The 72,089-nt window shown below is 34.0% G+C and overlaps 6 protein-coding genes across 6 annotated transcripts; 2 read left to right on the forward strand and 4 right to left on the reverse strand.

The window, feature by feature from the left end:
• Positions 1–2,882: 2,882 nt before the first annotated feature.
• LOTGIDRAFT_234923 (hypothetical protein) lies at positions 2,883–22,185 on the reverse strand (the record flags this gene model as incomplete). Its single annotated transcript, XM_009063321.1, has 18 exons — positions 2,883–3,787; positions 9,126–9,230; positions 10,093–10,489; positions 10,967–11,046; positions 11,356–11,621; positions 11,884–12,187; positions 12,504–12,813; positions 13,256–13,482; positions 13,781–13,971; positions 14,585–14,859; positions 15,092–15,273; positions 15,654–15,810; positions 16,157–16,354; positions 17,182–17,254; positions 17,533–17,732; positions 18,205–18,258; positions 18,496–18,583; positions 22,157–22,185. The coding sequence occupies 18 exons, from the start codon at positions 22,183–22,185 to the stop codon at positions 3,381–3,383; spliced, it is 3,543 nt and encodes a 1,180-aa protein (XP_009061569.1). The 3' UTR covers positions 2,883–3,380.
• A 2,013-nt stretch (positions 22,186–24,198) lies between these two features.
• On the reverse strand, positions 24,199–26,227 carry LOTGIDRAFT_219852 (hypothetical protein; the record flags this gene model as incomplete). The annotated part of the gene is made up of 3 exons (XM_009063322.1): positions 25,560–26,227; positions 24,963–25,379; positions 24,199–24,710 (listed from the first exon to the last, which is right to left on the reverse strand). The coding sequence occupies exons 1-3, from the start codon at positions 26,017–26,019 to the stop codon at positions 24,199–24,201; spliced, it is 1,389 nt and encodes a 462-aa protein (XP_009061570.1). The 5' UTR covers positions 26,020–26,227.
• A 1,954-nt stretch (positions 26,228–28,181) lies between these two features.
• LOTGIDRAFT_166254 (hypothetical protein) lies at positions 28,182–32,464 on the reverse strand (the record flags this gene model as incomplete). Its single annotated transcript, XM_009063323.1, has 8 exons — positions 28,182–28,206; positions 28,555–28,654; positions 29,048–29,867; positions 30,128–30,298; positions 30,478–30,646; positions 30,964–31,097; positions 31,548–31,663; positions 32,071–32,464. 8 exons carry the CDS (start codon positions 32,462–32,464, stop codon positions 28,182–28,184), a joined length of 1,929 nt encoding a protein of 642 aa, XP_009061571.1.
• A 2,108-nt stretch (positions 32,465–34,572) lies between these two features.
• LOTGIDRAFT_127490 (hypothetical protein) lies at positions 34,573–35,126 on the forward strand (the record flags this gene model as incomplete). Its single annotated transcript, XM_009063324.1, has 2 exons — positions 34,573–34,668; positions 34,998–35,126. Coding segments are annotated over 2 exons (225 nt in total), but the record flags the coding sequence as incomplete, so codon positions are not given.
• A 1,377-nt stretch (positions 35,127–36,503) lies between these two features.
• Positions 36,504–50,043, reverse strand: LOTGIDRAFT_234925 (hypothetical protein; the record flags this gene model as incomplete). The annotated part of the gene is made up of 22 exons (XM_009063325.1): positions 49,894–50,043; positions 49,332–49,533; positions 47,103–47,161; positions 46,662–46,850; positions 46,324–46,459; positions 46,070–46,144; positions 45,601–45,711; positions 45,122–45,232; positions 44,578–44,796; positions 43,954–44,391; positions 43,459–43,785; positions 42,915–43,049; positions 42,366–42,532; positions 41,768–42,014; positions 41,170–41,289; positions 40,700–40,816; positions 39,221–39,264; positions 38,676–38,829; positions 38,076–38,210; positions 37,520–37,630; positions 37,201–37,335; positions 36,504–36,760 (listed from the first exon to the last, which is right to left on the reverse strand). The coding sequence occupies exons 1-22, from the start codon at positions 49,945–49,947 to the stop codon at positions 36,504–36,506; spliced, it is 3,543 nt and encodes a 1,180-aa protein (XP_009061573.1). The 5' UTR covers positions 49,948–50,043.
• A 3,371-nt stretch (positions 50,044–53,414) lies between these two features.
• On the forward strand, positions 53,415–59,151 carry LOTGIDRAFT_234926 (hypothetical protein). The gene is made up of 8 exons (XM_009063326.1): positions 53,415–53,637; positions 53,776–53,850; positions 54,554–54,678; positions 55,621–55,852; positions 56,163–56,332; positions 56,696–56,855; positions 57,242–57,412; positions 57,704–59,151. Exons 1-8 carry the CDS (start codon positions 53,459–53,461, stop codon positions 58,005–58,007), a joined length of 1,416 nt encoding a protein of 471 aa, XP_009061574.1. The 5' UTR covers positions 53,415–53,458; the 3' UTR covers positions 58,008–59,151.
• The last annotated feature ends 12,938 nt before the right edge of the window (positions 59,152–72,089 follow it).

Genomic DNA, 72,089 nt, shown 5'->3' on the forward strand with positions numbered 1-72,089 from the left:
TAATTAATAAAGTATTGCCATGCACTGTTAATAGCACGCCTGTCACACAGGTCAAAAGTGAAAGTTCAAGGTTCAAATGGATTATAACCAGATCTCTTTAATCACGCCAAAATATCAATCATTTCTTGTAATTATAGTTCTAAATCTACCATCATCTTCTGCATTCACTTTAAGGTTCACGGCAACATTGTTGTACATTGTGGAAGTATGTTAATATTTTAATTGATATAGTCTGGTTCATAACCCATTCATATCTTACCTCTGTCTGTATACCCTCGAAATACCATTTCATGCCAAAATATTAGCTCATATCGTCTTATTGCAAGGCGGATCTGAAATTGTGGATTTTGTTTGTGGACATTGTTTTTGGGCTGCTCAAAATAAATAGGGTGACCTTCAAATAGTTATATTTTAAAACCCCTACATCGTCGTGTGTGGGGTTCAAGCTATTACAAAAAAACTTCCTGCTGGAGTCGTCTGGGTCTATATTTCACAAAACTTGATCAAATGCGGATGTTGGCTTATATATATATATATATATATATATATATATATAAAACCATCAATGGCCTTCTTATGAAAAGATATGTACCTGGTCCATGAACTTCCGAGTAAAAAGAATATATAAATTTGTTTCGGTGTAATTGTGGGACTAACAAAAAAAAGCTAAAACTTTACTTTCAAGAGCCTGGAATTTCATCTGCAACATAAGTAATCAGGTCCCATGCCTAAAAAAATCGAGTTGAAATAAAATTATTTTGAAGTTGTGTCGTTCATTTTCCAATCTTTTCTCTAGCAGATCCATCTTCATGTGTTCATGTTTATTGGTCTATCACCTGTTACCAAAATCATGAGCGCACGTGCATTTATGACCAAGTGTTTAGTTTGTTGTCATAGACACCATTGACAATTGATCTCATTGATGAGATGAACTCATGTGTAGATATAGCGTTCAGATAACTGGTCTAAGGGAGATAACTATGACTCTTTAAAATGAAATGAATGGAGTTATACGTCCTGCTTTTCTTACAATAAGCTGTGGGCTAATGAAGACGAAGACGGGCTACACAATGCAGGGTGCAATTAGGGAAATTTTGCTAACCTTCTCTTCTTCGATTTCCAAATCTCGAGGGATCTTTAATGTGCACAGCCTGTAGCACAAGGGGTCTCGGTTTATTGTCTCATCCGAACGTCTAGACGCTCCATGCCCGCTCCTCTTTACACTGGGTTTAAAAATCCGAAGTTATTATCTCGACCAATTCCGAGATTGAGCCCTCAATGAACCACCGCGGCTCCCATAAGACCTATAGTATCTTTTATTAGGACAGTTTTCTGTTAAAATATGTCCTACCCATAACACAAGATGCTTGAAGTAGAGATGGTTTTCTGCTGTCAGTTCCTTGTCTCTTTTTCATGTTCTTTGGAATTATGTACAGATTTCCATAAGAAAGATTTTATCATGAAAATAGACAATATAGAATAGTTCGAGCGAGCGAGAACACTCATTTCCCTTTAGACGAAATCAAACCCACATAAATAATAATACATGTATTCATAGTAAGACAGATTTTGGTAGTCCGAAACAGGCCGTCTTAATTCTGGTCCTGACTTGATCTTCACGACATTTGTTTAGCTTTTGAGTCAGATAATCAACTATCTAACTACACGGAGCTCTGAATTGATTTTTTCATAAATATTCAAAGTAAGATTTTAAACTGTATACCACTTGTCTTAGAATGTCTTCGTGTTCATAGAAATATAAGGTTCAGTGATTTCCATTTGAAATAGAAACACTTCCCTCCCATAAAATTCGAGTGAAAATGACTCACTTTTCGGAGTGAAAATTGCCGTCTGTAAAATCTTGTTTACAAATAATAACCTTTCCAGTGGTTAACATTTTCATCAACCCAAAGGCAATCCAAGAATCTCGGTAGTATTTTGTAATTGATATTGCGATTCATATGAAAATGATTGCCAAAATTCAATTCAGAAAACAGTGTAGTCAGAGGGTAGGCTATACTCCTAGTGTTCAGATCTGTTTTTACCTCATTTTCTGCTCAGCATGCCCTCCAAATACAGCAACATGAACATCTTGATATATAACACCGTCTCAGTTTAATGATACCAGTCTCATGTCAATTTTTTTTCCAATGGACTAATTACGTGTATTCACCAAATAATTAGATAGTACTTAAATGAGTTTGAATTTTAAACTCTTCACTCACTGATCTAGATATGTCAAATATAACTAGCACAGCCCTGATTAAAGTTAGTAAGTTTCGGACAAATTGATTATATCTACTATTGTCAGTTTGCATGTGTAGTGTAATTAACAAAGCTTGTCAAGAGGAAATGATCTCCAAGGTAGTGACCCCTGTAATGGCTATTTACAGCAGGTCAACCAGGCTTGGTCCATCTAATGGAAACATCAATAAATCTTTTGAGTGTAACACAGTGTCAATGAATAGGAGCTAATTACCAGGTTTGACTTCATTGATAATGTTGGCAGTTAACAAGTGTTACATCCCACAGTATTAATATGGACCCCATTATATAACACATTGGCCTATGGTCAAAAAGAGTAAGCTAATACTGCTGTCCTATCAAAACTTCCCTCATTGCACATTGCATAGAGTAACCATTAGCCGTAAAAGGTGCAGAACAGTAGGATATAAATCTCATTATCACCCAAATCCTAGATGACTCAGATATGACTGGCTAATTGAATTCAAATTCACAGATGTGGAGATAACACATGAACTATTGCCAGACAGATCATCACTTAAATTTCATTACAATAGTCAGTATATTGCATAGGTATGTCCCATCTTATTCCTGAAACTATATAAGAGATAAACCTTAAGGAGGGAAAAGGCAGATTTGTTACTAATTTTACTGTAAATATAAGGAAATATCATAAAAACATAATAATAAATAATCTTATAATAATGTACAGTGTCCAAAAGGATAGGCAACTACTTTTAAGGTTCTATATCAATGATGTTCATTTAAATATGCTTCAAGTTTACACATATACTTATATTTCATTTAAGATATTTCTATAATATCAAAACTTATCTGACAAAATATATTTCATTGATAATAAGTATACATACAAAGCTAACTCAACTGAGTCTTTCTTAGCTTAATGATATATATGTGTCCTACATGAAAATGTCCATTTAATAACTTAATAAAGTTTCGCCAAAATTCCAAACTCCTTTTACAGTTCAGAGAATTGGTACTTGGTTTATTTATTTAACACCTTGTGCTGTCTCGAAACAGTTTATTTTGCAAAACAGACCACTGACATAAGCTTGAACTGTTTGGTCTTTTGGAAACATCTGAATACATATGAATATTCTACAACTAATAGTTTATTATTTTGAAATTGTAGCATCAATTTCTGAAATCTCTTCACTGTCCTCATCTTCTGAAATGGGATGAACAGAAGGGACAGTCACTGACATTCTGTATGGTCCACTATGGCCTTTAGGATCTTTACGATCTTGTTCTTCAGACTCATCCTCATTGGTTTGGGCAGACATTTCTGAATCCATGGATTTTCGGAATTTATATCTGTCAGAATCTAACAAATCATGGTGCTTGTAGCGATCAGAATCAGCTGATTCTCCAAGTCGATATCTATCAGAATCCAAAGTATCTCCAAGGCGATATCGGTCGGAATCCTGCGATTCTCTCACTCCATACCGCTCACTACCTAACTCTGATTCCGTCATCTCTAAGCCACCACTACTTCTCATTGAATCATGGGATAGGGAGAAAGCTGAAAATAGAAATATTAAATTCTATTACAATAAACAAAAGTCACAATTTTTTATTACTTCATAGCAAGCAGTTAGGCAAGGGTCAAAATTAAAATCGAATGCTCTAGGCTATGTTGCCTAGTTTGGAAAATTATGTTTGAGTTAATTGTTTTGGATAAATTTTTGTCTGCAATTTGTATGCATAAAAATCACAATTTCTAAATTAAAAGATAGCTTGCGTTGCAAGGTAACATACGCCCACTGGCAGCTGTCGGAAAAAATAAAACAGTCTTTAGTGACTTCTCATATTGAAGAAATCATTCATGCTGAATAGTTCCACAAAATTTTTTAAAATCAATATCAATAACCCAAATACAACAAACAATTAAATCACATAGCTCTAATCAAGGGCAAAAAACAACTTTTAACGTAAGTTAATGGCATTAACTCAAAAACATTTCATCGAAAATGCGTCAAGTTAGAACTTGTCCGAGATCTTATCAATTTCAATGATCACACCAAGCTTCATCAGAATCGGTTGAAAACTGTAGCTTCTATTGTGCCCACGAACAAATTTTGACGCGTTTTTACAAAGTCAAGGGCAATAACTCGAAAACCGTTCATCAAAATTGCATCAAGTTAGAACTTGTCCGAGATCTTATAAACTCCAATGATCACCACAAGTTTCATCAGAATCGGTTGAAAACTGTAGCGTCAATCCTGCTCACAAACTATTTTTAGCAAATTTCGACGCATTTTAACAAAGTCAAGGGCAATAACTCAAAAACCGTTCATCGAAAATACGTCAAGTTAGAACTTGTCCGAGATCTTATCAATTCCAATGATCACACCAAGTTTCATCAGAATCGGTTGAAAACTGTAGCTTCAATCCTGCTCCGAACTATTTTTAACAAATTTCGACGCGTTTTTACAAAGTCAAGGGCAATAACTCAAAAACTGTTATTTAAAAATGCGTCAAATTAGAACTTGTCTGAGATCTTATCAATTCCAATGATCACACCAAGTTTCATCAGAATCGGTTGAAAACTGTAGCTTCAATCCTGCTCACGAACTATTTTTAACAAATTTCAACACTTTTTAACAAAGTCAAGGGCAATAACTCAAAAACCGTTCATCGAAAATGCGTCAAGTTAGAACTTGTCCGAAATCTTATCAATTCCAATGATCACACCCAGTTTCATCAGAATCGGTTAAAAACTGTAGCTTCAATCCTGCTCACAAACTATTTTTAACAAATTTTTACGTGTTTTTACAAAGTCAAGGGCAATAACTCAAAAACCGTTCATCGAAAATGTGTCAAGTTAAAACTTGTGCGAGATCTTATCAATTCCAATGATCACACCAAGTTTCATCAGAATCGGTTGAAAACTGTAGCTTCAATCCTGCTCACAAACTATTTTTAACAAATTTTGACGTGTTTTAACAAAGTCATGGGCAATAACTCAAAAACTGTTCATCGAAAATGCGTCAAGTTAGAACTTGTCCGAGATCTTATCAATTCCAATGATCACACCAAGTTTCATCAGAATCGGTTGAAAACTGTAGCTTCAATCCTGCTCACGAACTATTTTTAACAAATTTTGACGTGTTTTAACAAAGTCATGGGCAATAACTCAAAAACCGTTCATCGAAAATGCGTCAAGTTAGAACTCGTGCGAGATCTTATCAATTCCAATGATCACACCAAGTTTCATCAGAATCTGATGAAAACTGTAGCTTCAATCCTGCTCACAAACTATTTTTAACTAATTTTGACGTGTTTTTACAAAGTCAAGGGTAATAACTCAAAAACCGTTCATCGAAAATGTGTCAAGTTAGAACTTGTCCGAGATCTTATCAATTCCAATGATCACACCAAGTTTCATCAGAATCGGTTGAAAACTGTAGCTTCAATCCTGCTCACGAACTATTTTTAACAAATTTCGACGTGTTCTAACAAAGTCAAGGGCAATAATTCAAAAACCGTTCATCGAAAATGCGTCATGTTAGAACTTGTCCGAGATCTTATCAATTACAATGATCACAACAAGTTTCATCAGAATCGGTTGAAAACTGTAGCTTCAATCCTGCTCACGAACTATTTTTAACAAATTTCAACACTTTTTAACAAAGTCAAGGGCAATAACTAACTATTTTTAACAAATTTTGACGTGTTTTAACAAAGTCATGGGCAATAACTCAAAAACCGTTCATCGAAAATGCGTCAAGTTAGAACTCGTGCGAGATCTTATCAATTCCAATGATCACACCAAGTTTCATCAGAATCTGATGAAAACTGTAGCTTCAATCCTGCTCACGAACAATTTTTAACAAATTTCAAGGCGTTCTAAGTCAAGGGCAATATCTCAAAAAACTTGACCAAGATCTTATCAATCTAAAGCATCACACCAAGTTTTATCAAAATCAGATAAAAACTGTAGTCTCTATAGTGCTCACAAGAAATGTTGACGGAGACCGACGGACAGGGGCGATGACAATATACGACCACATATTCATGTGGGCGTATAAAAAGTAACAGAAGAGCAGGTGGTTTAAGCAAATCAGTGTCATAAACAGTATACATGAATATTATACATGTATTTCTCAATATGGTTAATGAGATATTGATTCCATATTGGCAAGTATTCAGGTGGAGGATATCAATATTGTTAATAAACAATGGGATATCATTAATGATAATGATGTTTCAATTGTTAATATACTGGTATAGATTTATATTTATCTACTTTAGCTGGACTATAGGCCGTATTAACAGTAATCTAATAATATTACACTGATTAAAACAATGGGATATAATAGATGATAATGTTATTACTGTAGTAATTATTAATCAGTTTATATCATACATCTGGACCCTGATTTCCTAAAAATCATAAGAATTATGATTTATGACCACATTGTAAATTTACAATATGTGTGTTTTATAAAAAAAAAAAATGAGTCACTGAAATAAATGAAATGTAAAGATTTTGCTGATTCTGAAAAATATTCTGGGAATATCATCTGGACCTCCTAATCTAAATCTGCATAATACATATGCCACCATCTTTATTTTCGTTCGAGAACTTTTCTTGGTTTATTTTCAAATGGTGGCATTGAATCAAAAGATATTTTTTCAATGCTTGTTACAGTAGTTTTTACCACCATGAAAATATAATTGATTTATATGATTGCAGGCAATCCTACTTTAAAACATAAACCTAATATTTGCTGATTTCCATTAACATCCCATTTCATTGTATAAATTGTTTTCTACCATTGTGTTGATATAACAATGAAGTGAGAAAACTAATAAAGGTATAATTGTATAATGTTTATATAATAATTGATAAATGGACACCATGTGGAGATTATATATAAACCTAGTAAAAATCAATATCACTGTTATTTCCTGCCATGATATTGACTTAAAGGATAATAACCTGGAAATTTCAACATAAAAATCTGTTGTAATTTAATGTAGTGTATAACACTAATCACCTGGAAGCATCAATTTGATAACTTTAGATTTTTGCTTGTAGAGAAATATTTTATATCAGCTGCTCTTAGAGATGACCCACTCAAATTGAAGTCTTGAATCAAATAGTTATTTAATCATAGTATGAGAAAAGTAAAAGAGGTTTACACAGAGGTTTATGGTGAATGGTTAAAACTGATAAAAAAAAATATTCTAGTTTTAAACCCCATTAATACACTGTCTATAATTCTTATACAATTGTACAACACCCTCCAAATTCTCCACCAAACATAAGATGCTTCAAATCATACTTATGTATGATATCAAAATGCTTCAATTCATATATGTATGATATGCTTCGATTAATACCAATGTATGATACAAAATGATTCAATTTATACCAATGTATGATACAAAATGCTTCAATTTATACCAATGAATGTATGATATGCTTCAACTTATATCAATGAATGTATGATATGCTTCAATTTATACCGATGTATGATACAAAATGCTTTAATTTATACCTATGTATGATACAAAATGCTTCAATTTATACCTATGTATGTACAGTATAAAATGCTTTAATATATATATATATATGTATGATAAAAAAAATCAATTTATACCTAAGTTAGATATTAAATGTTTCAATATAAACATTTGTATGATATCAAATGCTTCCATTCATACCTATGCTTGATATAAAATGCTTCAAGTTATATCTATGTATGGGTTGAAATGCTTCAATTTATAGCCAAGTATGATGTGAAGTGGTTCAATTTATACCTATGATATAAAAACATTAAATTTTACCTATGTATTCATTAATTTATAACTATATGTATGATATAAAATAAACTCCATAACACCAGCTAACTAATTTTCACATAATCAATAGACTTATCTATTGCTCTGTGACCTAGGCCAGTGCTTTCATTGAGACTTGTCTCAATACACCCTAACACCAGCTAGTATAGATCATAAGACACAGTCAGTGTATCAAGTTGAGTTATGTCACAGTATTTTAATTATATTTTACCTGTAATTTCTTATCAAAGCTCTACACACAGTCCAATACCTGATCTTAATTAACTTTTAGTTAACTTTGACAACTTGCTTTGTCTCACTGAATCTATTTTAAGAGTTCCATTATAAATTTTTATTACTTTTGTCTATGTGTGTTTTAGACTGTTTTCCAATTAATAACTTGATACTGTTATGTAGGCCTATTGATTTTAGACTATTTTTAATGTTAAGAAGACAAAGTTTCTAAAAATCATATTAAAATCTTGTGGTTTATCGTTTTAACTCAAAATGATCTTATTCATCAAAATGACAACAACGACAGAGGAGAAGGCATTAATTTTTCAGTATTGATGTTTTTCTGGCCTTATTTATATCAAAGAAGGTTCTCTTATTGACATAAATGTAGAAAACTACCTTGGGATTTGTGAGCTAACATTCTCCATCCCTGATTCAATGGGTAAATATTCTTGCCAGACAAGAATAATAGCCAATTCTATTACTTTTAATAACAAGTGATGATGTTACACAAGGTCAAAGTGAAAGCAATTAAAGATGCACAATATTTTGTTACAATGAATCAGACTGGACTGAATCAACAAATCAAATGAATCAAAGGCTTATGGGATAATGGACCAAGGGACAGGTTAACCTGTACACTGTTTTTACTTCATAGATGCATTTTTGATTTATTGTTGCAGAACAAGACAGTGTATTTTAAATTATGAAATGTGTTTTATGGATAGTGAATATTGAGAATTATCAATAAATAAACCAAGTACTAATAAGGATTGAAACTGGTAAAACATAATACTAAGACAACTATATCACTTTAAAACTAAAAGCTATCTTACTTGTAGTTTTAGGTTTATCATTCCATTTTCGAGATGGTGGTAATTTTCTTTTACTGATGTCTAAATCTTCTAAATTCATAGTAGAATCTCGGGATGTTCCATTTTCTGAATAAAAAGAAATAAACAGCTTGAATTTCACACCTGGCTTTCTTTATCTCTTTTTTGGCTTCTTACATATTTTTTCTGGAGCCTTTGTAAAGATTTTTTTTACAGACTTCTACAAACCTGAATCCTTTATGTATACATGTACAAGTAATTTGTGTGAAAATTTGACAAAATATCACATCCCTTATACCGGTAATCAAGTTTCCTATTCACAAAAACTTAATTTGGAAGGATTTTAGCATTATCTTCATCTGATAGGTCAATCACCAAAATTGACTCTAAATTTTGTTCTATACGAGATAAGAATGGGCGAGGCGACCAGTTATCCCTAGTTAGCAGTGACTAGTTTCGTACTTGGGTGTACTCTTCAGACTGATTAATAAAACTCACTCTTCGGGGTTCTATTTATACTGTTCAGATAGCGGGGTGTCTAACGGGGTTTAACGGGGTTGCTTTTTAACGTGGTTAGTTTTAACGGAGTCTAAAAACCGGAGTTAGTTAACGGGGTTTGTTTTACCGGGGTTTAACGGGGTTAGTTCTACCGGGGTTAACGGGATTGATTTCTTACCGGGGTTAACGGGGTCTGTTTTTAATTCTAATTAGACTTAAAAGCTTCCAACCACACGGGATCAATGACAAAATCTAAACTTGGACACCCCCCCTTTTTTCTTTTTGTTCTAAATTTTGTTCTATGAAACACTAATATAACACTATTTCCTAAGATCTGAATTTTATGTACTGGGTAAGTTAATTTTTCCAGAATATGGCCCCTGGTGACAAAGACAATTATTTTATGTTTACCATTGACACATAATTATTAGCCACCTTAAAGGCACAGGCAACAAAGGAAATCATAATTTACCATCTCTAGATTGTCTTGTATAAGTGCTGAATTGAGGTCCAGTTTGACTGAGAGGTGGACGACTAAAGTTTCTCTGACTTGTACCAGGTAGACTCTCCCCTACTCGAATAACTTTACTGGGACCACTGTCTTCTTCTTCCGTTACATCAGATGCATAAGTATTCCCATTGGTCTGAAAAGATCGTGGTTGCCCTACTCTAGAAGACTGTATCTGTCCAAGACTAAGTTCTCCCATACTCTCTGTGACATTCAATTCAGTAGGGTAACCTGGTCCATCGACGTGATCTCTTGTATATGATTCCTGTTGTCTCTGTAACAGACTGTTGATGTCCTGTTGAACTGGTACTGAGGAATAATGGATGAATTCACCTTCACTTTTCAGATTGTCCAAATCATCCTGAAAATGAATTTGATTCTATTAAGTTTTGAATAGCAGTTTGGAATCATGTCTAAAGAACATATGAAACCCTCAAAATCAAACAATTACAACCCTAATCTTTTTAACAGTTATCAGTTCACTGTTTCTAAATGACAAAAATACAATATAAAACTTTTAAAGATTAACAGATAGACTGTTCTAAAGGAAATACAAGACCATGCATAGTAAAATGAACTAACCTTATTATTATCCAAAGGCTGCATAAATTATAAAGAAAAAGAAATTTCAAACTGTCTTCCTGACACTTATAATAAGCATACTGATTTACTAAAGGCATGTTCAAAATAATAACAGTCTATGCTTGTCACAAACAATAAATTTAGTAAGAATTATAGTAAAAAGGTTTAAAAGCAAACAATTTGGTAGATTTAATTATTTCAATAAGTATTGATAGATATTATGAAGATGGTGCTCTTGACACTAGCAATTACTTACTAAATCTAGATCTTCTGTATCTCTCAAGGTACTAGCTGTACTAATATCAATACGATTATACTTAATATTCTCTATCACAACTGAAATTATACACATTACACAAAAATATATAGAATGAAGGAGTAAAGTAGAATCAATTTAAACAAGCCTGGAAAGCTAATGACTCAGCTACAACAAGCCATATAAGTTTCTATATACTAGGTCATGGTGGAAAATTAAATTAAATGGAACTTTCAGTTCTAACTTCATTCATTAAGTTTTGATAACAAACCATCCAAGGATCCTAAAAATAATAAGCTCAAACTGGAAATATGTTCCAACTCATCAGACATAACCTATTGCAAGTAGTAATGCTAAAGTAGATACACAATGAAAATAGCAAGAGTTACCTGGATCTATAGGAATCTCAGCAACTTGTCCTTCACTTCTATTTAATAACCATTGTCCTTCTGATATACATTCATTAATAGTATCAGTTATACTAGTGGAGGGAGAACTACGCTGGTCTGGACTGGGTATTAAACTAGGATCTCGTACAGGACTGATAGCTTGTGGTGATCCAACATGTATGACTGTAGGTTGTGGGACAGGTCTAGGTGATTCTTGAGGCTGAGGTACTTCTATACTATCTCTGACAGTAGTTGAAGACATTCTCCTAAAATGAATCAGATATTTAATATTTTAAATGCATAAAAGAGCGCATACAAGTTTGATTAAAGCATTAACAACTTCTTGCTGCAAATATTTCCAACATCCTAATCTATCAGAATAACATCAACTTAAAAGCTTTCAGAGATTTTTTGCAATTAATTCTTTCGTTTAGATTACTCTATTTCTTAAAATTTCTGGTATAAGGCCCCAGATTATCAGATAGTTCAATGTCCTCCACTTTACTAGATTGTGGTTTGAATACTTACACTATAGTAGTAGATTTTCTAACATCCTGAATATTATCTACAGAAATTCCAGTTCGGTTAAAATTAAAAGATGTTCCTGTAGCATCAGGATCTTGTCTTCTACTGACATCATGGAAACTGGGTTCTTCAGTTATGGAATGGTGAACTGATGTAGGATGTTGGACGGAAACAAGAGGGGGTGGGGAGGCTATAAACTGAGGCAGAGTCTGTACTGGTGTTGGTGATCTAGGAGGGGGAGTGGGTACAGGTGTTTCTACATCATGGACGGATTGAATGATAAAGTCTGCTTTTTCTTCTGGTTTCACTGGAAACAAAACATATTCAGATAAAAAAGACATTAGCGATTAATCTTAACACATTTTTGTACATTCAAGCCTACATATATAAAATATGAGATATGTAAAAAAGACTTTGTTTCAATCTTATTTTCCTCATTATGTTGATATTTCTTCAAATACAATTTCCTCCTAATGCTTTATCATTGAACTTGTTCTTTGAATGACGTGGCATTATGAATATTATCACCTCATCCTAAAACATGAGGTGCATCTGCTTCAGTTAAACACAGTAGAAATGTAGAAATATGTAATGTGTTGGTTAGATAACTGATCTATACATACCAGCTAGTCTACGTAGTTCTTGAGATATATCATATGAAGTGGAAGGATCACTGTCACTATCGGGAGAGGGTACAGTGACTGGTTGCTGTGGAGATTGTTTTGGTTCAGGCTCTCGAGTCATCATCATAGAATTATAAACATCAGAATCATCAATCTCCTCTACTTTCTGTCGCCTAGGTACTCTAGGTTTAGGTGATCGAACAGGAGACCGTTTAGTGGCAGGTGGTGGGGGTGAATCCTGTCTTACTGGAGAATCAGTCAGACTGGACATCGGTGTCAAATCAGGGGTAGGTAAGTGTTTCATTGAAGGCTGTAAAATAAAAACAAGTTCTAATTTACAATGTCTTATAGTCCATATACAATCAACAAATATTGTCTGTAGGATGGCCAGAATCTTAAAACTCATTAGAGAATAGGTAAGAAAAATAGTTTAATCATACAACAGACCAAATTAGGACTTGGTACAAGTATACCGGTAAGTAACCAGGACACATATTCTCAAAACCATCTTAGCCCTGGATATCCTAAAACAGTGTTAGAAGTTAGAAGGCAATGGACATCCTTGCTTTGAGGATACATGACCCGGAAATATAACATTATGAATGCTTATTTTTCTGTTTTTCTTACAAATATAAAACAATATAAACATCAATATATAATTTTTGCCCCACAAAAGACAGACCTTCAGAAACATAAGAAATTACCACAAAACCTACAAATTTTCTGCCAGGATAAAGAAAATATTTGTCTACCTCAGGTGAATCTACACTTTCAAAATCATCATCATAATCATCTTTAACTTCCTCCAAGTCTGTGGTCTTTTTATCAGGTCTGGTACCAGAGGTGCTAGGTTGTGATTCACCTAGTAACGTACGTATTCTATCAATTAAGGCTTCCTGTACCAATGTTGATACTATTTTACTATTAACTGGTTGACCAACACTAATAAATATCTTCTGGATTTTCTCCTGTAAATCTTCTGTAATGAAATTTGTAGTCAAACATTAAAAGCCTTAGAGTGATATTGGGAGAAGGATAGATGGATAGAAACCATATTGAAGAAATAAATGAGGAATAAATTGTGAAATGCCAGAAGAAATAATGGAATGAATGAAAATATCAATAGCCGATATCCATATCATCTATAAATAATACAAGCAGTGAGCAATTAAAATGTTGACAGGATTGAGACACACAATTGCTAGCTCCTCTGATTACCAACCATGAGACCATTAAAAGAAAATCGGCAAAAAATCTCAAACACATTTGTACTTTACCTTCAACAGACTCTGATTGAGTAGCACTATTATCTGATAACTGTGAGTCCTGATCAACTCCAGGCTGTTTATTTACCAGATCTCTATAGTTATACTGGTTATCTGTACCCCAGGAAGATTCATGGTGTATCTTCTCTTCACCTCCACGATTTACTTGAGATAAAACCTGAGCCATGAGCTCACTTTCTAACCTGTAATATCATCATTATTATTATACAGAAAAACATGGAAGACAACTCAGACCAAACATAACTAGGACCACTAAGAGACAACTTTTGATATATCTCAGACCAATGTTAAAAACAACCAAGACCAACTATTGACAACTAAGTTCAAAATGTCGTTTGAAAGTGCCCTGGTTGTACTAAATACCTGTATTTGCCTTGATATATAACAAGCAAGGGGAGATAAGTAGTGTATTTGCCATAAGGTATTAAAAATTAATAACTTAATCTTCAATACTATATTTGCTTATATCATTTTAATACTCATTATCATTTTTACTTTGATCTGCACTGTGTATAGATCAGATACATCATCAATAGAGAGGTCAAATATTGAAAGACTCGAATTCCAATGCTTGAGCAGAATCTGGGGCCTATTTCACAATCACTTGGTTTAGATTTTAGTTTTTAGATGATTTTATTGTTTTGGTCGTCTGATTGGACGTTCAATTTAAAATTAAGATTTGTTATCCAATCACATTACTGCATTTCTTAAAATCTGGAATGTATATAAGACTTATATTATAAGTTAAGTATTGTGAAAAAGGACTGTGACTACTAAAACAAAATTTTATCTTACCACTGTGATGCCTTTTCTTGAAGTAAATTCTGTCTATGTATATCATTAGCTATAACATCAGACGTAGGATTCTGATCATAGCTCTCTAGGTTAGGAGGTTTAAAAACTACTCTACTGGGTTCAGGTGGTTGTCTATATTCTTCATGTTGATATCCTGGTAGAATAATTCCTGTTCCTTCCACATCACTGTAATTATCTACCATACTGTGAGTTGGTGAATGGTAACCTGGTGATTTGGGTGAAGGAGATCTTGGTGATAATGATGGTGAATTGATCTGAAATACATTCAAAACCCTGATGATTATATACAACCACTATTTCATGTCATTTGAATAATAAAAAGCGTTAAGTCAAAATTTGATTATCTCTTGGAATGTTTCTAAAACAACCCGTAAAAAAAAACCTAGTTAGTATCAAAATCTCTTGCCTTTCACATAAAAAATTGTCTGAGTAATAAATTCTGAGTACCTTTACTTGTATTAAAAAATTAGACAAATTCAGACAAACCTGGTCAATAAAGGTAGTATCTTGTATATTAGAAAGATTAGGTAGTGAAGTAGGGTGAGTTTGTGAGGAAGGTGAACTACAAGCCATTGGTTCACAGGACAATACACCAGCTGCTCTACCTGGTAGATATCTTGGTTCACATAATGCTACTGCCATTGGCATGATGTTATTTATTACTGGCACTGAAATTAACAAACACAGACCAAAACTAAATGAATTGTTTAAGAGTTTTATGTCTTTTCTGCACCTTATAGTGCACATAAAGTCAGGCAACTCCAGAAAGGGAAATTCTGTCAGGATAGCGGCATTAGCCAACTGTTTTTGGGTTTTCAACTGTGGAGGGATCTAGCATACACAGCCTGTAGATTACAAGGTCTCGGTTTATTGTTCTATCGGAATGACTAGACCCTTTCCTTGCCAGCCCCTCCGACCTTCCTCACTGATAGGAGTACAGTAAGTTGAAATATCCCCCCTCCATGTTTTTTTAAACCCCCAACCACACAAAATTCAACAGAATCCAAAAAATAATTGAGTAAAGTTTAAAATAGAGTGACAAACAAACCTGTCTGTTGCTGTCTGTAGCCAGGTTGTTGACGTTGTTGTGTTTTAGAAGATTGTTTAGTTTGTGTGATCAATGTTTTATAAACAGTTTTACTATCAACTTTACTTGTAATAGGTTCACTCCTACCAACTCTAGCAATATTGGAAGGCAACAAGTTCTGAAATGTTAAATTGCACATGGTAGAGTGAAGGCACCCATAGATATACTGAACCAGGTCAGAACTAAGTATTTGAATAATGAACAGGTGCTTGCAGGTCAAAATTAAACATAGTAGAATTTGAATAATGAACAGGTGCTTGCAGCAAACAAAGCTTCCTTACCTGGTGGCAAACTTTAAAACTTTCACCAGGAAGCAATGAGAATTATGCAATCTTAATCCCCTTGTTGATTTTTCCATATTTCCTCAAGGGTATGAGCACTATATTTGCTATTATAGAGTAAAAGGTACAAAAAGCAAGTGTCTATTGTGAGAGATAAAGGCAAGAACTATATTAATTGCCTACCTTTCCATAAGGTCTAGAAGTAACAGATCTGTCTTTATCTTGTGTAAATCTAGTAGTTTCACGTTTTCTTTGATACGTCTGAGTGACTCTACCACCAACAGCAACTTTCTTTAAATCTTTAGTACTTGGTTTTTTACTGGCCTCTATCAATTCCTGTTTCTTTAACTCTGCATTTAATAATTCTCTCTGAACATCATCCTAAAAGAGTCAACTTATTATCATGAAGTCAAACTGACTAGTAGTAGGTCCTGTTCTTTGTAAATGGAAAGGTGCACCATTTTTTTTCCAATCGTATCTTAGTCTCAGAAACATGAATTTTTTAGCTAAGCCAATCAGCAATAGTGTTCACAGCTCACCTTTGAAATGTAAGCCTTCAAATCAATGTGTGTCCAGAATTATATATATATATAGAAAAGACATCTATAGAAATAGGAAAAGAACTTCCTAGTTTGAAATATTTTGAAGGATTATGCGATTTTCGTCCAATTCCAGTACTTCTTTACATATATTCAAGACTCAAATCAACACCCAATAATGGCGCATAAAAGCATAAGAATTTTGAGTTAGATCCAGAGAATACTAAAATTGTGTGTGATCTGAATATAGATCAAGATGTTTTGTTTTATGTATTTTTTTCAAGGGTATCTACACTCACCATGCATGATTGGATGAAATTTTTATAACCTACCTTTACTAATCAGAATACATTAAAAATTGTACTGTCATACAAGACATTGACTAATAATGAATATCTGCATTGATGATGGTTAAATATTTTATAAAACAAAAGCATGCCTCAGAACTAGCGTAGCATAGCAATTTCCTTAGATCATATATAGCAAATAGAGTCCACCATAAAAACGTGCAATGAAACATCAAAATCTGCATGATGAGATTGATTGATGTATGTTAGTAGTCTATAAAACTCTAAAGATAATATTTAGGATAAAGGTCAGTAAGGACTTAGATGGGTGGATATGAGAATATGTTTTATAGTCAGGAATATACATCAATAGATTCTTTACCTCAATTATTTTTCTTTTAGATTTTATTAATCTGTCTACCATAGATTTTATCTTATTCTGTTCTAAATCTTCACTGTAATAAAATAAACATTATTCTTATATTAAGATCATGAATTTATATTGTGAAGAAAAATATATCAATTAAATAATATGAATAAGCTTTTTGGATTCCAAAATCTTTGCAGATAGGCTACTTTTTGTCAATTTGTTCTTATTTTGAATAATACTTTTCATTAGTGTTTAGCTTCTCACTTTAAACAAGTCTTTTACGGAGGCACAATTTCAAAGTTTTTGATCTTCTTTTGGAGCTTAACTTCAGCATTTGGTTAAAAACAAAAACTTACTTCTTACCTTTCACCCTGTAAAACTTTAGCCAGACAAGATAGTTCATCTTCATTTTGAAATCGTGTCACATGTTTAAGATTAGATTCTAATTGAGAGATTTTCTTATTAACTGTATTTAACACTTTCTTGACATCACTATAATTATTATAAACAGGGGCATTAACTTGTAATGGTTGAGTTTTTACATCACTTCCTCTTCCTGTTTTCTGTAAAAGAGGAAATATTAAGAATGAATGCAAAGACAACCTTAATGATCTTTTTTCAAAACATTGGTAGCATTAAATTTTCATACCTATTTAAGTTTTAGACATCTGATTGTTCAATCATTTTACAGCAAAAAATCAATCATTAGAATTCTCATTAGACTAATGTGCATTTATGACAATAACTGTGTTTCCTCTGAAAATTGTAAAGTGACACTAGATTCATGGCTGAACCAGTCCAGTTTCCATTATTGAGTTTTAATTACACCCATCTTGAAATTCTGTCTACATGCAGTTCACATGTATATTCAGAGTCATATTCACTTGGTAAAGTAAAACTTGTTTCATTTGTTCCATGAAAAATTGTCCAATGCAAAATGACAGAAAAATCATGAGAGAGATGGCTTAAACTTTGTATTATTTATCACACATCTTAACAGAATTCTAGAATATTTCGATTAATTATTATACTTACTAAATAAGGATCCAATGGATAAGGACCATAATTAAACTGATCATCAAATCTTCCCTAAAAAATAGAATTAAATTTTTCTACTCATAAATATTGTCGCAAGCTTTTTACATTTTGTTTTTGTTTCCTTACATTTTAATATGCACACACTCTCAGAGAATAATAAAATAAAAAACCAGTAATAAATGTCAAGCTCACGTTATTTTCCATGTGACAAATTGCATTTCAATTGAGGTATGATATAAAATGATATAAAAGAATTCTTATTTATGATAGCACATAATAAACCCTTACATTAGCGACTTGATGTTTTAAATCTACCATTCTATCTAAGAGTCTGGAAGCTTGGTCTACTGGTTTTTCTCTGTCATCATAGTCATACCTATAAATATCAGATACTACATTTACACCATAGCAATAAATCTATTATAACACTTTAATATCACTTTTCTGCCATCCTTTTGTCATTAAATCTAGAAAAATAAATTCAAAATAGGATGTGGTATAAATGATGTGTATAGCATACATGTTTTATGTGAATGTCTTTCAAATATCATCCTGCATACAGTACAGCCCATTGAAGCTCAGGCAACTCAAGTCCATTCCTGATAGATATTTTGCCATGCGTGTAAAATTTTAATTAATACATTACATGTCATTATGTGATAGTTATCAATCTAAATTTGATTTGACTGTATTTGTTTCTGTTTTTCTATTATTTGTGGTGATGATCGCTCTGTTTTTTGATTACTTCTTGTAATATTTGGAATTCATTCAGAATTTACAGACATGAATTGAGAATACATTAGAGAATTGAAATAGACATTATATTTATATTGTGTGCATGATAAGCTTCTTGTGTATTGTTATATGGATTAGAACAAGCTTTAATAGAAATACAGCGTGAACCAAAATAACTATTAGAAGATGAATTCTTTACTAATGTATATCTGAATGAAAATTTACAGAATTCATATTATTTATTTAGATATTTAAACTATGTATAGATAAGAGTAATTCAGCATTGGATGAAAATAAAAGCTGTGTGGTTATTTTGTCAAAAAAAAAGAAATGCCTAATTTTAACCATGCCTTCTTTAAAAATTTGAAAGTTTCTCAAAAAATGCTAGTGCTTGTCAGACATTTACATCCTGATTCTTTCCAACTTTCATCTTGCATGTGAAAAAAACCTTAACCATTTGATAGAAAATGTTTCAATGGTCAATATCCCAGTCTTCCAATTTGAAACTTATGTCAGACATTACTGGCAAACACTGACAAATGAACAACAGTGACAGGTGTATGAGAGATGAGGTTTGCCTGGCTCTATTACCACCCTATTTCCCAGTTTTAAATTACTAATCATTGAAATCTTAAATGCCCCCAACCAAAACCCTTGACAATTCTGTGGCACCTACACAGGCCCTTCCTCCTCAGATTCATTGAAATGCTACTACATATGACAATCATATACTTCCTGAAGAAAAAACAAGATGTCTAGGCACTAAAGGATGAGGATATGAGATGTCATCTGGTCGAAACATTAATTTCAAGGCCACATTAATGAACAATAGAGTATCAGGGGGGTAATTATGTGAGAAGATTAAACACTGGTATCAACATACTAATAGATAATAATTATAACAGGTATGACTCATAACATATAGACAATAAACAGCCCTTTATAAATACTGATAAAAAATCCTAGTTATTTAAAAATAATTGGTAATTTGAATTCAAGTCTAGTTGGAAACATGTTTCGAATAATTTACTGTTAAATTGATCAATAGTTTCAATCAATAGTCTTATTTTATCAAATCAATTCAACATACATCTACATTTAGGGTTGGATAGTTTAGCCACATTGCCAACATCAAGGTCCTGATAAATCAAATGTGCACTTAAAAGATTCCTCCAAAATTAGAAATCTAAAAGTGGTAGGATTATTCTGCTGATCTGCTGATTCAGAAATGGATCCAACTTTCAACCTTGAATATACAAAGAAAACTTGAAAAAAAGATATTTATAAAAATTATCATTAAAGACTAAACTCCAACTAGACATTTAAAGAGCACCAATCATTAGAATTCAGTCCAGGGCTGTTGATTTATTTTTTTGTCAATCAGACAGTTATTCAACCACCTGTGAAATCTGAACTCATTTCCCCTTGAGAGAAGGTCTATTATATCTGGAAATGGTGTTTGACAGAATAGTGCTATCATACCAGCAGTTCCTGCACTTATATATTATATATAATATGCCAGTTTGCCAGAGAAAACAAAGCTAATTTGCAATTAAAATATGTTTGCCACAGCCATCTTAGTCTACACTGATCATTTCTGTATCATTTGAATTAGCTAGATCTTAACTACCTACAACCATTTTCAGAGTAAGTGATATCAAATGTCACATTAATCAATAATCTAATCTGGGTCAGTGATGACCAAGGCTTTTATCTCTATTTTCCAGCCATCTATAGTATTTATCATTATTAAATCAATATCTCCTTAAACTTTCATTTTTATATTAATGAGTTTTAAAATTTTCTCTGAAGAGCCAAGGAATTCCTTATAAGGAAACAACGGATTATATTTAGATTTTCACTAAGCCTGATCATTTGTTATAAAAACATATTAAATGGACAAAAGTTTAAGCTGGGATTTGACCTGTTCAAGAAAATTGCTAAATACAGATTTGTGGATGATCAGGTCTATAAAATATATATTTAAATAAATATAATAGCTAAAGACTCTAAAAAAAGGCAGCCAATTTGACAAACTATGTACCAGATAGGCATTAGTTGTTCCAGGAAGGAGAAGATTTCTTTCCTGACTATAGGAAAAAAAATATGATAATATAAGACCCGAAAAATGTTGAAACCTGTGCAGATAGTTTCAAATAATAATGTCTATTTTATAACTTGTTTATCTTCATTACTTTGACACTATCTCATCTCAACTTTCAAATTTTTAATTATTTTATAAAAAATCGTCACAGCCCCCTTACAAATCAATGGAACTAGAAACTAGAAATGCCACTGGTCAGACGTCTGTGGAATTTGCAATGCCACCAAAACTAAGCTTTTTTTGACATAGCTATATCGAAGGCCCTTAAATATTATTAGCAGCCTTAGCTATAATGAAGGATAATAATAGGATTTGATAAATTCCCAGATAACCACTTAACAATGGATAAAAGATGTAACTAGCTATAGAGATTATAGCCAAATGCTAATGTGGTGAAATCCTGAAGCAAAGTGGCATCCAAGTTGGTGCTTGACAATGGGAAAAACAATAGAACCAGCTTTGAATAGCTGTATGTAGTTTTGACAACCACAGTTATAGAATAGAATTAAGGTTGGCATGAGGCAAATCATCTACCCCATGGCTGTCCCAGTATAAAATCCTGATTAGATTTCTCCTCACGTTTATATTCATGGCCATACAACACTCTACTTGATAATATCATTACTTCATTAATATTCAACTCAGGTCTGCCTCATTCACAAATAACATCATATAACCATGCAAATCATACCTTCTTTTTTACTCTGTGTTAGAACAACTGGACAAAGAAATATGGAATCTAACAATAATGGGATCTGCTTTAGATCAGATAGCACAAATCCTTTCTGGTACCATTTTTAACCCTTCAGTCAATTCTATTTAGCAGCCAATTTTAATATAATGATTGAAGAAAATGAGTCACATGAAATGTTTGGTAATTTATAGAAATGACAGGTGATATGAAATGGGGATCTACAATCTTGTTGTTGAGCCAATAAAGAGTGTTTTGTATAATTCCCTTGAATAACGAAGAAATTTTTCCACACACAAATTGCATTTTTTTATGCTTGATTGTTGCAATCGTTCCTCATCATTTTCATATATCTTTCCATTTTTCTTAAAACCATTAAAATAACCTATACTTCTTGTAGCTAAAATTCGTATGTATACCATACCATTTCACTTATCTGTATTGACATATTGGACCCTGTTCAAACTCATCTCATAATTCTTAATCCTTGGATATCATAATCCATAGAAATAACATTATAACTGTAGAAAACACAATATAAGATAATGTCTGGGTATTATCTAACATAATCTTTCTATTAAAATAATAACCTCTTAGGACTAGAACACTAGTAGAGTCCATGCATACCATTTCATGATTATTTCTGTCCCAGGAGATAGGATTTCATGTTTTGAATATATTAAAAGAGATCTCGGTTTACATTCAATACTGAATACCAACCAAGTATTATGGTCAGGCTAGACTATATTAGTACTTTTAGTACACAGATTATAGTAATATATTTCAGCAATGCAGAGTAATACGGCAAAAGCAATTTCTAATTTTGAAGCATTTTTCTAATGAGAGTTATTGTTCTTTCTCTTTTTTTTTTACTTAACAGATTTTTTTGCTTCTTGCAACAGATAAATAAAATTGAAAAAAAATATGAAAGGATTAGACAGCTGGACTCATTGCAGGACAGGAAAATGCTGAGATAAGTTTGATGTCTCCTTGTAATATATATTCCACTTTCATCCAGTTTCACTATCAAAAAAGTATAAGGAATGCTCTAAATTTCAGAAATCTTTACCACTTTTCTTGAATCTTGATAGCTCGTAAATGCAGTAATTTGGTTTGATTGTATGCCAATTAGAGTTCATGACAGAAAATCTATAAATAATAAGTCATAATGTTTACAGTCTTTCTGTTCAGGACTATGATTGGCTGTATTCCCTGTCATACAATTCAATTAAATCGCTGCATTCTGTGATACAAGAAAGATTGTGAAGATCGTAAGTGGGTATAATGATAAGACCATATAAAACATGTAAAAGTTTTAATAATGTAAAACAAGTACTTAAATAGAAATCAATTCAACATTAAGATAAAGAAACAAAACTCTTAACAGTTTAACATGACTTTTACACATGGAAAAGTTTGAAACAAAAAATTTGTATCTAAATGAAAGAAAAATGAATTATGAACTTATTTTCTTTCGAAACCAATCTTCTAAAATAGCTTCATGATGCAGGGTTGTGCAAGTAGATTTTTTTTTAATATTGCATTATGATAAGAAAATAATCAACTAAAGTTATTTTTACAGTTTGCCGTACCGTTGATGATTTTTAATCAATTAGCCTATTTTTGACAGATGAAAATAAATTCTAGTTGTATGATAATTTTGATGGCTTCAGACTATCCTTAAAAACATTTACAAACTGGAGGACATATTGATTGAAATTGAACAATATAGGATAAAATAAAAAACCAGAATCTTAACATAATAACAAACAATAGAATTTCATAACAATCAATCTGACAAAAGCTTAGATCAAAACTTTGAACTACATGTATTCAAAACAACTTGTACGGTAAACAAAAACGTCTGAAGAAATAGGAAAATGTTTTTAAGTCTTATTATGTTGAGAACAAAGTTTTAAAATGTTACCAATAATTAAACTTAAAAACTTCTTTGAAACAATTTCATAACGTCCATATTACATCAAAAAAATTTGGCAATTTTATTTTTTGTATCATTCTCATCAATAAGTCATTCTTTGTGCAGTTCATCATAACAGTGCTGGATATAGCAAATCATGCCAAGATACGATACGTATCACTATACAAGAGCTACCGTACGATACAATATGTATCGGGATTTGGGACATGAGGTAATCCAGATAAAAAGTAATAATTTATCTTCAAAGTTTCAATGATTTAAAACAGCAGTAGTGGGTACTGCTTTCAGATGTATGCCTGGTATTGTGAAGTTCGGTAGATGACCATGTGATATGATGCACACATCCTGGCATCCTTGCGATGTATTGATTCATTAGTAACACTAATTCATAACTCTCTTTTTTAAATGCTAGTAGTTTGAGATATCCCCAAAGATGATCATAGAGTTTATAATTCCAAGTGATTGCACCCAAGTTGTTTAAATAATGTATGTCACCAATATTAAATAGAATTCTAACCAAGTTCAATTTTCCACCTCTTTCTTGACTTTCACATCACGATATTGTTCACCGAGAATTGTCACAATTTCACCAGGCATGAAAGCCCATGGAACACTAGAGCCGGCCAACGGACATTTTTTGTTACTGGGACAGTAAACTTCTGATCCAGCACCTTGTCTTTTTATACTGTCTTTTGAACATGGAAAACAGAATTTATGTTCTATCACTGATGGACATTGAACAAAATGTGTGTCCTCTAGTCTTTCCTCACAAATTGTACAGCGCAGGGCTTCCGAGTTAGGAACTGTGGACTCTGGCATTGAACTACTTGTACTACCTATACCTGCATCAGACACAGGGCCTGGAAGAGAATGAACACGAGATGACACTAATGTTTTTGAACTTTGACCTTCACTAACACTGGATGTTTTGGTAAGATTTTTTGTGGCGGTCATTAAAGCTGTCATAGGAGAGGATTCAGAATGAGGAACAGCAGTATCAGGGGAAGTGGGAGCAGGATGGCCAACTGGGGAAGCTGAGGTGGAACTGGAAATCCCAGAACTGTAAGCAGCAGACGCATTGTACTTGAGGTCTTCAGTAATTGGTTTTTGTAACCACATGTGACGTTTTGGTTCATCTTTTAAATCACCTTCCATTGCTGGGGATGCCTTTCTCTTCCGCGAGTTCTGATCATACACTACTTTACCATTTTGAAGCATTGGTGTTGAAATTCTTGCCAAGGTAGATAAACTTGGCAAGGGTGGCAATGATTTATCTACATAAGGACAGGGTATCATTTCTTTTTTTACTGGTTCTTTGAATATTCTGACACCATCAGTGAGAAAATCAGAGAATACTCGCCAATCAGAACTGCCCTGTTTCATCTCATATTCCAAATATTTTAATCCAAAGGACAGATTTTTTCCAAGGTCTTTCAAACAGTCCTGATACATTTGTTTGACTACACCATTAGCACTACTGTAAATACTCCCAGATCCCAGTGGATATTCAATAAACACTTTTAGTTCATATGTCATATTGGCATTTAAACATGCATCAAATGTGAACACTCTTCCAGTCAGCAAATGATCCTTTTTAAACCGAACTTTGAATGGAACACAAGTCATGAGAACAGATAAAGTCTCTCTGACAGCTAAAGGTCTGTTGATGTTCAACTCTTCTGAGCTGGAAGCTGAACTGTTGGCTTTAGAGCTTCCGATACCATCATCATTGATAGAATGACTGGAACTCTCATCTTCTTCTGATTCAACTCTTTTATTCAATTGTGCATGTGGAGCTACAATTCCTCTGAGTGGAACGCCTGAACGTATGGGATGTACAGACATAGAACTACCACGAGGCATAATATGGTGTTCATGCACACTATGTCCAACAACAGAACCAATTCCATTAGTTGGTCGAATAGCCATGTTGCTGCCAACTTCTGGCAGGCTTCTTGCTCTAAGTTCATGCATTGAAAATCTTTCAGGAGACGTTGGCAAATGTCCATGATGCATTCTTGCATTAGGTGGCTCCATATTGTAGGCTGAAGTATCTGGATATCCTACTGCATTGTTATTGTTCACTGCTGATGACACTGCTCTAGGACCGTGGATGGCACCAACTGACACTCCTGCAGAATACTTTGAATGAATTTCCTGAACACCATGTGATCTTTTCATTTGTCTTGCTGCATCAATTACCATTTCTATTCTATCGGGTCCTTCATAATTGACACATCCACGGCACACAGCCTCAGAAAAATCATGCAACATCGCCCATGGAGTTCTGGGGAGGTCGCATAAATAGCAATGTTGACGCTGCGATCGATGGGGCATGGACATTTTTTACGAATGTCCAAAACCAGACACAGGTAACGGATTTCAAAAGACAACTTCAATAACACGTCGGCATTTGCTGAAAATATCGTTCAAATTCATTCACAGATGTCGAGCACGACACAATCACTATGTTCTCATCCATTTATAAACATACTTTGAAAAAGTTATTTGGAGCAAATTCTTTCAGTTCTCATAACAATTTGACATGAATATCCGGCCAGAATGACGTGATACGCATGCGTAATAAGATGTATTCGATGTGCCTGGTTAAAACTCTTCACTGTACCGTTAGTCGACAGTGAGAAAAATAATCACGAAATGTCGTGTGCTCACGCGATTTGAAAACTAATTTTCTATCCGTCTATTTGCATTACATTCAAATTAATTCAGAATAACGTGTCATGGTTTCAATAGATACTCTCAACTCAATCGACCGCCTCAAGTAGTCATAATATTGATTCTGTTTCCAAGCAAGTCAAAAATCTCAAATATATATAGCCTAGCCTACCCAAGAAGTTTTACGTCGTTGTGTTTCTACGCTATAAAAGTATTGATAATGTGTAATAAACCCATCATAAATTTCTATGGTAATATCCATTAATCTAGATCACGTTCGCGGTTTTTACGTACGCGGGAATTAAATTCACGCGCCGACAACTGTATTTTACACGTGCATTTTAGGATTCATGCGCAGAAACATGCCATTCATAGAAGTAACATGTCGAGCAGACATTGTTAGTGTCTCGTCACGCGGACCCTATGTAGACCTACACACTAGGCCAATATTGAAAATGGACCAGAAAAATACCACATGCTTCAACACGTGACTTATCACTTTTCCAAAAAAAAAAAACTTCGCAATTTCTTTAATCCGTCGTATAACCATTGTAGACAATGACAAACATAGGATTAAGAGCTAAGCGGGTTTGTTATTCACTTATTGTCTATTTCGATCGCGAAGTCCTCACGATCAATGGATTAATCTATATAGACAATCGAACTTTAGCGCTTTTTGTGTTTGCCTAGGACTATACAGAGATGGGTTTGTCTTTCTCAATGGCAAATGGTAGTATTTGCCGTTGGTATTTCTCGAAAAATTCAAAAACCCTTATTTTTGTCATTTTACTCTTCCCTGCTCATTCGTCTGACCTCATCAAAGTTCCGTACTCCTGCTTCAACTAAATGTAGAGAAGCCTTTTCTTCTAACACCCCACCCCAATATTAGTACCGATGTACCATTTCCCAACACACATCACTCTTTCTCACTTATAACATATACTAGATCATTGCATTAACCTGTAAAAAGTCGATATCTCTACAGATTTTAAGTCGGTAGGCCTATATTGTTCTTGCTTAAAAGCGCACAGTGTCCGACAGTGTTGGCGGACTGAACTAAGATTATACTAGTTACCTCCCTTTAATCAAGATTACAAAAACCCTTCATTCAAATTGCTAGGTGTACTGCACGCAAATGCACAAACGGGCTTCACATTCTTTAATCTATGTTGACAACTGTACAAATATGTATTCCATACTCGAGTGTGATCTATAAAAATTACTGAAACCAAATCAGGACCTTTCCCTACTAATTCATTTTCGATGTACCAGTTCTTTGTTAGACCAATATCTAACGAGTTCAGTGTTATTTGAGAATCTTTAAGGGGAAGATTGGTTTGCTTGACGCATATGTTATTGAATATTAACTCTTTTGGTATGCATGTTTTGTTTGTTTTGACTTAGTGCTAAACCATCTTGTATTGCATGTTTGTTCAATGTATTCATAAAGTATATTATTAGAATTGTAGTACCAGTACTAACTGTGTATGTATTTTTATATTGTGTGATGTTGGGTTGCAATGCCTTTACTATGGTTTGAACCAATGATTAGGTTTTATTGAATCAAAAAACAGCATTATTCTTAAGTGGTTAGAAGCTGTAGATGGAACTGATCAGGGGTCAGACTATTCCATGCAGTATGCCAAGACAGCTACATTTGCCTAACTGTCAAGGAATCTTTAACATGCACACACTGTGGTACATGAGGTTTCTGTTGATTTTCCAATTTGAACAGTGCAATATGAACAACTAGACCCTTCCAATGTCAGCCTACATCATTGACAAGGGGAAATTAAAGGGACAGATGCTCCATTTTTGGGGGGTTGATTTTAGTCTTGAAAATATGTAAATAGTCTAGAAATGTACGAAAATCACATAATTCCTTCAAAAATATCTAAAATTTTACTCGCTATTTCTATATATATATATGTCTTTTCTTTATATCACAGAGTATCTTTCAAATGTGGATACATATGGATTTGAAGGCTCAAATTTCGACTGTGAGCTGTAAAGACTATTACTGAATGGCTTAGCTAAGAAAATTTCTGTTTCTGAGACTAAAGTATGATTGGTCAAAAGAATGGCACCTGTCCCTTTAAGTCCAAAGGTATCATCACAATCTATGCCATGATTGACCCTTGGATCGTCAAGCCTCATTTCACTTAGCCACTGCGGTTCCTGTGGGAGTTGAAAGAAAGTTACCTGTTATATTGTGTATCATCAGGAACAGAGAAAGTTGTATCTTTATCGGGTCTAGATGGAGACCTATTCTTCTCCATTATCTCTTCTAATAATCCTCCATCTAAAATAAAACATTATTTACAAACAGATAAATACTTATTACTTAACTCTACTAAAATATACCAAAATAACTATGTAGACTCTTAGTTGGTATCAGGTACTTGGAAACATTTATCATTGGCCTCAAAATTATTAAGTTATACCAGTACTCAAGAGCTGAAAGTGTATCCTTAGAGTAAAATTAATTTGCTGTTACGCAAAGCACTAAATAGTTAAAACAGAACTAAACACAGATGCATATTCTACAACTATGATTAATTGTAATGGATGTTTTATATTAGTGATTAGGGTGATTCAGTGTAAATATATTATTAGAAACCCCTTGACTAGTTTTTTTGTGGTATATAACAACACTTTAGCTTGATAAGGTATGAGAATATATGAAAATGCTTACAGTTAAATCTAGGATCAGAAGTGTGAGAAACCTCATCATCATAAACCATGGGAGTAGGAACTCTGGTTCTTGGAGCTGGGGTATCCAATGGAGAATCTTTTCTCTCTTTATTTTTCACAGGTGATCGTTTAGGCTGCTCTCTTTTTCGTGGAAAATATTTAACTTCTTGTCTTGGTGGTGATTTTCTTTTTGATTGCTGATATTTGGATGATTGTGCTCGGGATGGAGACAATTTAACTTGGGATGCTTTCTTAGGTGAGATTTTAAATGCTGGCTCATTATTACGACTTGGAGAAAAAGATCTGTCTCTGGCAGGAAAATATTTTCCTCTACCATCTTGTGGAGGAGGACTCCTTTGAAAATGGGCTCTTGATGTTGGGTTTCTTGGAATATGACCTGGACGATTGTCCTCTCGTGGATAAATAACATTTGGAGAAGGTTCTCTTCGAGAAATATCTCTGGATTGTGGATGGTCTCTTTGAAAATCTGCTGAATACAGAGGATCTCTTGATTTGCTGGTACCTGGTTGGTCTATTCCGGGATATATTGGTTCTCTCGCTCTACTAGCATGTGGGTAATCCCTTGGGAAATATGCAGCAGTAGGTGGCTCTCTGGGGTATGAAGGATCTACAGAATGTTCAGATGGGTAGGAGTAATGCTTTGGTTGTGGAGCTTGTCTGGGGAAATAAACAGTTGATGGGACTCTAGGGGGAGATAACTGTGAAGGTCTATCAACCCCTGGGGCAACTGATATTACACCTGGTTTAGCACTGTGATAAGATGGATTTGTTTGTTTACAGGGCTGTGACAGCATCTGAGTCTGAAATTAACAGATCAACAAACAAATGTAAACATCTTTCCTGCTTTTGACTCTTAACTGATGAATTTTTGTTAGGCAACAGATTAGCATAAGCTTTGGCTTGATTACGAAACACTATTTATATTCTGAAAAAGTGAAATATATAAAACTTTTCCAATTTGTAATGAAATATTGACATGAAACCGAAGATGAGAAAATATGTTATAAATGTAAAAAAAAAAATGTTTAGTATCAAAAAAAGGTCAAAGTTGCCACATTACCTGTATTTCCATCTGATATTGTTGTAATTTCTCTAGATGATCAATTCTTTGTTCATTTAAAACAGACACCTTTTTCTCTAGCTCTTCAATCCTTTTATCACTATCTTCAGTAGACTGGGGATTATTTTTAACTAGATGATACGTCTGGTGTATCTTATCTTCAAACTCTTTCTGAAACTATATCATAACATATTCTCTTATTAGGACTTTCTTATCTGGCTTGGATATATAACTCTGCTATTGCTCTTTTTATCTATCTAATATAATGGTCACAATTGTTACATCTTAGAAAGCACAGAATCTCATTATTATTACATCTAATGGTTTTAACCAGGGACTAACCCACAAACCTGAAAGAAGGGTTGAGCTACAGCTGCTGCAGCAGAAGCAGCAACTGACGCTGCCAACATTTCCTTAGATACACATCCTTCATCTTTCTTACACATCTTCTGGACTGGTTCCTGTTTCTGTAGTAATTTAGGATGGATAACTCTTTTAACAGGACCACTTTGATCAGACCTTCAAAATCAAAAATAATTTGCCATTTACATGCAAGTCAGGCCCATAGAAAAGAGCAAAACTGGCCATATCAATTTATGTCTTAGAACATGGTAAACAAAAATAAGCCCAACGTAACAAAATTGAGAAGAAAAATATGGTTATTTAACAAATGGTAATTCTTATATGCCTCAAAACCTTCAAAGTTATTATGGGATTTCTCTGTCCCCATGAAATCACAGAGTTGAAGTAATAACAGGGATTTGGACTGACAGAATCAAGCAATTTAGTTAAATGATAAAATTTTCTTCCTCTTAATCAAATTTACAAAGACTTACTTTTTGCCTAATAATTGTCGTAGAGATTTCTGTTTGTCTGTCAAGTGAAACTGTTCAATTTTAACATCATCTTGTATACTGCTACCAGTGGTAGTTCTAGCTGAGGAACAGGTCTCTGATTCCACTCCTTGATTCTAAAATAACAGTTAATTTAATCATTAATCAAATCATATCATAAAATAAGGTCATGTTAATTTGGAAACAATTTCAATCCAGTTTTACCTGAGTCAGAAATGAAATGAATTGAATGGAGTTTAACATCCTACTTTTCTGCACCATGTGGGTTATCCAAGTCGGGCAACGCCATGCAGGGTGCATTGAGGGAATTTTTGCCGAACACTCCGAACGTAATATTGAACCCTGGAGCCACCACGGCTCCTTACATGAGTCAGAATAAGGTTCATTACACCAATGTCTGGTGTTAAAATTCAGATTTCAGTCTCATGAGTGTAATCTGTTTGTTTGGATAAAAAATCCTCATCAGGATAATTGGAATTGGGGAGTCATTTGTAATATTTGGATCTGAGAGGAAATTTGTTTTTCAACTTTTAAAGAAAAATAATAAGTCAGTGAATAACACTTACCTTTTTAACATTATGATTTCTATCCACCTGCAAGAACCTGTCTTTTCTTGAGTCAGTTTTCCTATCACTTGAGATCGTAATTCTGCCTTCTACTGATACTATACTATCATTCACATCTATGAAAATATATAACAGAAATAGAAATTATATAAGCTTATATATGTAATTGTAATATTTAAAGACAAATTTTCATAATCATTTTTCATCTTGAATGAACCAAATAGATTCAAGATAGCCATTAGTCTCTAATCCATTTCATATTGCTTGATAAATACTAGAGAAATCTAGTCGAAATTTGCTCAAATAAAGTATTTTTTAGGTAGTATTACATAGGTATTGTGTTATGTAAATCCATCTGAACTTTGAACTTTTATCTATGGATTGCAGTAAGGATGTGTCAAGTTTTTCCTTATGATCAAAATTATGTTTAACAGGCTGCTTTGTTATTATACTATTTGTACTATAGTGACAGGTAATCAGACAGTTCCATGTAAAGGAATGAAAAGAAAATAACACCACATACTTTCTTCCATTGGTAAATTTTCTTTCCCTTCATCATCATAGCTGCTGTCACTTAACATTCGTAGCAGAGTATTCTGTGATTTAATAACATCAACATCAGACTTAATAGTCATGCCATTGTGACGTACAACAGTAACTTGTTTTGGTAGTGGCTTGTCGTCTAATTCACATCTTGCCACATTGGTAGAGGCAATGAGAACTTCACTGACTGTTGTACTTCCTCCAACTGATTCCTTACACGATTCTTGGCTGACACTTGAAGACTGACTACAACTTACATCTGGGTTGTTGCTGTTGTTGGATTTAGGTGATGGATTTTTCCTTATTGAATTGACTGCAGTGTCTGTCACTGATAACATATCTAGCAGACAGCTCCTAACTGCTGGCTCCTCCATCATTCAGCTGAAATATCAATTCAAGTCTACTTTGATTACATCTATTTAAACTGGATCGGATTTAATTGTAAGCTTAAAGTTAATAAGTAAGCTTACACTTATACTTCAGTAATAATATTGGTTATCAGCATGTGCTGTAGGCATAGGAAAATATTCATAGCAGGTAGAGTAGGGGATAAAGTCGGTGTAGGGCTACTGACAGTGATTTGATGTTATCTCTCATTGCCATTATTTAGATGATTCACTACGGTTTCAGTGCCTGCTGTGCGGAAAACAATGTCTTGTTTTGAAACCATATTGAAATAAATGCCGGACTCTTTTCTCCAAATCATGAAACTAAACAACTTACTTAAAAATAAGTCATCTGATAAATTCTACATTTTTTCATCTTCGTTTATTTACAAATTTCAAGTTCATACAAGTCTCCCACAAATTCATAATAGAGTCTCGAATGTCAAGTCTTGCAAACTTGTTTTCTAGAGTTGCTCCCCCTTCCTTTAAAAGTTGCGTTCGATCAATTATCAACAAAATCATGCACATGAGTTGAGAGAGAGTAATTTATTTAGGTATGTCAAATTTTTGAGATTCACATTAAAGTCGATGGAAATGACACTCATTTCATGGCTAACCAACTGAGTACATCTACAATATGAATGGGTTGCTTGCTAAATTGTAGGTCAAGTTTAAACTTTCAAAGCATGCATATTATTGTTGCGTTCGAAACCTGAATGCTATCTATTTTTGGTCCAGCTGACCAGTCATATCGACCAAAAGCCATATCGTTTGATTAATTGTGCTTTAATTTGATCAGGTTATATTAGGATATAAAGTAAAAAGAACAAGAATGACTCAGCCGACTCCAGATCAAACAGAGAGTACTGTTAGACAGGTTGGTTATATTTATTTATTATTTATACATTACCGGTGACACTCAAGACTCAGATACTACTGACGTTAAGCTGCAATATTGTTGTTAATGTTAGTTCTCTTCCAATTTGAATATAATTACAGTGGTGTAACCTATTTTCGTGGATATAAGGATTCAACACCGAATTTCGTCAAAATTAAAAAACAAAAAAATTTTTTTTATGTCTTAGATGTTTCCTCAGATATTCTACAAAATAATTAAAATTGGTTTATTTCGATTTTCTTTATGAATCCTTCACTTTGACCCATATTTCATGAGCAACCAACTCGGCAACGGCGTCAGAATGCGTCACCTATTTTCGTGTACAATGTTTGAACTATAAATAAGTCTAGAAAAACACGTTGTATCAATGGATACCGGGTGGTATAATTAACTTCTCTTAGTATTTATCTTTAATATCAATTCATTATAACTAGTGACAATTCCTTCAAAGAACCACGATTTAAAAAAAAAATAGTGACTGACAAAATAAGATACGTAGCGTGATTTATTGATAAAAGTCACTGAAACAACATAAGAATATGGTCCACTTTGTGTTCCATAGAAATTTTCTGCTGCCACGGAATCCGGTAGTTGATCACGTGACTTCATTCGTTGGACTACATTCTAGCAGACGACACTTGGAATTCCGATTACGGCTAGGGATTATGAGGAAATTCGGCTGATAAAAAATGGTGACGTTTGGTTATAACTGAAATCCGCCATTTTGTATTTGTCAAAGTATACATTAATACATTTTACCTTGCTTGAAACTACTGGATTCATTCTACCAGATGATATTGTAGAGAAAACCCATGTTTATTAAAACAAACTAATGCGGAGGTCGCGCAAGGTCGCTCATGTAAATTATTAATCCTTTCCGGAAATCCACGAATAATAGGTTTCCACGAAATTAGGTTACTCGACTGTACATTTCTGAAAAACTTACCATTTTCTTAACCTAGTGCATCTTGCAGAGACTAACATACAAAAAGCCTTTTAGTTTTTCAGATTGGACAATAGACAGAGCAGAGGTAACAGGTTGTGCGTGTTAAAGGCCCCATGACATTTGGAAGCTGAAATTTGGAAGAGAGAAAATGCAACTGTCCTGGAAAAAAATTCCCACAGTGCACAATGTAGCCTGATCTGGAATGGAATGGAAAAGCAATGAAAAACTATTTTAATTTCATTTGTTTTTCAGTTTAAAGAATTTCTCACTCAGTTTAATAAATTATCAGAAGCGTGTTTCTTAGATTGTATCACAGATTTTACTACTAGAAAAGTTACCAATACAGAGGTAAGTGTTTTCATTTTTGTGTAAATTTAACATTTTCAAGAAAGGAGAACGAGTTTCACATTGACCTATGGTTTTTGCTTTTAGGTGTTCAACTTTGAAAGTAATTTGTTGAACTCCTACAATGGTCTTTCTTGAGATACTGATTGATCTTTTATTAAGCATTGCCTAGTAACAGAAAATGAGATTCAAATTGGTCTGTGTTCAAAATTGGCTGGGACATCCATTGGTGTTCAGTGCTCATTAAACAACCTTAATGGTAGTTCTTCTTTTAGATTGATTGATCTGATTTGATATGTAAAAGACTGTAATGAAAATTTCTTATTTTGCAGGAGACTTGTGCTTTCAATTGTTTAGAAAAATTCTTAAAAGTTACTCAGAGAATATCTCAGCGTTTTCAAGAACATCAGATTCTACAAGCAGGAGGTGGCAGTGTACCTGATTCTATGGTAAAGAAATAGTACTGTTGTTCTGATATATGATGTGTGTATATCTGTATGTACAGATGTCTGTTTAGTGTAAAATAAAATATGTTGTGGTTTTTACTTTATGGTAATTGCTATTTGATACATTGCAGTAAGGTTATCTTTCTCTTGGAAATCTTTTGAATTCGAAGTTATATCTTTTTCAAACAACCACCTTCCAAACTAGCTCTAATGATAAACAATGTATCTGAAATGTCATTGTCTCTTCAACACATTCAAAGACATTTCTATCATGTTACAACACTGTGGCCAGTTTATTTTGTATTCATATAATTCATGCTTCTTTAACACAACACAAGGCAGAACTTGAGATAAATTCTTGAGTACAAAAAGCACTCTCCTATGATAAAGCCTGTTATGATATGATATTATTATGGTACCTCTCACAAAAATAAACTTTTAATTGATACAGTGACATGGTATATACTACAAGTTGAAATTATGACAATGTGTAAAATATTGCACCTATATTTGGGTATAATCTTGGTTGATGTAGCTTCACCATAGATGGCATACAGAAAAAATACATGAATTGTTACACAATTTATTTATACAAAAGCAAATACATATACAAGCAGTTTAAACATATTGAATAATATAAAGTTTATAAAAATAAACCATTTTGTGGGTATGGAATAGAAAATTAGAAATGAGGAAAAAATATTTTTCTACCAACATTTTGTAAGAACCATGTTTACTAGCAATGAAAGCCTCTAAAAGCAAAACAAATTTCTCAAATAAACAGGACTGTAAACAGACAGTCAGAGCTTAATTAATTATAAAAGTCTATAATTATCATTATCATATAATATTCATATTCTTAGGTTTATTCTTAAGATAATGAAAATGTTAGAATGCCTTCATATTGCATATTTGGCATTGAAATACCTACTATAACTATAAAATTAATAGCAAATTGAATATATATTATTTCATATAAAAAATGTATTGATATATATATACATATACACAAATTATAAATAGTTGTTACATAGAGTAATACCAATTGAAGACATTTAATATCAAAATATATTTTGATTGATATAGTAATATTATACAATAAACTTTGTGATTGACATTATCTTTAGAAGACATTTGAAATATGGACAATTCTTTCATCTGTTATCTATATTCACACTCAAAAAGACCCTCGTGGGTTTGAAGACATTTTGAATCTATGAAATCTATAAGCATAAAGCCATTTGGCTCTAAAGCTCAGTCAAGATGAGAGTACAGCTAAACTTCATAACTCTTGATTTCTGATATTCCTATTAAAAGCATTATTCTACCTTTGTCACATATTTTTTCAAAATTCTGATTCAATGAAATTAGATTTATTATGACTAACAATTATTAAAATCTGTCAGAACTAAATGTACTTTCATGCCAGTCATAAAGTTTATTATACATAGAAGATGGTAGAGCAAAACAGAAATCTTTAGGTCCTCTTCTTCCTAAATAAAACCATATAACCCCAGCCAGGAACAGTATAAAGACTATACCAAATATTATACCTAGTAATATAGCTAAAGTTAGGGGGTTGATACCATACCGAGCGGTACCAAACTGTGGTTGAGCCACTGTTGTTACTGGTATAGTTGTTATATTATCTGAAATATGAACAAGAACATTAAGTACAGGGAAATGAGGCATTGTGATTTCAAAGAATTGAAAGATAAATCAAACATTGGACCACCCTTCTAAAATATAACAAAGTTACAGGAATTGTAAATAGGATGTCTAAGGTTATTGCAGTTCTACTTAAACTAAAACGTCACTATTGCAAAAGCTGCAAATAATAAGGACCTGTTCAATAGTCACTTATAGATCCATAAAATACTTAATTACAAGAACTGTATCAGTCTGACTGAAAATATTATTGATGCCAATTGATATTGATAAACACAAAAATAAAAAGGTAAACAATTATGAGTTTGCATGTCACTGAAACATGATTCTTAAGTTGGGTCTAAAGATGTTCAAGATGTATTCCACTTGATTAAGTTTAAAGAAAATGAATTTCAAATTTTTAATAAAATGTTCAACTGACCACAGTATTTTCCATATGTCCATGTTGGACAGTAACAGTAAAAATCATCAATCCAATCGTAACACTTGGCGCCAGTTTTACATGGTCGTGATCCACAATCATTTAGATTGATCTCACAACGTACACCAGAAAATCCTGAAATAAGATTGTTTCAGTTCTATTTCTTATCCAGACAGATATATGAGATATGTGCTCAGAGAGTTACTTAGTCTAGATTCAAAAGTTGGTCATAGCTGTTCATTGTGTTACAGCTCAATAAGTCAAATAATAACCATTAACGCTGTCGATGTGAACCTTTTTCATTGATATTAATGTTTACCTTTAGGACATTCACATCTAAAGGAACCGTCTCTGTTCTGCCAACACATTCCAGCATTTAAACATTGGTTCCTGGCACACGCTACATACACAGCACCAGGTTCTGATTTCTCTGTTGAATAACAAAAAAATATGTTGTTTTAGTGATATATGAAATTGTTAGCACAACTGGGTCATTAGTCTCCAAAGGATAATTTGAATTAAAGATTTTGAGAAATCCAGTAATCTGATTGGATAACATAACTAAATATAAAATCGCTTTTAGTGATTGACTCGAACATTAAGTTAAGTTTTCAATAATAAGGCGCCTGAATAGATTTCGAATTAGCTTAATAGTTTTGTTGTAATGCAAAAAGAAGCAATATACACATATCACAAATAACACTCTTCATGGTGATTGCCTATACTTATGCATTGTGGTAGTCAATTATGGGTGATCAATTGCTATAATCACTTGCATTGAAAGCAACAAATTCAAATCTACTGGAACATTTTAGTTCAAGTTTCAGTGCTAGAACTGTTTCAACTGTAACCATTTATTTATATAATATACATACCACAGTTTTTACCAGCGTAATTATTAGGACAAGTACAGTAATAATCATCAGTCCAGTCTGTACATTTAGCACCATTTAAACAGGGAGTGGGTGAACAGTCATTAATATTAGTTTCACAAAATTTACCAGTTGTTCCTGAAAAAATATATTCAGTTGGAATAAAATGGCCAGTATGTGGATTCTTTCAGAGGCTGTCTAATTAAAATTAGTCTCAACTTTTGTTCTGTTTTTAATTAGCGTTTGATTTTAATATAGCCACTTTAGGAAGGGTCTAACGACAGCCCTCTTGAACATTCATCCATTGATAACACCGCCAGCCAATCAGAGTTCACCGCTCTCCAACATTGGGATTTTGTGAGGTGAAAAAAAGGTGTGTTCAGTTGATAAACTTATCTAATGCTTCTCTATATACACCTTTTGTACAAAAGTTTGGTCTCATTTTAACTAGACAGTTTCAGAAGTCGAGTTGAGCTCATTCATGGTTCATGCAGTTCCTTGGATTATTTTGTTGAATTTACGATCATTACAGTTAACACAAGATATCAACCTTATATATTATAGCTATATACTGGAGCCAGTAAAGAAATATATTTTCCATACCTTTCATACAAGCACAGAAATAGTTGTTAATTCCATCAATACATAGACCGTCTTGTTGACAAGGATTGACTGTACATTCATCAATATTAACTTGACAATTTCTACCAGTAAACCCTGGTACACAGTAACAGATATAGTCGCTTTCTGTTATCTCCTGTAAAATTTTCAAATATTTTATTCATATACAGTATACAGTGGACTAATACCTGGCTCCGCCACTGACAATATACACAAAGATAAACAAGAGATAAGTCTTGCTAAAAAAAAAATTAATGCTGAAAATGTGTAACAGCACTGCAGACGATTTTGAAAAGCGAGCTTAAATTTTTTTTTTTAAAAAAAATAAAATAAGTATTAAAATGCCCATGTATATACTCTAATTTTGAATCTTCAACCTCCCACTTTTTTGGTTTGTCCTGTCCATGCCTGAGTAATAGAGGATAGTCACTCACTATCTTATTCTTGTGAGACTGATACAAGCAGACTGTCAGTCTAATACTTCAAATGGGATGAACATTCTTACTTAATTAGCCATTAAATCTTACCTCACATGTTCCTCCATTCTGACATTTATTATGACAAAGTTCCTCTTGAAAAAAACAAGAATTATTAGAATATTAACAATCATTCAGAATTTTATAAGTGTTAGTATGTGCTTATTTACTCATATATTTTAAAATGTATCTATGATAATGATTAATGTATATATAGTTTGCCCATCACTTCTTCTCATTATGTGCCTGAGGACGACGGGGGAAACACGTCGAAACGTTGCATAAAACTTTAATCAGTGATTGTTGTTCCATAAAGCTGTGTCTATATATTGTATCTATGATAGTCTACAAGCTGCGTGACAGCAGAAGGTTATGGAGAAAAATTAGGAAAACCGATTATTTTTATACGCCCACACGTAAGTATGGGCGTATATTGTGGTTGCCCCTGTCGGTCTGTCGGTCCGTCCGTTCACATTTACCTTGTTCTCACTCTACAAGCTACAATTCTCTATAGATTCTTTTGAACTTTTGTATGTGTGTCAATATCATGAAGATGTGCACTATTGAATTTGGTGATGATCCAATGATTTTCTTAAGAGATATCGCATAAAACTCTGATTTCGCGTTCGTTTTTCTTTACTTTTTTGCCTTGTGCTCACTCCACAGGCTACGATTCTCCATACATTCTTTTGATCTTTTGTATGTGTGTCAATATCATTATGAAAATGTGCACTATTCAATTTGGTGATGATCCGATGATGTTCTTGAGAGATATCGCATAAAACTCTGATATTGCGTTGGTTTTTTTCACTTATTTTGCTCGTGCCCAATCTAAAAACTACAATTCTCCAAGGATTCTTTTGATTGTTTGTATGTGTGTCAATATCATTATGAAGATATGCACTGTTGAATTTGGTGACGATCCGATGATTTTCTTGAGAGATATCGCATAAAATTCTGATATCACGTTTGTTTTTTTTTCTCACACCTTTTTGACTCGTGCTCACTGTACAGGCTACAATTCTCTATGGATTCTTTTGATCTTTTGTATGTGTGTCAATATCATTATGAAGATGTGCACTATTCAATTTGGTGAGGATCCGATGATTTTCTTGATAGATATCGCAAAAAATTCTGATATCACTTTCGTTTTTTTTTCTCATTTTTTTTACTCGTGCTCACTCTACAGGCTACAATTCTCTATGGATTCTTTTGATCTTTTGTATGTGTGTCAATATCATTATGAAGATGTGCACTATTTAATTTGGTGAGGATCCGATGATTTTCTTGAGAGATATCGCATACGATATAGAGTTTGTTTTACAGTTCACATTTAGCTCTTTATCAAGCTGCTGGTGGGCGTAGTCGCTTGCGAGACCTGCCGCAAGCCTATATTAATAAAAGTTATTAGCAATGAATTTCATAAAACAAAAATTACCGCATTATCCAAAAATATCACCTCTCTTAAACCATTAATAATGTCAGGTTGCTTGTTTTTCTGCATACATTTTTGAATGTTAAAAAATTTACCTTGCTGACATCTCGCTCCAAAGTACCCATCAGCACACGTACAATTATAGGTTGCTGGTGCTCCTTCTATACATTTACCTCTGTTCAGACAGGGGTTGGGAACACATTCATTGATGTCTAGTTTAAAAAAATATATTATACGTTAAACTTTGTTAATGAACATGTTAGCCTTTATTGCCCACTGAAAATTTCTTCGATGTATATATCAATATTGCTATAAATGATATTGAAATACGATCTATTAGCTCATTTCCATGTCGCCAAATAATCTTAATCTATCTATAGGAGGGACGGGTTTGGCGTGGTAGAGTTTGAGAATTGTCATGGGTTGTGTGTGGTATATTGGCCCTATGTAAAATGAAAAGAAGTTTGAGAGTGACGGGCCAGCCTCATTCCCCCGCAAAAACCACAGAGGCCATTTTAACTGAATTTTATTTTTAACAGTCTCTACAGTAACATTTATAACTTACCCACAGCACAGTTATCACCTCTAAAACCAGGAGAACATGTACATTCATACTCTCCCGGATCACCATTTTTACATGTTCCATTATTATAACATGGTTTTAACACTTCACACTCATCAATATCTAGATAACATGGATAACATATTTATTTAATGGGTTGGGGCACCTGTTGAGATTCGAAATGCAGAAGTGCTGCTGCAACTGGATCAGATGAGTAATGGTAGTTTTCTATTGTTAGAATGGGATAAGACCACTGCGTCAGAGTGACCAATCTGTTAATGAAGAATTAAGACTTTGACCGTGATAACATTGCGGACTTCATCTATCTTACTATCCGTACTGGTAAGACAATTCAATCAAGAATGGCAAAACTGAGAGTAAAAGTTGTACCGTAGTGAACTCCTCCAAAAAGGAGTAGGCCTACCATCGACATGCATCACGACCATAATGGTCAAAATCATGAGATGTGTATGCATAATCTGATTGCATGAGATTTAATCAAAAGTCTAACTGAAATGACTATACTGGTGCAGGGGTCACAGAATGAGCTGTTTTACGATCTACTATAAGGAAATGAACATGATAACAACAAGATTCTTACCAACATCACATCTCTTGCCATAATAACCATCAGGACAAGAGCAGAAGAAATCACCAAGTTTAGGTTGAGAACAGGTTCCACTGTTTAAACAAGGATTTTCAGCGCATTCGTCGATATCTTCCTCACATTGAGATCCTGTTGTACCAGGCTGACAGGTACATCTATAGTTGCCACCAGCTAGTGATTCACAAGATCCACCATTACGACATGGCTGGGAGGAGCAGGCTTCAATCTCTGCTTCACATACCTATAATGCCAGGGAAGGCCCTGATTTACACAGTTCTGACACCCAAACAATAGTAATGAAACGACGAAAAAGCCCTGGAAATCAACCCCTGTATTGTCATTCTGTTCTGTTTTAGTTGAAAAATCTTTGGAATGTATATAGTCTGCTTCTAATCCAGCCTCTGATGGATATTTTGACAGTTGTCAGCTGGAGAGCTGAAATCTGTCCAGAGGCTGGAATAGAGACAGATGTTTTGGTCTAGGATTTATCTAGTAGTGGAGAACAGGTACACTTATTATTGCAGTTTCAAATATCAGAGAGTGAATTTTAGATATTCGTTTTGATATCCTACCCTATCTTTAGCATACTTACCCTGCCTCTGAAATTGGTAGGGCATTGACATTGGAACATTCCAGGTTGTGGTTCTTTACATGTTCCACCGTTCTGACATGGTTGTGAGTTACATTCTATAATATCAGCTTCACAGATTATACCAGTGTACCCTGGTCTACAGGAACAGATGAATGATCCCGGTCGACCTGAGAATAATGACATTAGAAATTAAAATTGATGCCTTTAAGTTCTGAAACTTCCACGGAGATTGTCACAATAGAGTGTACATTATAGTAACTTAGCAGTGTACTGCCCTTGTATGCATATGCGAGTATTACTGATTAGTCCAGTAATTCAAAGAATCCGAAGCGCATTATTTGGTAGCTATATTAACATATCTTAAAATTCCACAAATGAGTGTAACACTAGAAGGCCTTCATGAAAAGCATAAATACCAACTAACATTACCCATTACCTTGCTAGCAACTTCTCCAGACTAAGAATCTGCATCTTCACAATGTCAAAATGAGCTTTTACCAGCTCATTGTGAAGATGATGCTTCTTTACTGATGATGGTATTCAACCTACCTTGATTACATACAGCACCGTTTAAACAAGGTCCACTCGCACATTCATTTATATCATTATCACATTGTGTACCATTATAACCTTTAGCACAATCACATTGGTACGTTCCGGGTATTGGCTGACTACATGTTGCTCCTGGAGAAGAAGTAGAAATGATGAATGGAGAAGAAGCAATTAGAAAAGAGCTGTTTCCGAAAATCAGCCCATTATCAAGGCCAGAGCCTCAACTAGATGTGTGGGAGTCCGTGGACTTAAGTGCGTTTCCTCTCCTTTTCCGGGGAATTTTGGTGACAGTTCTCTTGCATTTTTGTCCGGTAGTGGGGGAGCCATTGATCAAGGCTGATTATTAACCAGGTTCAGAATTCTCGAAATTAAACAATGCCAATCTTTTGTCCACATGGCTCTTTATTACACACCTTAAAACATATGGAACATGTATGTCTATAGCTTGCGTTGCAGATATCAACTACCCATCGATATACAATGCATGTCTTTGATTGTCCAAAATAATTGTTATACTACTTCTATAGTGGACGATATTTACCGTTTCTACAAGGTTGAGAAAGACATTCATCAACATCAGATTCGCAGTTTTTACCAGTGAAGCCTCTTATGCAGATACAGTTATACGTTCCTGGTTGATTCTGAATACAGCTTCCGCCATTTTGACAGGGCCGTCTGTTACAGAAGTCTATTTCTCCATCACAGGTTACGCCATTGTATCCTGGGAGACATTGGCAGATAAATTCGCCAGGTTTGTTACTGTTTGAGCAGGTTCCGCCATTTTTGCAAGGTGCTGCTGCACATTCATTTATATCTTCATCACAGACCTGTCCTTGGAATCCAATTGGACATAGACAGGTAAATGTACCTGAAAATATAAGTAAATTAAATGTATTCTCCAAAATAGGGGACTAGGATGGAGTGTGAGGTGAACAATTCCAATTAACGGCAAAATCTGGACACAATACTTTCGTATTGTCTAATATCAAGTGTGACAGCCTATCACAAGAATTCCTGAATGACTTAAATTACCTACCAGGGATTCCCTGCTGACAAGTCGCCCCATTCCTACAAGGCTGTAAAACTTGGCACTCATCAATATCTGTACCACATCGTTCACCAGTAAAACCTTCGGCACACGTGCAAGCGAAGTTTCCTGGAGATGTATTTCTGCACGTCCCGCCATTCATACAAGGAGCCGATTTACATTCGTCAACCTCATTCTCACAGTCTTGGCCATCGAAACCTTCGGGACACCTGCAGATATATACTCCTCTAGGACCATTAGAACATACTCCGCCATTTTGACAAGGGTTGACCGGGAAACATTCATCTGTGTCCAATTCACAGAATTCTCCTTGAAGACCAATTGGGCATCTACAGACAAACTCTCCTGGTGCCTGTTCTAAGCAGGTTCCACCATTAGAACACGGGTTAGGATCACATTCATTGATATCTATACGGCACTGAACACCTGAAAGGAAAAGCAATTTAATATCTGGTGCAAGTGTAATTTTTAATATAAGTCTTTTCTACCTCGCCTGGTTTTAGAACATAATAAGCAGCCACGGTTTAAAAAAAGCCAAGCATTTCTTTGTTTTTATTAAAGATGGGTACCCTTATTTCATTTATGAAAATGAAAATGAATCTGTGATCTTACCACCAAAGCCTTTAGGACAGATACAGGTATAATTGCCTGGTGGTCCCTCGAGACATTCGCCACCATTCCAACATGGACTGAACACAGTACATTCATCAATATCAATCTCACATCTCTTCCCAGTGAACCCTTCAGCACAAATACATCGGAACGTTCCTACTCTTTCTTCTGAACACGTGGCACCATTGAGACATGGGTTGCTGCTACATTCCTGTATATCTAGGAAAGAGTAAAGATTTTACTAGTACGTGTAATCTTCTTTGGAAATCTATAATGATCCATCTGGATCAAAGGACCAATGGATGTCAATTGAAAGGACGTTGTGTCGGATGAAACTAAGGTACATTAATATAGATGCTCCAGGTGAATAGATGGTGCAGCATCCAAGTCTGTTGGTCAAAGGTAACTGAAGGACATATTGTGATTTACGATTGAAAACGTCGACACAAGCTCATCTACACGCATAAACAAGGTTGACCAAGGTTGACGAGGTTGTTGTTGTAAATCCAAAGGATCGGTTTATGTCGGAGTTAATTGAACCTACCAGTTTCACAAAGTGACCCAGTATACCCAAAGTAACAGGAACAGTTGAAGTAACCTATGTTATCAATGCAAATTCCATTCTTACAAGGACTGCTCTCACAATCATCAATACCTAAAAAAAATTGAAAGAAATAGGTAATGGTGCAACTTCCAATGACAGTAAAAGATGAAAATGTATTAGATTACCCCGATCTTTGATTGAGAATCTTTATTACACAATGGTCACTCTGCTACAAACGGTAGCGCTCTTTAACATATTCAGCTTTACGGAAACTGTCGAGGATTGTCGAATGTTTCTGCTCCTGCTACACAAATTGTATCGTTCTCATCATTACTTTGACTAAAATACGCATTCTTAAAAAAAGTACAATTAAAATTGTGATAAAAACTCGCATTGGGGCAGAAAGTGTGATATCCGTGAACAGTTATGGATTCTAAATCCAAAATTGCAGTGAAAGGTGTCAAAAAAGAGATATTTACCTCTATCACAAAATTCTCCAGTATAATCTATATAACATATACAGGCGTAATCGTTCTCGTTCAGTCGGTCGCACGTAGCTCCGTTTTTACACGGCGCACTGTTACAAGGATCTGTAAATATGAATGAGGGATTATACACATGGTATCTTAAGTAACTGTATCCAGTGTGTGAGCTAGCAGATATCTGTACAGACAGAGGAACAGGGGATTAAGTTAAATTTCATTAATGGTACATTTTTCGATTGAAGATGATTTTGTACAAACAACGTTCACTGTTACGTAAAGCTTCTCACCTTAGATTATGAGAAAAAATAGATCATTTCGTGATTTTAAATTGTTTCATGGGAATCTCAGACTGTTGACAGTTAGAAATACGCCACATGTAGGATCTGTGGTATTTATGAAGCAAAACTGCACAGCTATAGGTAGTTAGACAAATTGTCCCACATTTTGAATCATATTGACTTACTATCTATCTGTCTCTTACTCCGTCGTAAAGATTCACCTTCATCTTCAACAGTGTTAACTTCTTCAACTGGTACAGCTGCAAATATAACATCAACGCGCTGTCAGTTGAGCATAATGTCATATGGACCTAATAATCCATCCCGGTCAAGTCAGGTTTTTGTCAGAACCATAATTGCAGAATGTAAGACAGTTCCTTTCGGCTCTGACGCACTCCATGCATATAAACATTCCCTTTAAGAGTATTAATTATATTACCTGTGGTACAGTTATCTCCAGTCCAACCAGGTGCACAGACCTTAGTGCCATTACTTCTACAGTGTTTATGGATATCATTGTATGTTGAACAATATACAGAACAATCTGATCCATAATAATTACCACTACAACTTATCTGGAACAAATATGAATATGCACGTGTAGTTTAAGGCATAATTACACTTGTTACTTTGACCTACTTAAAAGTAGTTTCACTGAAAAACTAGTTTCAGGTGAATTCAAAGGGTACATATTACTGATCAAACTGTATCCATCTCAATTGTCGAGGTCAGTGTGGTTAGATTATGAGTTAGAAATACAAAAGGTCGTTAAAATACCTTCATATAAATAGGTGCTAAACCTTGAACTATGGAAACATCTTCTTGAATAACAGCATCGTCCAGGTTAACCGGATACCAATCCTGATAGTTATTCATGGATTCTTTAAACTCAACTCTGTAGGTTAATAATTTAATAGCATCTTTATCTGTCTGTTGGTGGAACACTTCTATTCTTATTGATATTGGCTGAAAATGGAATACACATGTGTAATGATTGAAGAAAAGATGTATGTTAGCTACGATGCATAACGAAATGTGTTACAGAGTAGAAAAACTCAGTCCCAAGAGCATCATGAGTTCAGGGGAGTGGTCATATTTGTATTCATATATGATGTCTTCAGAACTAGAGATTTAAGATATCGTTTCCCATGTTGTATTCTCGGCTGCAAGGTTTTTTTAAGAATCCCCAGATTGCTATCTTGAAAACTAAATACTTACTCGAAAACTTCCCCTAATTGGTATTGAGTCTCCGGAACTGGGTGCATTTAATACTGCATCTGAAATTATAAAGTCGGCAATGTTATTTATGAAAATCATAAACAGAAATGGTTACAATATATATCCTTGTGTTACACCATTTTGGCGTTAGATGTATTATTTCCAATGTAAAGATTTGCTTTTATGTATCTATTAGTCTTCCTAATAACCAAAAATTCCCTCAAAACAGTAACACGGTATATGATGATGGTAAGAGGAATGCTTATGCATTACGATTTGACTTTTACAATCGTGATAAGGTCAACGGAGTACAAGTAAAATATTGAAATATTCACTGAGTGGTCAAGAGTGTTTTTACAAAATTTGTTGATTTAGAAGCTAGATTTGACAAGTTAAAAATCTCACGTCTGAGACGGTAGGTAAGTCTATAGGAACAGTGAGATAGAAGATGTTCTAACGAGAATTAATTTCTAATCTTCTGTTTAGACACACGATGTATGACATGAGAGTGGTAAAGTAGTTGTGAAATGTCGCTCAGGGTTAAATAAACAAATCAAATTAGCACAAAATTTGAACTTAGCCAAACTTAACACAGTTTAAGATAATATATGGAGAACTCGATATGTTGTACCCTACACAATTCAAGAAGAGAAACATTTTTTGCTGTTCAAAAATACTGGGTTAAAATGTTCTTTTGTTACGAAAAACTTTTAAAAAAATAATTTCGTTTGTGACCAATTCTTCAAACCTGCCATTAATCAACATTAGGAGGTTTTTATATTAGAAGATTTTTAATAAGAGTTTTGCCATTGTAGTCTTGTATAGTATTTGTCTAAATGATTGTCCACTTTAATGATGGTTTTTAAGGACCTACTTCGTGTGCCCACTAATACCTTTAAACTGTCAATGTAATCATTTCATAAAGAAAATTATCTATCAGTTCACTAAAATATATTCGATGTGATCTTCAAAGTGTTAAGAAATCCCTATTTAAACAAAAGGTTGTTATGTCATTAAAACTTGAATTCTTCACGAGTCATTCTTTATTCAATAACCATGAACAGATAACATAGATTTTACTGATGGTTTTCATTGAATCGACATACAATAGATATCAAATAAACAATATTTAAACACACGTGGTATACAACTGTACAAATAGTTTGTTCTTTTTCAGCCTCGGCGAAGGCATCCTCTCAGTTAAGAGTAACAGCAAGGTCCTAATGAAATTTCTTAAAGTGATTGCATTTTTGTTGCTATTTCGGTGGTTAGAGATGGGTTTGTATGGCGTTGCATGTTATAGGGATGGCAAACGTCATCTCGAACCTAAATGTACTAATAATTTTCTGTTACTGGGACATGGAACACTTTATTGGCATTGATGGCTCATCGGAAATTCTTGTATGTCACTGAAACCATTTCAGTATGAGCATTTGTGTTGAATGGTTCATCGGAAATTCACACTGAAACCGTTTCAATCGAAATATTCGTTTTGAATAGTTCATCAGAAGCTCTCGTTTCAGTATGAGCATTTGTCTCAAATTGTTCACTTGAAATTCTTATATGACATTGAAACCGATTCAGCATGAGCATTTCTCTTGAATGGTTCACCGGAAATTCTTATGTGACACTAAACCGCGTTTCAGTATGAACGTTTTTCTATTTTGTAAGTTGTATTTGTTTAGTAATTGTTACATATATAGCCAAGACTTAACCTTTAAATAGGAGAGGTTCATTACAAATTCTAATCAGTGACAGGGCGTCATTGGTTTTAGATGAACAACACCTTACTTCTACAATACCTTGATAAAAAAAGGAACTTATACATTCAGAAATTTCAATTTTTTTAAGAGTATACATGTAAATGGAAAGAGATAATATCCTATGGAGATGTTTCTCCCAGACATGGATTATGGATATGGACTTTCTGGCAGCATTTGTTTCTCCATGCCAGAGCCGTATGGCTCTGCTCAATACTTACTCGAAACACCTGATGTTACTTCTCTTTGGAGTCCATTATTATACAACTTTTACCATTACATGATTTGGACGAGATTTTGATTAACGGAATTGTCTTGCTATATAGGCGAATTCTTATCTCATATTTTTCTTACATAACTTATTTAATTATTATGTTTCCATAAATTAGGATACAGAAAAGATATTAAAATTTCTAGATATTTTTCATTTTTACTTCGAAAATATGTAGTATTGAAAAAAAAAATATACCTCCTGTGGCAACATGCTTATATCCATAAGAACACACTTCTTTTGATGTAGAGAGGGCACCTGCTGTCTGAATACAGTAATATAATAATCCAGCACATCTTCCTGATTCACATGTGACAGTCTGGTCTAAATTTAAATTAGATCTTCTAAAATTACTCGTGTCTAATGAGACAATAAAATCAGCAGAAGTTATTAAGATGAGCTGAAATATACATTAACAATAATATCATTGTTCAAAATGGTCGTACAAAAACTTGGTCAAAGTAATTTGATCACAATGTAAATTGGTCACAGTTAATTGGTGACAAGGTAAATTGGTCACAAGTATTTTTGTCATTGAAATTAAGTCACATTGGTCATAGCAATAGTAACACAAGTAACTTTTAAAATTAAGATTCATGTGAAAATTGTAATGCGCTTGTATATTGACACAGGTTGACTTACATTATGTATATTTTTTCATAAAAAAGTGATGCACTGATTGTGTTCACCCAAACAAGAAAGTGAGGAATATTTTATCTTTTGAAAATGAATATATTTTTCTTTAACGATCTGGCCTTACCTGATATAAAATTAGAATAATAAAGTATGGAATCACATTTGTGATACGCGACATCTTTAAAGTTTATCACAGATCACTTTGAAAGTTCCAAAATATCCGAAAAATTACGAAATCATGTATACAGCACCATTTTGGTTATTTCCTTCTGTATTCATTCAACAGTCCGATAGTAGCTCAAGTTTTGTTTTAATTTCAGTAGGTATTTAACATTTGCTTGTTTAAGGATTCGATGTGTCTCTAGCCACCCTAAATGTCAATAGAAGAGAGAGTAAAACATGGACCAACTCCAACAAAGAGACAGAAACTGTGAAAGTAAATTTCATTGGTAGAAACCTCTCGATATCTTCGATACTGAACCGTTAATGAGTAGTCGTGGTTCGTGACTAATTTAAGCTTTAAGAAAACTGACACCGCACCTTGAAAAAGTTGGTGAAAATCTTTCAAGTAAACAATGAACTGCGACTGTCGTTTAGAATACCTTCATAAAAACCAAGGTTATATTGGTGGCTTATTAACGCTAAATCTTTCTCTAACCAATCACTAATTACCCCATCTAGACGCTGATTTTAAATAAGAATTTTTATTTTTGAAAAGAATCATCCTAGTTTTTATACCAGAAGTATTGCAAAAACATCAAAAGGAGGACTTATTCAAAGATTTTTAACATAGTTTCAGACTAAACCAAACCATCCAATGTAAAAGTTGATATTTTAATACTATATCGTGTATTGTTAACTGTATCAAGTATATTTTATCTTGCAAATAAGGGTTATCTTGTTTCGATATCAAAGAAACGAACTTAACCAGCAAAATGAGCATAACACAAGCATGGTCAGTCCCTTCAACCCCTAACAAAACCCTAATCAAAATCAAAACCCACGTAAACCCTACACAAATCCTAACCTTAGCAAATTTAACCAAAATTTTAATTAGTATTTTTGTGGAAAACAATATATATTATTATGTAAGTAAGGGAGGGGTGGGGGAAAAATCATATTGCTCAGTCAAAATCAAAATTACAGTCGTGATCATGAAAAACCTTAATATTTAAAATAAATAGAAAATGTTACCCCTATACCTTAACACTTGGCAAAAAGTCTATCTTTGTAGTTACATTTTTTGCCAAGGAGAACCAAATAAACGACCAAGGAAAGCAGATGAACGTCCAAGGGAAAGAAATTGAATTTTAGAATAAAAGATTCTGTTAGTTTCGGGAATTTTGTCGTTAACGTTAGAGGGTTTGGGATATTATTAGTACTTGGCCACCACCGCAACAGTTCAAAGAAAAAGGAAAAATGAAAAAGAGTAAAATTCCCTCATCTAACAGACTCTTTTGTGCAACGTTACAACCAATGAAGCTCAAATACCAAATATGAATGTAATGTAAAAATGTGAATTCAATACGAAATTTATTATAAGTTAATGACAATTACTTTGAAAAACAGATTAAATCGAACCCTACACCTTACTTTTTATTCGTACCGCCGTGTCAGTGAGTTAATGATCCACAGTATGAATGGCGTTCTATAGGCATAAAAAAGCCATTGCCATACAACCATATACAAAAAATAGAGATATCATTGTTGTGAAGCATTAGCAAAAACACATCAAGCCACGATAGCTCCATACCACTTTCTTTGACTTTCAAACATAAATATAAACACATACAAACAATTCCCTAACCCCTTCCTATCAGCCATATCGTAACACAAATTCCAAGTCTAAGTCTCTAAGCAAGTCCGTCAATATCATAAACTATGTAAACTCACATGGTCCCACACTCTTATCTCTAACGCCCGTAACTTAGAAATAATGACCGAGCCAAGTCCTACAGGGAATGCGATGGAAATAATTTGCGGGCCAGCAACCCTAAAGAATTATGTTAAACCTAGCACGAAATCTGGAGCAACCTAACCGAAACTATGACATGCCTAACTTGGACGAGAGAGAAACGAATGTGGGGGCAAGGGTGCAATTGATTCGAGCTAATATCAGAATGAGATGATGCCCTACCTAAAATTGATTATTAGCTAAACTTGTCTAATAACCCGACCCTAACACCTACTCAAGTCTAACAGCACACCTAACACCAAAGGAAACCCATATATCAAGTATGCGCGAGTCCAGTTTGGCTTTCGTTATCATTCGCTCACAAACCGTCTCGACTAAGCAAGGGAACCAGCTAATCCACATCACTGGTCGAAATCTCTGTCAGGAGCAATGGAGCTTTTATTTCTTAACCCCTGATTTCAGCTCACATCATGTTGGGATTTAAAACAATAGAGTGTAGAGATATGTTGAGGATTTGTTCGATTTGTCGTACTTTCTATCCGCATAGAACCCTGTAAAATTTTCGAACTGACTAGAAAGAATTTTAAACAATTTTTAAACAATGGTTTAACTTTGATTGTACTGCACTGACACTGAGCACAATTCATTCCTAGCTTGTAGGATTAAACAAAAGATTTTCGCCCTTAACGAAATTTTGTAACTCGATAGAGGTGGGGACATCTATTAAAAGAATGAAGGAGAGTGGGGGCGGGGCGGGGGGGGGGGTGTCATCTTTAAATGATGGATTAGGAGAAATATAAGTCGGCTAAAGGGGAAGGGGGCATCTTAAAAAGGATACAAGTGGGTTGGGAGCATCTAGAGAGGAATAGTGAGGTATAGGGGCATCATTTTAAAGATCGGGTCAATCAGTGGCGGAGCTATTGTGGGTACAACCCATAATATCTTAAACTCAACATTGTCAATGGATAGATCGTATAAATAAATAACACCCGTTAAATATCTCGGGTGGGCAAATGAACAAATTCAGACGGCTGCGAGTTTTCTTTTTGAGTCTGTAGTAGCCTTCATATAAATAACCAACTTGATGGAGCACCAACAGACATCAAGTTAAGTTAAACTGTCAATGTCTATCAGATCTTTCTGAGTCTTAGAGCATTGTGATGTATTGAGAGTGGCCAAAATTGACAAATTTTGCCCCTCTTCTCAGGCGTTTTCTAGACGAGGTCGTGGATTCTTCTCTAGGGGGGCTCAAGGCAACTTCATTTGTCCTAGTTGGAGGATTTATGTAATATGATGTTACAAAGGTCCTGTGTATATATATAGCAGTGGCCTTCTTTTGTACATTCCACAGCAAAATTTGGCTTATAGTGAGTTAGACGCTTGCTCGATAACTTGTTTTCCCTTTATCAGTGATGCAGGTAAGAGGGGCTGACATGAAAATAGCGTCAAGTCGTTCAGATTGGACAATAAACGAAGGCCCCGTGTGCTAAAGGCTGTGCACGTTAAAGAAGTTGGAAGTGGAAAAAGAGCAGACTAATCCGGTGTCCTGGCAAAACTTCCCTCATTGCACCCTGCATGGCGTTGCCCATCTTCATTAGCCTACATGGTACAGAAAAGTAAGACGTAAAACTCCATTCATTTCATTTCATTTTCACAGCAAAATTTATTAAATTGCACTAATGGATACCTTTACAACGAGTATGACGTTGTTCTATTTTTAGAACAGAATGGAAGCTAAATTTTATGGAGAAACCAATGTAGGGCGACACCGTCAATGGCGACTTCGTATGAAACAACTGAAGCTCCAATTTATTTCCATAATTCCCGCTCTATTGACGAAACTGCTGCGATTACTGTGGCTGTAGAAAGATGTCCATTGTGTAGGGGATCTGACCGTCGATTTTATTGTCAGCAGTGTGTTAGTGATGGCTGTTTTGAGCATTCAAATAAGAGGTATTTCGTATTTCATTATTATGTTACTATTTTTAGACATGGGTTTGTTTATGTATGGAGGCCTGAATAGGACATTGATATCATTTGAATTAGGTCATAATGATAACAATATGTTTTAGAGGACTTGTTTTCTTGTAGATCTCATCTAAATTTTAGAAGACAAAAGAAGAAATGGGAAGAATTTAAGAAAAGTGTAGAAAAATCAGTCAAAAGGTATGGTAGCCTACTGGTGGCTGTTTTTTTTTTCAATATATTTTGATATTTAAAAGTGTTCCGTTGACAACTTAAATGAAATTACTTTATGCAATTGCGCAAGGCCTTCAATTGATATTTCCATACAAATGATTTTGCAAATGCAATAACATGCAAATATAAAAGCTATTGAACTTTAATTATCTATTACTCTCTGGCCACATTGGGTGCTAAATTTAATTTTTTCTCTTAAGTCACAAATATTCAAAATATGATTTTCAGGTTCATATAAAATGTCTTAGAATGCCTTTGGGTCCATGCATATGTAAGTTTTGAAAATTTTGCACTTGAAATGAACACACTTCTCTCCAAGAAATTTCATATGAAAATGACACATTTTGAACTGATAATCTCCCTCTATAAAATCAGAGTTTCAAATAATTTTGTTTTCAATGTTTGGCATTTTCATCAACCCAAAGACAATCTAAGACTCTCAGCAATATTTGGAGATTGATATTTCAATTCATACAAAAATGATGGCCAAAATGTGATGTAGAACTTGATGTGGTCAGAGAGTAGTTGAGGTGTAGTGTACTGTAGGCAGGTAGTTGTCAACTAAGAAATAAGGAACATAGAAAATTTTTCAATCATAGGTGAGCCATTTTAAATGTCAATTATATATTTGAATTTTTACCTTATCAGACTTGTATTGTGTATTATTTAGGGTAGAAAAATCTGTTGTTAAAAAAGAGGCCAAATACGAAAAGTTAAATGAAATCGAAGTTTGTAAACAGAATATAGAATTATTAAAACAGGCCATTAAAACAGTAAAAAAGGAAACAGAAAAAGGTAAGTCCAGTTATATAAGAATAAGAGCACAATAAAATATGTTCGCTGTTAAAATAGTGCTCAATACATCAATTGTAGGGCCATAGAGAAATACTACTGTTAAAATAGTGCTCAATACATCAATTGTAGGGCCATAGAGAAATACTACTGTTAAAATAGTGCTCAATACATCAATTGTAGGGCCATAGAGAAATACTACTGTTAAAATAGTGCTCAATACATCAATTGTAGGGCCATAGAGAAATACTACTGTTAAAATAGTGCTCAATACATCAATTGTAGGGCCATAGAGAAATACTACTATTAAAATAGTGCTCAATACATCAATTGTAGAGTGATATATTAACAGAACCTATGTTTTAATATTTCTAAGAATAAGAGTATACAATTTTAAGAGGTTTGGGAGGAAAGTGACCAAGATGAGAATATCTGCTCTTAAAAACATCCATATTTTATCATAGAAGCCAGAAATGTACTAGAAAGAATAGCTATGCCTAAAATATCTTTACTAACTGCAACTGCTACAATTTTCTCCTTCCACCTTCTCCCCTCTTCTTCTTCTCCCCTCTTCTTCTTCTCCCCTCTTCTCCTCCCCTCTTCTCCTTCTCTCCTCTTCTTCTTCTCCCCTCTTCTTCTTCTCCCCTCTTCTTCTTCTCCCCTCTTCTTCTTCTCCCCTCTTCTCCTCCCCTCTTCTCCTTCTCTCCTCTTCTTCTTCTCCCCTCTTCTCCTTCTCCCCTCTTCTTCATTATCTATCAAATGAAAGATCTGGGCATTCATTATATTCTACAGTTGCGTGCTTGATACAGCAACAGATTACAGTTTTCTTGTTGAAAAGATCAGGCTCTGTCAGCATCTTACTGCCTACTGTTACACATTATCATGTATAATATTTGATTTGATTAAAAAGTACACCACAATAATTCATTATATTTTTCATTTAAGCTCAGTTTGTGTTACAAAAAACCAAAGAAAAGAATTATCAAAGAAAATCAAAGGCCAGTCGGCATAGTTTGAAAGTGACGAAGATTAAGGAATATATTGATAGTAGAGGGAAGATAACTCTTACTAGAAATCAGGAAACCGAGGCTGTATTAGTCAGGCTACAGAGAGAGCGAAGAATTCATCTTGATGTTTTAACTAACTATATTTTTCCTATTAGTGAAACACATCCAAGGTAGAACTTTATAGAATTCTTTTTTTTACCACATTCTGTGATAAGAACAAAGACCTCATTGAAACACTGGCCAAGGCCACAAAGGAAACATTTTCAATAAGTTTAATAAGGGATTGTATATGGCAAATCTTTTGAAAATGAGTTGTATGCCTTTTCAACTTTGCAGTGTTTTTTGCTACTGTTCTTGATGTTGTTCGAATATTTTTAATGCTGAACTCATGAACATTCTGCTTTTCCTTCCTTGCATAAAAGATTTCTTCTTAAAAATGAATTTTTATTCAGAATATATGTTTTTTTCTTTACGTTACAGTAGTGCAGACAGCCTATTAATCAGTACAGCTAGCGCTATAAAAGATGCCTGTCAAACAGCATATGTACGGGGACAGTGGCAGTACTCTGATGTCAGAAGTGATACTATTTATAGAATTTTAGAACCAACTCTACCCAGTAATGGGAACTACTCAGCTTATTATATGTGGGGTATGTACACTTTAAAATGTTAGTATTTCTCCATCAGTACTGGATTGTAAGTAATGATGAATTAACATATTGCTTCGTCCACAATATGCTGATTAATGAGCAGGGGTTTCACGTATTACGCTCCATGAATAGATTTGTGGAAAAAAAATGCCAAAGAAGATTCTGTTGGTCAAACTGTACAATGACATAAATAGTACTAAGGTGCTTTACATTATTACACTCAAGTCACAGGAATATTAGCTTGGCTTGTAACTGACTTAAACATCCTTGAAATATAGAAATGAACTTCCATAGAACAACTCATATGATATGCTAAACTTAATTCATACAAGTTGTGAGATATATTGAATGTTATATTTTCAGTATCTTTAAGTAAGGAGAATAATGGTACAACACCTGAACAAGAATGTGGTGGTAGTAATTTAGGCCATACATTTAGAGCAGCTTTATGTTACTGTAGCCAATTACTGTCTATATTGTTATATATATTAGATATCAACCATCCGAAAAAACAGTGTTATAGGTAAGATTCTTGCATTTAGGATTAATGACTCAAGAATGAAGTGAAGTGGCAGGCAATAACCAACCTTCATAATGTCAAACTATAACAAATTTGTCTTTGGTATATCTTGACAAGCCACCTTTTTTTCACAAAATGTAGCGATTTGATTGGATTATATGCCAGCCACTACTGCCAATCAGAGCCCTCGACAGAAAGACTATTGTTTTCATTAGCCCACATGGTGCAGAAATGTAGGACGTAAAACTCCATTCATTTCATTTCATTTTCGACCGGAAGGCTAAACATTATGGCTTATTTTGATATGTTTGCTAGTGTATAAGTTTGACTGAGTTGTATTTAATTTTTTTCAAAGAAAGGTTTTTCATTATAATGTTATTGTTTTTCAGTGAGTTTTGCAATGATGATATTACAGAGAAACAGCTAGCCAACTCAGTGAACAAATTAAATCATAATGTTCTATATCTATGTTTCTCACAAGGCATAAAAGAAGTTCATCTCTCACCTAAAGACACACTACATAATCTTTATGTTCTCTTACAAAATCACAACATTGGAAGGTAATTAAGTTATAGAGGGTTAGTGTACTGGAAAAGGGGGATAACTACTAATTAACTCAATTCAAATAGAAGTGAAAATGATGTCCTAGTTGTATGCATCATGTTCAGCTAATGAAGATGGGTATGCAGTGTACAATAAGGGAGATTTTGTTTAGACACTTGTGATTATTTGCTTGTCTTTGTTTGCTTAACACTAATCATATCACTAGTCATATTACTAGAATTCAGGTAAATCAAACAAGGCTACATTCCTTTTTATATATGTTCTAATGTTTAATATTAATTGTGTAGATGTATACCATTTGAAGTATCAGAAGAGATGATAAATTCTGTAATGGAGGGAAGTAGCAGTGTGTCAGATGATAGTGATACAGAACCAGATACCTATATCGATGAGGTTGGTTTAGGACAAGATTGGGAAGTTCCTGATAATGACTTGGTATATGATCTCACTTCCAGAGATCTCTGTCTGAACTATCCTACACATTATAGTACCCAATCTAGTATTAATGAAGGCGGTGGACTTCTTGCATCTGCTACCACTTCTATAGCCTCATTCTGGCAGGCAGCAAGAAATACTTTTGAACGAAGGTGATTTTTTTTAATTTTAAAGTTTCTTATGTCAATTTATATTATTTTTATATAAACTATTTTGGAATTATCTGTATATTAAAATTTGAAAACAAATTTGGCAATTTATTATTTTCATAATCAAATCGTGTATCAAGAAATTATTTATAATGGCTCTTACTTACATTGGCAGCAGATAATTTTACTACTTATTACAAAGATTTTGACACATTGTAAATGTTAATGAAGTTAACATAGGTTATAAAGGTAAGCTTGCTTGTTGAATTCAGCATTATATAATGTAATTTGTATTGAATAAAATAGTGCAAATTTGTAAATATTGCATTTGTACTCTTAGTTAGATGCATTTATAAGATTTGAATTTGTAGTTGCAATCTGAAAATTACAATTTTTGTCTTTTTTAATTATTAAATTTTGAGTTTTTGAAGACAGAAAATATGAACATATTATTTTCATTGTTAATATAGTGCTTAATATATCAATTGTAGAGCAAATGTAGAAATAAAAATATTAAAATTTAATATTTCTAGAGCTTTATTTTAATCAGGTTGACTCATATTAGTCACATTTTGTTCCGCTTGAAATTCATTTAAAATCTTTATGTCATAGAAGTGTTATTTCATGTTCTTAATTTGTAATTCAGGTTTATTATGAAAGAAGATATTCTTTATGTATATTTACTATTATCTAATCAGGTTGTAAAGTTGAAGGGATAAAGTCATCTAATTCATTAAGTTATCACAGAAAGAAAATTCTTTTATCTACCAGTGTTCACTTCTAACAGGACAAACCTGCACTCTGACCAGAGAACTTATGGAAAGAGTTGGTTTCATCTTCAAAATAACAAAAAAAAATAACAGTATATATTAATGATATTTCAAAATATACCAAGTAAACTGGCACATACTCCCATTTTAAAGATAAACCAAGTTACCACTATTCTTAATGCAATGTCATCAACTATCATAGTAATTTAGAGAGCTATATCCCTTCATCACTAATTCATTAACTTTAACTTTGTGTATATTTTTTAGTCACTAAATGTACATAAACACCATATTTTTATTTGATATATACCGGTACTTTTTCTGTATTTATTTTTAGATGTTACAATCTGTGATAAAAATAAAATAATCTTTCAAAATGTGAATCTGTGATGTTTTATATAGTCTGGGATTTGGTGCTGCAAGATCTAATTGCCCTTAAGATATGTGATATAATTCAAGTTGCCCTTCAAAGTTGACTCTTTATTTGGGTTCTGATCATTATCAAATGGCTACAACTTTTGTTGAATAATTCGACTGTTAAAGGCTTCATACAAACAACTATGATTATTTGTAGTCTGATGAATGTTTACTAAATCAAGATTTATCTCCCTTCTTACGCTAATTTTGTATAAGTCATTCTTGCCGTGGACCCACCCTTCGAGCGTATTGGCCTATTATCTTTTATTTGATGATAGCATATCAAAGAAAGTGTTGGTCACTGAAACAAACGAAAACATGTCTATTATATGAATATAGTATGAAATGCCTGCCTTGATTTTGTAGACTCTATCTTTGACATGTATCAAATTTTCTAATTGTTGGTAAAGATCGAAATAATTATCCATTTAATTAAGTAAATAATAAATAAAATGATTCTGAAATATCCAGTGACTCAAATGAAAACATGTACAGTGTTACTGATTTGAAATTAATCAAAGATGTATTCAGATAGACCAAAATGTGTTGCCGATGGGCTTTAAAGGGACGTATTCGCCATCCGTTTGGCCAATGGTGCCTTAGTCTCAAAAACGGGATTTTTTAAAGCTGATCAGTAAAGGTGTTCACAGTTGACAGTGGAAATTTGCCTTCTGTTTAGAATTATATACGTTTGGAATGACAACTCGTCTTTACTTGAGACTCCTCTTTATAACATTGAAAAGATATAATATAGTATAGAAATAGAAAGTTAAATTTCAAATTTGATGCATATTTGAGCGATTTTCTTTCAGTTTTATTCCTTCTTTATTATTAGGCTAGACTTTACATATACCAAAGACCCAAATCAATCCCCGAAAATAGTAAATCGTTAACCATGGTATAAGTCTAGAAATGCCGTGAATGTTGAAACAATCAAGTAATAATTCATCTCAAGAAAATGTAAATCCTTAAAAATGCCAACAACGCATATGCTGCGTTCCGGAAATAAGGTCCGAGTCAGCGGTAATTTGAGAGTCATAATCCATCTTCATACAATATTTCAAAATGGCGTCTTTTCCGATTTGAATTACCTGACAATAATTAAATAAGAAGTTTAATCAACAGGTAATATCCGTTTGTTGTCATGGTAAATAAATTTCATGTGATTAGGTTCTATATTATTCGTGATTAATGTCGCGTGATGAAGATAGAATCTATGACATCACTAGAATCCGGCAGGTTTCTTCAAGTGGTGGAAGAAAGTAAAATTGGTCAGAGATCTATTGTTGTTGAGATGTCACAATTAGAGAAGCCAATCAACGAATCTATTGAAGTAATAACTTAACTATATTTAATAAGATTTGACAGTCTACCTGTATATGAAAATATCAAATTAACCGCCAAGTATCTACTTGAGAATATGACATTATTGTTGTTAACATTCAAGTGACTGTCATCAACTTCCGAGCCAGACAGGCCCATGGCAAAGTAACATCATAGGATAGCGTTCCATGACAAAAGCTTATCCTGGTCGTTTGTTTCGTAAAATAGTTTCGATTTCATATAAAAAAAAATTGAGAGTATGGTTAAAGGGATGGTAAAGAGGTTTTCTTAAAATAAATTATGTACATCGGGGAAACTGAAAGCATCAATTCGCACCATCCAATTTTTAGTTAGACATCTATGGTTCCTACAAATCCACCAAAACTATGCGTGTTATGACGTCACTGTCGCAAAGGGTCATATGCGATAAAAACAGGTTTCGCGACATCGTGTCATCAAACACTTTGTTTTAGTAATTAAGGTGGTTGAAAAGAAACCAGTTACTATTGACAAGCAACTTGACACTATTCTACAGAAGGCACTAGTGCAATTGCAGAAACCACAGGCTTATGAATGACAATTGGAATTGTGCAAATTGTCCCCATGGTGCCTACATGAGTTGACTAACATTTTGTGACCTCCGTTCACATGCTTCAATTGTATTTCAAATGAACCGATCGTTTGGTTTTGCATGTTAACAAATTGACATAGATAGTTGATTTTGAGATCTAGGCGCCTACCGATTGATAGGCCTGAGCAGAAATTTAAACCCCTGAAGGTGGATGTAGCCCAAATTTGTCATGTGGGCAAGGATAGATGACATTGGCACCCTGTAGGTTAGGCCTATATGGGTTTAGGGACACTTGGAAGTAATTTATTCTCTGTTTATATCAATGTTTATCAAATAATCTAAATGCAAATCAGACAAGACCCATGAAGGCTATACGCCACTGACATGGATTAGAATAATAATAGAAACATGGCCGCTTTATTTTCACTGACATCCGTGGCTGTGGTCATGTTCTTGACTCATTGTTGACTATTCCGAATTGAAAATAAACGGACGACCGCCACCGGATATTAAAATGATTTCTAAGTCAATCTAAGATGTCGATAATAAAACTTCATCCAATTTTCAAATCTTTCATACAACTCCTTCAAACACGAATATCCGTCTGCTTGAAGCACGTGAAGGGATGACGGCCACGTGACACGTGACCTGGCACGTGTAATAGTTCCATACAGTTGACTGTAGAATAGAAGACAGTTTTACCATTTCTTCTCAAATTGTTATTTTTCTAAACTTAAATTCAGTTCTTTTCGTCTCGAATGTTTTTAAGTTTTGTTTCTTATGAATAGCGTCTAATCAGGTGGATGGATACAATAATACGGGGTGTAATTGTACTCCTTGTCTAAAGACAGTATTCGGTATAACTTTAGGCCTATTGTGTCGAGACGCCGGGAGGGTTTTAAGATCTTAAATTAAGCTACATTGTAAAATTAGAGGAATTCATTTCCTTGATAATATAGATAATCACACATTTGCTGTAACAAATTATCCAAATGCGATGCGATAAAGATATAAAAAAAAGCATGAATGTGGGTCTCTATATAACATTTTTTGAAACCGTTTACCTTCTATTTTCCTTATCGTAAAAACAATGCTGAGGTGACAGGGAATTTTAAACTTGCTCCTTTTTCTAAGTGTTTCATCCTGTTTAGCTGTTAATATGTCTAACATCTAAAAAAGTGTTATCATTTTACTGTGCCACTCTACTGCTATCAGAACCTACTAGTTGAAAGGTGGACACGATGTGTTAATCTTATAAATAGACGGGGCGCGGTAATTAGGTCACAGGAAATTCGGTCACCGGAACTTTGGTCACAGTAAAAAGGTCACACGGTAATTTGGTCACAGTAATAAGGTCACATGGTATTTGGTCACAGTAATAAGGTCACACGGTAATTTGGTCACAGTAAAAAGGTCACACGGTAATTTGGTCACAGTAAAAGGGTCACATGGTAATTTGGTCACAGTAATACGGCCACACGGTAATTTGGTCACAATAAAAAAAGTCACACGGTAATTTGGTCACAGTAAAAGGGTCACATGGTAATTTGGTCACAGTAAAAGGGTCACGTGGTAATTTGGTCACAGTAATACGGTCACACGGTAATTTGGTCACACGGTAATTTGGTCACAGTAATATGGTCACACAGTGATCTGGTCAAGGCAAAACTAGTAAAATGAAATTACTGGTAACTGGTGTAGTGATATTTATTTCATAATACATAATATAGTGTTCTGCTTGCCCTGGGTGGGTGGACCTTGTGGGGCCCTAAACGGTCGAACAGTATTTGCTATACCTGTCAATCTGCAGCTATATAGTTATTGCTGATACAACCCGCCACAGGTCTGCCTTTTAAGCTTGCAAGCCATACCACCGTTTAACTTTTGCCGACTCTCGCCATTCCAAATTACAGAATTCTCACTCACTGAATGCAGCCTGTGAAATCATCCAGTATTGACTTCAGCAATGAAGTTGATTTAATATGTATTTTATATATAATCTCCACTACTCCAACTACTTCCGTGTCTGTACCAATAACGTGAGCGTTTCAAAGCAGATTCTTTTCGATTTTCGGGTGGGGGTAGGGTGAGATGCTTCGCACGTATCTCACGTATCTGAAGGCCGCCCATCTCATCCTACCCGAAAAATGAAAAACGCTCAGGTCATTGGGACAGGCGTGGAAATTTACGAGCAACGGTGCTAATATATACGAGCGGACGCCCACATGCCTATACGCCCACCAGCAGCAAATCTCATCGCGGCTTTCGCCTTTTAAATAGCATCACTACTTCCATGTGGCCAATATACACAGGTAAACTAAATTTGAATTAAAAGTCAATTTCAATAAATTTTGTGCTAAGTCGGGGGCAAAGTCACGAACCTACTTAAGTTGTGACATTGCACGTCCTCCACCATTTATTGAATCGTGTTATCAACTACAAGCGGTTGATATGAATAAGATGACCAACACCACTGAAAATGGTTAATTTTACTGTGACCAAATTACTATGTGACAGTATTACTGTGACCAAATTACCGTGTGACTTTTTTACTGTGACCAAATTACCGTGTGACCTTATTACTGTGACCAAATTACCATGTGACCTTTTTACTGTGACCAAAATACCATGTGACCTTTTTACTGTGACCAAATTACCGTGTGACCCTTTTACTGTGACCGAATTACCGTGTGACCTTATTACTGTGACCAAATTACCATGTGACCGTATTACTGTGACCAAATTATCGTGTGACTTTTTTACTGTGACCAAATTGCCGTGTGACCTTTTTACTGTAACCAAATTACCGTGTGACTTTTTTACTGTGACCAAATTTCCGGTGACCGATTTACCTGTGACCTAATTACCTACATTCATGGCGTATGCTGTTTAGTTGTAGTAATGGAATTTGTTGTTTGTCAGAATTGTTCTTGCCCATGTGTAGCTACGGGTTTGATTGTCGTTGCCCATCCGGATATATTACTTGTCCCTCCATACAATCAAATCTGGCCACGGGCCTGGCGACAATCTAGCTTGAATACCAAGTAGGTTACTCGTAGATGTCTGTTTCAAGTCAAGTTGTGTTTTGTGACATAAAATATTCATTTCCTGAAACATCATATGACAGCAGGTAGATTATTCTCTTATCTTGTTACATTATTCTGGATAATTCTATCGTGGTCTACGTGCTGCTGGACAGGAACCACGGGAGTTTTTATGAATCATTGGGAGCCACAGAGTTGTAATATTTTCAAAGCATCTGAACATTATACAAGAATCGAGGCCTGAAGTCAGTTCCATGAAGTTTCTCTACACAACGAATTCGTGCAGTATTATGTCAGGGGCTTTTAATTGTAAATCTGGGCAGAGCTGTAGATGAAGCGAGAGGGTGTCAGGCAAAGTCCTATACCCTCCACAATGCTTCTTCGTATATCGGTTCCTGCATGGCTATTAAAAACTCGCCTTGCCGATTATGCTAGTACGTTATTTCCCGATGTTCCTTGATCAATTATAGGCAATCACAGGTTGTGTTGTTCATTTGACCGCCTTTGATCTATAAATGGCGATTCCATCTCGAGACGCCAAAAACAAAACCTTGACAGTTGGCAAGATTAAAGATGAATACACCCCACTTCATCTGAATATCATTTCATTTCATTAATATCAGTACTTATTGATTTCCTTATAAGTTCCTTATTATACTATTCATACAATAACTGCGATTTATTCGCAGTCCTTTTGATTGACAGTTGCACTCATTTACGTTCTCAATAGCGGCAGAAGATCAAAGATGGCCGATCAAGAGGAGATAATTCGTCTATTTAAAATCTACTTAGAGCTGTTAATTATAACGGTTCCAGTGTGAATCAGAAACAAATTGAAAGTGATAGTCCTGAATTGTTCCTTTAATGGATATATTTAGAAACCCGGGGGATCCTTTTCTTCTCTGAGAAATGTCTCTTGCCTTGAGCCATCCCAGATGTCCAAAATAACGGTAACTCCCAGAGCAAACACTAGAAACATGCACATTTGCGTGACGGGACATAAAATCAGAAATCCGAGAAAATCAAAAGTCTAATTCTTCTTTGTTTACATTGAATTAGCCTTTCGAATCTAATATGGATAAAATTTAAAAGGAGTTGTCCTATGTCTTAATGTATTTTCAATTTTCTTGAACTGCGATGATTTGGCGAAATGTCAATATAATTTGCACTCGTATTAGACCTACCCCTCTCTTAATGGTCCATTCAACTATTATCTCTGTCCGAAAGGAATGTCTAACGGCATCACGTGTTCCAGAAGAGTCAACAACATGTGCCTCGCTATCAACATCCGTTGCTGTACTAATATACAGTTGGGTTAAAATTCATTGAAGCCTTTGGACACCTTGCATGAAAATTTTTTATGTTTTTTAATCTCTTTAACCTTTATCAAACTATATACGATGCATTGTTTTAAAATTTCATTGTCTAACATGCATGGTTTTAATTGGAAAGAAAATACCAAATTTTCATATTAATCCCATAAAATTTAACATTTGTAAGTTTGCACGTGTCATTTTTGATTAAATCTAGTTCATAGCCTTGTACCAGGCGTTTGGTATCATATATTCCGTAAATAGAGGTCTAAAAACGCTGCCTTTGTCCAAAACGATGCCTTCCGATGACTAATTTGATGAACATTAATTTATTGAATGGATTATAATTTGATTGTCTTAATTCAGTAAAAGTTATTGATGACTAAAAGTCACCATTTGTCTGTGAATATCAATTTCTAAATGCATGTGTAGAGTTGAGTGTTTCTCACGTGCACACGCACGTCTAATTAACGTGCAATTTAAAAATAGCGGTAAAATTAGATGACCATGTGGTAAAACTCCAAACATGGCGGTAAAATCAAAAGAAGAAAATAAAACGACATAATTCATTGTGCACATTTCTAAAGATTCAGCTAAAAGCAGGCAAAAGGCGATTCATCTAAATTAGAGAACGCTTTGTACCCGTAAACGAAAACCGTTATGTCGCCTGTCACCTTCGATCAACCCAGGCGTTAGTGTTTCTAATAATTATATTGCATTACCCGTCTTGGTTAATCGAGTCTATCGTCGTTCGCTAGGTGGACAGATGGCGGGAGAATTTAGCGCAGGAGTCTAGGGAATAGAGTGAAATTATTCTATTATTAGGGTTCTGGTTAGATTTAAAGATAAAAGACAAAAGAAATAAAAAGATAAAATCGGAACAGCACGTTACATTGATAAAAGCATCATAGCGTGCATTGCTCGAGCATAAAATATCCTCATTATACAAGGTGTGATGTTGTTATGGGATTTCGTGACGTCACCGTTTACCCCTCTATAGAAATCTTTAATGTAATTTATTTCTTAACAGCATCAGTTTGATTTGACACATCTGTTTACCTTATAGACATGGTGCTAACCCTGACAAAATGTATCCGAGTAATGTGGATTGGTAATAAAAAAAACCAAATACTCTAACGATCCGCACAGTAAACGACACCCGAAATCCAAAATAACATATTATATATTCGAAACATTGGTAAGCCCTTAACTGGCACATCAACAGTGAGCACTTCTTAAGTAGTAAGTTTGTGGAAATGCGGACTTTTTTTTCATAACGGTTGTATAGGTTTTATGAATTTGTGCAAGTCCCATCCACGACGACTCCACCAAAACTGTACGAGAGTCAGGTGCATCAAGACCGTACGAGTTTGGTCCATCAAGACCCGAACGAGTGAGAAACATCAAGGCCGTACGAGTTTGGTTCATCGAGGTGCATCAAGACATTTTGAGTATAAGGTCCATCAAGACCGTGCGAGTCAGATCTGTCAAGAGAGTTTTGCCCGAAAACTTGTGACTGCCTACTCTCCCTACAAATCCCCACACCCCCTTGGCTCCGCCACTGCAAGACCGTGAGATTCAGATCTGTCAAGACCACAAGAGTACAAGATCCATCAAGACAGAGCGATTCAGATCTGTCAAGTCTATGAGTATAAGGTCCATCAAGACTGTACCTGAACTGCAGACCAGATGAATCAAGCAAAGGCTGCCAAGTTGTATCCGCCAATGCTAGAACCAATCCGACCCACCGAAGCTTTACCAGCTATTCGACAATTGATTGATTCGTAATTGAGCCCAGAATGGCGATTGGTGCTCAACATTAAACGTACAGCATGTTTCTGGATACCAATATGAACTATGGTTAGTTAGGACAATTTCCTGATATTAAATGCTTAACATTTGAAGACATTGGTGAATGTGAACTATAGAAGGACATATTTCTTGACAATCAACTGAAGAACAAATAATAAAATCAATTCAATCAATGTATTGTTTTTATTTCATTATAACTATGTGTATTTATTGAAATCATATGGTATCTTTATCAATATTATCTTACAATTATTAATCTAGATTTCATGTTTATTTACAGTTCTTCTACTTCACATCTTTACCTTTATCAATTCAACCAGAAGACATGCAATCTGTCCTTTGAATGAAAATAGAATTGTCCTATTGTACTGCACCTCTCTGAAACAATAAAATAAACGAAAAAACTTTAAAAATTGTGTATCATATTATACAAATCTAATTTTTCAAAGTTAAACGATTTTTAGCTCAGTGTTAATGTCGATTTTCAACAATTTTCAATTTATGTATGGTTTCCAGCATATTATTTTTCATGAGTCAGTTGAGGTCACGTGCACAAAAGGTGGGCACGAGGGGACTAGTTGTCGTGTGTCTAGGGGTCAGGTAATAAAGGTCAACTGTCACGTGTAGGGGTGAAGAGGGTCGGGAATCGCCCCCTGGTACTTATCAATAATTGGGTTCATTTAGGGGCAGACAGGAGGTTGAAGAAATAGTGACAGAAGTTGAAATTTTAATCTAGAGGTTTTCAAAGTCCTGAAAAAAAATTATATTTAAGTAACACTACGTCTTAGAATGAACATTCAATTTAAGTTCTCAAGAATGGTCAATATGAGTATATATTCATCAGTTAGCTAACCTGGTGTCATACGTTACAACAGAATCCATGTAAAATCTGGAAAATTGAAAAATCCATAAAACTATTAAGTAATTATTGAAAAATAAATATTCAATAGTTTTTCAATAGTTAATTGAACATTCATGGATAATTACTAAGTTTTTTGGATTTATAGGATTATATAAGGATCCTGTTATGTTATTTATGACACCAGGCATATCTACTGGCTCTTATTCGCCAAGTTTAAAATTCTCCAATTTTATGTTAATTCTAAGACGTAGTATCACTTTAAATTAGACTATAACAAATAAATAGAAATTATGAAATAATTTATTATATAGGCCTACTACAATTAAGCGACTTATTTTGTATTCTTACTGATTCTGTTTTGTATATTTATTATATTTTGTATTCTATTTTTTGTTTTCGACAAGTTAGTCGAGCAATCATTTATCAACAGGTTTGTTTTTATTTTCACCATAATTGTAAGAAATATGACCAAAGGAGATTTTGGACAAACTCGTTTACGTAGATTTCAAACACCTTTTTTTTTATTTATTTGAGAATCCACTGACATATTATTATAAGGTTTTTAAGAACCAGAAGGCTAGAAAATGATCTTAACTACCCTATTATTCCTTACCTGAAATACAAAGACCTGCAATGCTGGTTCATTGGAGTATTTCATTCTTAAAGGATCTTTTCAGGTTTCAAGACCGTAAAACACACATTATCGTAAACCCCGAAACATTCAACATTTCAATTAAATTTTGTTGTTATACAGAAAAAGAATATTTGAAAACCCGTTCCATTCTCTTAAATGCGGGCAACCACAATGATTTGTCAAAATATTTTAACCAAAACATTAAAAGCCTATAATTATCCTATTAACAATGTTTATACCTGCATGGTGTCATTTTAAACTCTATTTACCACAGAGAGTAGCAATCTGTCCTTATAATAGGCATTGGAGGAACAATAATTACTGCGGAGATATCGTGGACCTTTAAAAAACCTTTAACGATAATTACGGAGGAAGTTTCATTAACATTTTGTAGCCTACAATTTATTATCTGCAAAAATTGGATTCCAAAGAGCAAAAAAAATAAATGTTTATCACATTATATTAATTTTTACTAAAAGTTTTACTACCATATAGATAAAATTAGTTTGGAAATGGTATGAGATAAAGAGAATTTCTTTCTCCTTGTCTTTTCTATTTACTCTATAGTGAAATACTCATATGAATGTCATGATATATTTTAGAAGGGCTATATCATCTGGTCATCTATTTCAGTAGATCATCGGATTGAGCAGCAAAGGCGGATGTGACTCCAGGATATGCTGACTCTTTGAGACACCTGATACCACTTTTCATTTTGAAATACCTCCTTTTTTATGATTGATAAACTTCTTCATATGTAAATTTCAGTTGCTGTTACCAATGTAGTCTGAAACAAATATCCCTCTATTCCGGCTGGTTTAGCCGACAAATGTCAAATTGACTATAAGGGCTGGAATAGAAGCATAATGTATGTCAAACTGTAATGTGAAATTCGGGTTTCGTTTTGAGATTAGCAAGACGTAAGTTGATATTAAACTTTATAAGCCTTTTGAAATATATACCATCAAATACATTGTATATATAATTCCTTGTATATGGACACTACATAAGGTATACAGAGTTGTCATAGAGTGACATCTATGCATATTTTGCGAAAAACTTAACCCTAACATGGAATGAAGTATGAGACAATGTTATGGCCTTCACTTTTATATCAATTTTCAAATGAGCTTTATTTTTTTCTGCTTAATAAACGGGATGACACTAATAAAATTATATTTATGAATTCGTATTATGATTTGATGAATTAAAAGACACAGAAAATGAATAAATATTGTTTGATGTTCAATATTACATATAATTGTATTATAATAAAATATTTCGATTGTGTCGATCCAAATCTTAATCCAAATATTACATGTTGAACAATGTTCTTCTGTGGATTATTGTATTTTTGGTGAGTTCATATACAAGACTTGTAATAATGTAATACCATTCTATGGTAACCGAATCGAACGACAGATTTTTTAAGCACGTGTAGAGCACGCGCATTTAACACCTTAATCCGTTATTGTCGCAAACCATCATGTTCATTTTTTGCTTCTTCCCATCTGCCAAGGCTTATATATTTCAGGTAAAAGTTCAATCAAGTCGAACATGCGTTCTTGACACGTGTAAATTTGTGGAAAGCGATGCTCATCATATCGATGAAAATTGAACCGGCTTTGATTAAAACGCGGAGTTTTAATGATAATGATGATTGCGGTTCCATACCTTTTTCAGAAAATTTTGATATAAGATTAAAGATAAAAACCAACTAATGATACTTTGATACAGGTTACTCAGATTTCAATGACTAAGATGTCAGAGGTTTTAAGATTACAAGGAACTAGACTATGGTTTTCAATGTCCATTAAAGAGATTGTTTTTTTTATGTGTATCAGGGTCACTGATGGCGTATATTTGCACCATGTCAATTCTCAATCAGAGAACTAAGTGTTTGATAAAGGTCACTAATCGCGAAGGCCTTATGTTATATAGCATATTTTGCGATTAGTGACGTCATTAAACACTGTTTTGGTTTTTTTGTGAGTAATTTAGAAATCCTCTCTACAGTCCCTTTAAAGTATATGCATGTGAGAGTTTCTGAAACTCGTTGAGTTAAATATAAATTTGTAAATAAAGGTTATAAGGCGTACAAGACACATAATCTATAATCTGGGTAATCAAGTGTTACATTTATTTCCTTTTTCAAAAAAAAATAAAGACAAATATTGAAGCTCTTCACCTGTATTGAAGATTCTTATTAGAACACGTGCATTTCAGATCCATTCCTAATCCTTCATTTGTTTATCAGTAGAATTATTGGTTTCATATTACCAATAATACTTTTCTGAACTTGTCTGGATATTCGAGATTGACAGTAAGTGTGAGAACCCTTCATATTGTGATAATCGGGTTAGTAACATTGTAGGCTATATTTACGCAGATAATATAAATGTTTTTTTTAAGATTATTTTTGATGATGTAAATAATTTCTTTCCTTTATAACATCTCTTATTAAAGGAAGTCGGTTAAATAAGAAGAAGAAATCGAATTAAAAGATGAAGATGCTATTGTCCCTCATGTTATGAATTTCATTGGATCAGCTTCAATTTATTACAATATTATCTTATAACTTGTGATTGTTACGTCACTACGAACCGGAAGTATGCTTCTTTGGTACTATTTTTGACATTATATGATTTAAATGAAATTCGTGACACCATTACGTCTGATATTTATGAGAGGAACAATATTTCGGTTACAGGAGACGTCATAATTCCAATTTTATATTTCTCTGGAAAGGTGTTCCATCTTCTATGAGAATTGCCTTTTTTCCTAGATCTTAGAGAAAATTTATCATCGTCCCTATCGAGTACATTAACCTATAATTAAAGACAATCTGAAATATGATGGCAGTTGTTGAAGGCGTTTAGATTGAGAGTTTCCTCCCTCTGCCTCGAGCAGAAGTATGATATCTCACACCGTAACGAGGCTAATAATCACCTTCATCACGAGCACCTGAGAACATCTTCACTTCCTACGTGAAAAAAAAGGAAATCGAGCAAAAACTCGTTTCACTACCTTTTCTTCATTAAAATCAAGAAGTTTATCTTGAGGCAAATTGTCGCGTGGCTCTTTGTAGCAACTCACGTGTCGGGCGTTATACGTGTTCTGTCTGTTGAGGGTGGTTTGACGACCCCAGGGCGTGGAAGGGGCGAATCGGAAAACATAGTAGCTGTGTACGTGACAAAAGCAACAACAAGGGGTCCTAATTTATCGTCTGTCATAAAGACCGTGTCTACCCTTTCACCTTTCTGATAAATCACGGTACCAAGTAATCAGTTTTTAGTCTCGATTTTCAAATATTTAGCATGATATTGCAATTAAAATAATGATT

Source organism: Lottia gigantea, assembly GCF_000327385.1.
Source record: "Lottia gigantea unplaced genomic scaffold LOTGIsca_57, whole genome shotgun sequence".
Taxonomy (NCBI): domain Eukaryota; kingdom Metazoa; phylum Mollusca; class Gastropoda; family Lottiidae; genus Lottia; species Lottia gigantea.

Coding starts and splice junctions, on each gene's coding strand:
- LOTGIDRAFT_234926 (XM_009063326.1), top strand. CDS start 53,459: ATGGCGACTTCGTATGAAACAACTGAAGCTCCAATTTATTTCCATAAT. Junction 53,851..54,553: donor GTAGAAAAATCAGTCAAAAG/GTATGGTAGCCT, acceptor TGTATTATTTAG/GGTAGAAAAATCTGTTGTTA. Junction 56,333..56,695: donor CTCAGCTTATTATATGTGGG/GTATGTACACTT, acceptor TTATATTTTCAG/TATCTTTAAGTAAGGAGAAT.